Source organism: Zingiber officinale, chromosome 1A (assembly GCF_018446385.1).
Source record: "Zingiber officinale cultivar Zhangliang chromosome 1A, Zo_v1.1, whole genome shotgun sequence".
Taxonomy (NCBI): Eukaryota; Viridiplantae; Streptophyta; class Magnoliopsida; order Zingiberales; family Zingiberaceae; genus Zingiber; species Zingiber officinale.
Window position 1 is genome coordinate 999,011 of NC_055987.1, and position 60,948 is coordinate 1,059,958.

At 37.0% G+C, this 60,948-nt stretch overlaps 6 protein-coding genes across 6 annotated transcripts; 1 reads left to right on the forward strand and 5 right to left on the reverse strand.

The window, feature by feature from the left end:
* Nucleotides 1-2,489: 2,489 nt before the first annotated feature.
* LOC122014865 (FCS-Like Zinc finger 8-like) lies at nucleotides 2,490-3,714 on the reverse strand. Its single transcript, XM_042571356.1, has 2 exons — nucleotides 3,305-3,714; nucleotides 2,490-3,227 (listed from the first exon to the last, which is right to left on the reverse strand). Exon 2 carries the CDS (start codon nucleotides 3,210-3,212, stop codon nucleotides 2,562-2,564), a length of 651 nt encoding a protein of 216 aa, XP_042427290.1. The 5' UTR covers nucleotides 3,213-3,227; nucleotides 3,305-3,714; the 3' UTR covers nucleotides 2,490-2,561.
* Nucleotides 3,715-5,140: 1,426 nt separating this feature from the next.
* LOC122014874 (single-stranded DNA-binding protein, mitochondrial-like) lies at nucleotides 5,141-9,578 on the reverse strand. The gene is made up of 7 exons (XM_042571368.1): nucleotides 9,431-9,578; nucleotides 8,700-8,793; nucleotides 8,311-8,456; nucleotides 7,998-8,206; nucleotides 7,747-7,847; nucleotides 6,070-6,129; nucleotides 5,141-5,297 (listed from the first exon to the last, which is right to left on the reverse strand). The coding sequence occupies exons 2-7, from the start codon at nucleotides 8,773-8,775 to the stop codon at nucleotides 5,281-5,283; spliced, it is 609 nt and encodes a 202-aa protein (XP_042427302.1). The 5' UTR covers nucleotides 8,776-8,793; nucleotides 9,431-9,578; the 3' UTR covers nucleotides 5,141-5,280.
* A 2,169-nt stretch (nucleotides 9,579-11,747) lies between these two features.
* LOC122014882 (cation/calcium exchanger 1-like) lies at nucleotides 11,748-14,045 on the reverse strand. Its single transcript, XM_042571379.1, has one exon. The coding sequence runs from the start codon at nucleotides 13,901-13,903 to the stop codon at nucleotides 12,293-12,295; it is 1,611 nt and encodes a 536-aa protein (XP_042427313.1). The 5' UTR covers nucleotides 13,904-14,045; the 3' UTR covers nucleotides 11,748-12,292.
* A 7,772-nt stretch (nucleotides 14,046-21,817) lies between these two features.
* LOC122014889 (single-stranded DNA-binding protein, mitochondrial-like) lies at nucleotides 21,818-26,112 on the reverse strand. The gene is made up of 7 exons (XM_042571391.1): nucleotides 25,965-26,112; nucleotides 25,230-25,322; nucleotides 24,841-24,986; nucleotides 24,532-24,740; nucleotides 24,280-24,380; nucleotides 22,792-22,851; nucleotides 21,818-22,020 (listed from the first exon to the last, which is right to left on the reverse strand). Exons 2-7 carry the CDS (start codon nucleotides 25,303-25,305, stop codon nucleotides 22,004-22,006), a joined length of 609 nt encoding a protein of 202 aa, XP_042427325.1. The 5' UTR covers nucleotides 25,306-25,322; nucleotides 25,965-26,112; the 3' UTR covers nucleotides 21,818-22,003.
* Nucleotides 26,113-28,053: 1,941 nt separating this feature from the next.
* On the reverse strand, nucleotides 28,054-30,652 carry LOC122014896 (cation/calcium exchanger 1-like). The gene is made up of 2 exons (XM_042571403.1): nucleotides 28,687-30,652; nucleotides 28,054-28,586 (listed from the first exon to the last, which is right to left on the reverse strand). Exon 1 carries the CDS (start codon nucleotides 30,497-30,499, stop codon nucleotides 28,889-28,891), a length of 1,611 nt encoding a protein of 536 aa, XP_042427337.1. The 5' UTR covers nucleotides 30,500-30,652; the 3' UTR covers nucleotides 28,054-28,586; nucleotides 28,687-28,888.
* A 16,826-nt stretch (nucleotides 30,653-47,478) lies between these two features.
* Nucleotides 47,479-58,586, forward strand: LOC122014905 (indole-3-acetaldehyde oxidase-like). Its single transcript, XM_042571416.1, has 10 exons — nucleotides 47,479-47,847; nucleotides 50,289-52,058; nucleotides 53,228-53,487; nucleotides 53,645-53,854; nucleotides 54,759-54,977; nucleotides 55,708-56,673; nucleotides 57,367-57,459; nucleotides 57,590-57,688; nucleotides 57,894-58,083; nucleotides 58,188-58,586. Exons 1-10 carry the CDS (start codon nucleotides 47,715-47,717, stop codon nucleotides 58,415-58,417), a joined length of 4,170 nt encoding a protein of 1,389 aa, XP_042427350.1. The 5' UTR covers nucleotides 47,479-47,714; the 3' UTR covers nucleotides 58,418-58,586.
* The last annotated feature ends 2,362 nt before the right edge of the window (nucleotides 58,587-60,948 follow it).

The following is a 60,948-nucleotide window of genomic DNA, read 5'->3' on the forward strand; positions in this document are numbered from 1 at the left end:
TGCAGGGGGGGCCACGCGAGATATGCACGTGGCATGCTACTATTGGCTCTCTTACTGTATGAGCACGTATCGTCGTCCACCGGGTTGATAACTACCCAGCCGTCCATCTTACTCTGTTTCAGTGGGGAGGGCCCCACTTCAGACACCTGCTTGCTTTTAATAGACAGTGGGGTGGGAAAATGGGTGTGGTAACCTCTGGCTCGATTTAGCTCCGCTCACATGTTTGCATTTTGTCTCACTCACCTGCATATTCTGTTCTTCCTCTGTAAAATCTTCACAAGAATTCATATTTATCTGTTTATTAATATTAATTATTTGCAGTTCTTGGGATGTCTTCTTGGTCAAACATGTAGATTACAGTTGTTCTTTTGACCATACTTGCTCTTGCTTTAGCTTCCTCAGTGACACAAGATCCTCATGACAGTAATAACTTCTCCATCTCTTCAGCATGAAGAACAATAACTTCTTATTTCTTCATTTACTTCAGTTAAAAATAAGCACAGAAACCAGCAATGTCTGCTAAAGCAGGAACCTGCTCACATCCAAAGGCTGAAACAGCTACTCTCCCACTTTACCATTTCCACACCCACCAACAACTCCACCATGACTGCCAGAGAACCTGCTAATTTCTGACAGCAGAGGTAAGTGGTCTTGCTTTAAGGCCAGTAACTTCTCTACTCTTTTACTTTTCTTGTTTACCCCTGGGAAAGCTATGGATGGATGGATGGATGGAACAACCTCATAGATAGGGGCGTTGATCTCTTGACCTGATGGAGAGACGGATGTGCAGTGTTTCTTCCATGGCCACAGTGAATCTGCCTCATCTAGTTCCCCACTTGTTGCAGAGCAAGGGCTGAGGAGGGAATCTGGGGCAGGTCCAGTGCCCTCCCTTGTCATCCTGATTAGTCCTCATCTTGTATTGCATCTCCAGCTTTTCAACCACAACTACAGAACAATGAATACCTTTAATAAGAATATGAAGTTGCCACCGTCATTAATTGCATTTTTTTTTTTGTCCATTTCTGATCAACCATGCATCACCATATGGTGTAAGCTAAAAGATGGAACTTAAGTTGTTAGATTTTGACAGTAATAAATCAATATTTGTTATGGCTTTCTGTGCATGAGACAGCACTAAGCATGTGTTGTAATCAGTATTAATTTCTTAGCTGCATCAGAGTTTCAATCCAAATCATGTCCTTAATTGCCCCAACATTTGAACCCCAAACCATTACAAGCAACTCTTGTAATCCATGTTTGCATCCTTAGATACAAACAAGGAACACATGGTTTGCAGTTTCCTAAGCCTGGGTAGTTCCATTCATACATGTGGTATGTCTGCCTTGAATCTTCTCAAACTGATCCTCCCAGGGCAAGTATCTTATTCTCGACTTGAGAGATCGATTAAAATTAGGGATGCAAACGAATCGAACCAAGTCGAACAGTATTAGGCTCGAGCTCGGCTAGTTTAAATTATATTTGGGCTCGAGCTTGAATCCAATTTTTATCACAAGACTCGAGCTCAGCTTGTTTTAGAATTATCAAGCTCGCGAACAGTTCGAACTCGGCTCATTATTAGCTCGATTATCAAAGTTAACGAGCCTAACTCGTTAAGTGAGCTCAGGCTCATTTTCGGACTCGTTTAGAGCTCGTTTGTGGCTCGTTTTAGAGCTCGTTTTTTTTATTCATTTTAAAGTTCATTTTAAAACTCGTTTTAGAACTCATTTTTTGATTCGATTTAAGACTCATTTTAAGGGCATCTCCAATAGTTAGAGTTCTACGAAAACTTTTTTTATGATTTCAATATATCACATCATGCCACATCAACATTCTAAAACCTATTGAAACAACTCCAATAATTAAAGCTCTAAAGAGTTCTAAATAACTTTTAAGTAGTCTAATTAATAACATGTAATTGTATGACTACATGCATATTATATCAATTTCAGAGAAAAAAAACAGCTTTGAAATTTATTACATCAATTTCAAAGAAAAAAACAGTTTTGAAATTACACTACTGCTCTTAAAATACAAAGGTCAAACCTTGCATCCACAATAGTTAAAAAAAAATTCAGATTTTTTATTTTTCAAACCTCTTTAAAAACCTTACATTGGAGCTACCCTAAGACTTGTTTTTTTGGCTCGCGAATCTATAAACAAACATGTTCGTGAGATCACGAACTGAATATCCTTAAGCTCGAGCTAGACTCGATAACACTGTCGAACTCGAAATCGAGCTCGAACTCGTCTCGATAAGATAAACGAACGAACTCAAACGAATTTTTTACCAAATCAAATTCCGAATAACTCGCGAATCGTTTAATTCATCTATCTCCCTAATTAAAATGGAGACCTTTCACTTGTTCTTATGCGTTTTTTTTAATATCATGAAAGTTTTTGATACTTTGATAGAGTTGATTTCTGCAATCTAGAAACTATGTTGGAGTCAAAAGAAATCATGAGATCACTCGATAGGGGTATTTTAATAATTGGACACAAAAATAATTATCACGCGTTCATTTTTATTTCTAAATCAAAATTTTAAAAACCTTATCCCTGTTCTACGCACTCTGCGTTCCCATTCCCGCACCACTAGTCTTCTTCCTCACCGCAGTAAATTCATCGACACCGAAGCTCTCCAGAACGCAGTCGTCGAAGATGTGAGTGGTCTTCGGGTTCGGCCCGCGCGAGATGATGCAGGTGTAGTCCTCCGACTTCTCCAATTCCGCCACCGACACGCTCCCGGCGGCGAACGCCGGCGGCGAAAAGGGTGCGCCAGGGGAGACCAACGCCAACAGTGAGTCCTTGTTCTTGACGCCGAACTCAATGGGCGAGCTTGGCGAATCCATGGATGGAATTTTAGTTTTCAACTGCGACCCGAACAGGATCATGCTCCTGCTCCCCTTGGCTGCGTCTTCAATGAGAGCGTCCACAATGCCGAGGCCAATTGGCTTCGACCGCAATTCCAAAGGAGGCTTCGCGGGCTGCTGCTGCTGCTGCTTGGAAAAAGACAAGTGTTTTGGTTCGGGAATGGAGTTAGGGTTCATGGCGACCACCTCGTGGTCTGAGAAGCCCTTGGAGGAGAAGCTCCTGAAGAGGCGTCGATTGGGGGAGAGGGACAGAGGTGAAGGGGGCTTCTTGCTCTTGGAACCCCCATGGCTGGAGGAAGGCGAGGGCTTGCCCGCAACTGGTATGGATCTCTTCCTCAGCATCGTCTCTTCTACTTCCTGAAACTCAATAGCAACCAAGTAAGCACGCAGGAAACAGAAACTGGAATGGTTCTTCCAGAATCGATGAGCAAAACCTCCTTTGATCTCTTTCTTGCTTCTGTGCCGGATCACCAAAACAAACTGTACTCGAACATCTCCATGAAATTGGAGAAAGTAAAGAACCCTAAAACTTAAAAATCCGATCTTGATGACGGTAAATTAGCAAAGATAGCTCCTTTCCGAGCGTGATTGATGCTTCAAAGAAGGGATTTGGGACCTGCTAATTCCCGGGGGAGGAACAAATCCAGCAAAAGCTTGATTTAAAGAGAAGAGGAGGCGTCGGAATTGCATTACCGATTCCACTAAAACTGCAACATCTGGCGAATAATTTCCTTCATTTTTTACTCTCATCTTATCTCTTCTGATGGGGACTGCTATCGAATGTAACAATTACTATTTTTTTTTTTTGTTTCTATTTTTTCATGATAATTTCTGTGAAACAGAGGGCGCAACGAATCTATGGTCCAGTACATAAATTATTCAATTGTGTCATTTTAAAAAAAAATGCTCCTAATATTTATTATTTTTGTTTACTATCTAAATTATTTATTTATTAATAATAAAACATTTTGACACGACATAAAATGCTTTACAAGTATCTTAATATTAATTTATGAAAGATAATAAATGCTGATTGTGTTTTGAAAACCATCCTATTTATTTAGACATCTGTGAACGACTATTTAAATGGTGAGTGAATTAAACAATTGGAGAGATTATGAAAACACGAGACGTGGCGTAAGAAATGTTCATATGATTTTGTTCGATTCCAATATCTTTTAAAATATTTCTAGACTTCTACATCGCATTTGGTATGTGATGGAGTTTGTCGATTGATTCAAGAGACTAAGAAGTCACATTGAATATATGAGTAAAGTCGGTCGATTTAATTTTTTTATTAAAAAATAAAATTCCAATATTTCTAGAGCCATCTTAAAATTTAGTAAATATTTTTCTTATACACCCTCACACGTGTCTATACACTAGTGTATGAACTTCTTCCAACATGTTAAAGTCCTAATAATAATAATAATAACCACAAATAAACAAAACTCTACGATGAAATGGACTCATTACACATTTGGTTGAAAAATAAATTATTCCGTGTTGAAATTTAATTAGAAATTATTTTTCATCGTTCAACTTTATTTTCAATTTGGTGGATAAGATGAAATTGACTGCCATATCTTTGCATAATTATTATGTTTGTGAGGCCATAATAGCTAAGACACGTACTTCAAGATATGAGTGCATAATTTCTTCAGGCCAAAGTGAACAAAAACAATACACATGCTAAAATACTTAGAGATAGAGCATAAATATTACATCCTGTCCCATCCTGCCCCTTCAAAATTTATAAAAAGAATAAACTTTTTCAGAGAATTGAATAACCTAATAATCCAAACGAAATAAGAAATAACTAAAAAGATAGCTAGAGAATAATAGTTTCACAAAATTAATTTTCAAACTCTGTTTTATAAAACTCATATGAAGTCAGATAACTATTCCAACAAACCATATTTACCATTACTACTCGATCACACGCCTTGCTTACATGTTAATAACAGTCAGCAATTGGCTCAGTGATGAGAGCTTGAGGGAGTTTTGTTTATTTTGCTGCCACTTGTTCCTTATGTTTTCAACTAGTGCTGGAAGACAAGTTTTGACAGCAACCTCGTGGAATATACTTTTCGTGTGCGCATATATATTTAGCAGTAACGTAATTGAAGAAAAATATAAACGAAAATTACTAGGTGACATGCTAATGCAGAACATTGGCATGGTAGGAATCGGGCAAAAAATTGTGCGAGAATGGAGAGAGGTGAGGGGATCATCTTCTTCCTTTAACATGCCTACATGAATCAAGCTTATTCAACCAAAAGTGGTTTCCAGAAAATATTTCCAACAGCAATCATACAGATCACACAAGATTTATAAGCTGAATCTATTGAGTCCACACTTCAATCGACAGAGATAAGTTTCAAATCATGAAATTAAAGGACCAGGATATTCAAAACAATCCATCCCCTGCAACCAAAGATGAAGTTTTTATCACTTACTAATAACAAGCTGCGGCAGGAAACATCTAATCTTAGACAAATTACAAGTTTTTAACAGTTTTTTTGTGTGTGATGAGTTTATGAAGGATTCAGAATATGAAATTTTTTATTAAAGGATAGACTATACAATGTCAGTTATATCAGCAATGGGTGCAAGTAACTAGAGGGCAAGAAGTGGACGTTTACTTTTGAAAGTTCAAAGTAATCAGCTTAGGCTGGCAATTTGTGTCTTCTCATGCTAATCGTGTTGTATTAACATACAACTAATTCTATACTTTTTAAAACTGACTTTATGAGTTCTCATTAAAACTCTCTAAAGAATAAAGTAACATGACAAAAAGTTACTAACTTTTTAAATTTTAATTTAATCTGTAAAGTGGTAAATTAGTGTTGCTCATTTACATATTAAAGTTGTACAGCATCACTTTCAGGTTTCGTCACCGTTAATCATGTTTCTGATGGAGTCCAGTCGTATTGTGTCAATTGGTCAACCCTACAAGGTGGAGATAAACCAATGCCTAATAATTCTCTCATATTTCACCATCTAGTCTATACCTCCTTCCTACCTAATACCAATGGTAGGTCCGAGTTAAAGAGAATTCTGTAAAAAGATTGGGATTGTTAGATGTGACACCCTAATTTGGTCAAAGACAAAAATTGTGGACCAATAGAGATTTAGGCTTAAACGTTTAGGGTCAAAAGTAATTTTGCAAATAGAGTCAAAGCAGAGATTAACGTACTCAATCCTTCCAAAGATATACTAGCAGTAGCATCACCAGACTTGATCAAGCGAATTTTTCCTACAGACATCACAAACGTGTATCAGCACATTGGATAGTGAAAAAGAAGTTAATAATAAAGATATGTAAATGCTTAATGATTAGTAATAGCTTCAAAAAGAGCTGATGATGAGAGAATATCAATACAGCATCTAGAAGAGTTGAAACACATAATTTGTTTATTTGTTTATGTAAACATAGTTTTAATGCCATTTTATCTCAAAAAAATAACAGAACACCTGCATCTAGTCCAATCCTTAATTGTTTCAAAACGCTCAACAGAAGAATATACAATATACAAGTAATTAGCCCTAAAATCTTACTGATTTTTTAAGTTCTCAAAGTGGTTTGAAAACTGAACCGCATGAACTGGTTCAAACAGATAAACCGCAAACTGGAAGCCAATGTAGTCCAGTTGGTTCAGTAGAGGAACTCTAGTTATACTGGATTTTTGACCTGTTCAACCAAAAAATATGGGACCCAGGCAGCAATTCGACCCCCCAAGGTCCTCTTAAGTGTTCAAAAATACAAAAAAGAAAACATCTATTGACAAAATTCTAGGAATGCACTGACACAATTTATTCTAATCTTAAATCTTCAAATAGAAGCATTCTAGAGTTTTGGTCTGAAGTACACCAATCCACACTCGTGACAGGAAAATAGAATAGGGCTTGTTAACACATAGTGCCTCTACATTAAGCAGCATGGTGAAAAACGCATCTGCTCCTATCAATTTGAAGAATCACACTACACGCAAATACCCAGGTGAATAAATGATTTGGAATGTATTAGTAGTCATATACTTACAATGTACTACTCAAGCATAAAATTGCTAAGTGAAACCTTATGTTAACTCAATACAAAACATTGTGATAACAGCATTGACTGCAGGCGGGATCCTCTGGTCCGCAATTTGCGGATCAGAAGATGATCCACTACTTATGATTGGTAAATTATGATGGACCCCATCTATTTAACTAATAGGGTCCATTGAAATGGATCAATCCATAAAGTGGACCATCCTCTGGTCCGCAAAATTGCGGACCAGAGGATCCGTGCTCCATTGACTGCACCCTGTGCCTCATTATTACATGGATAATGTCACATAAGTGAAAGATAACTACAACTCCTAGGAAACGACCTTCCACAAAATAAACACAGCTTAATCATGAACATTTTTATTGCACACTTTGCATGGAGCAAAAATGATGTTGTGATCCTAACATCATTAACTCCTTATTTTATTTGCATATCAACAAGATTTCCCTAAGGATCCTTCATATTTAATTTTTGTTAGCGTTGAATGTAACTATATGAAATAATAGTACATTGTCAGATGTCGGATTTCTGATAAGTTGCCTGAATTGCAGTTGGAGCAATTTGTAAATTCATAAGTGATGAAATCCTTGTTAGCGAAAGTGACTGACACTGCCTACAAGATAATATGTAATTCGGTGAACATCAATTTATGTTCTTGGTAAACTTTAACATTTTATCCAATGCTCTAATGCACAGAAAACCTAAAGTCTATTCTATATCAGCACAAACAATTGTTCAACCAAAGCAAAGCAAAATAAACTAAAGCACTTTTGCTATATGCAAACAAATTGAGTCAAATAGATTAGCATGACCACATACCATCATGACGCACACAGATCTCTGGTACATTTTTCACCTGGCCAGTGATACCGTCATTGTATACTCTAGTTTCAATGTCTCCCTCGATGAAGACAGAAGAACTGAAATGAGGCACCAAAGCATAGCAGCCCCACAAGAAGGATAATTGTTAACATAATAATATCCATTGTGGTGCAAAAAAACCAATGGTACTAGACTCAAGAAACTGCAACGAGAAAATTTATTGTGAAAGAAGGCAAGGGATGAAATACTTCTTTAATAATTTTTGAACAGAAAAAGCCCCAAGTTGCTCATTGTGAACAGCAATCCGATGCCACTGAGCTGGTTTTGGCAAATGCTCATTTCCACTGAGCCTTTGGTCATACATACCACCTGTTCCAACAGTAAATATGGTCACTGTCCTCCCGTTTCTTAATATCTTCTGTAAAGGAGCCTGACCAACTTTGCCACAAAGAATTGCCTAAATGAAAGACACATCAACGTGAATTTTCAAAAAAAAAAAATAATAATGACAAATTGCATGCACCTGTGATAGAAATGGAGAAATATCCAAAGTGACTCTACCTTATGCACTCCTCTAAAGTTCCAGCCCTTATTGGGGTCTACACTTTGTGGTTCCAAATCTTTCTTCTCTTCGACAAAATCATCCTCAATTTTGTTATTCTCTTCGTCATCATTGAAAGATATAGTTGAGAAACATGTTCGTCGGCCTTGATATAGAAATACAAACATGAAAGATTTATAGTAAGATAAAGAAAAGACAAATCTGCTACTTCAACTCAGAATATGAAAGCAAGAATAATTGTCATAGGTTCTTTTCAAGGCACCATAATCATCACCCCCAACTAAAATAATAATTTACCAGTTGTGGAAAACAGAAACAGAACAACTAACATCAGAATTTGTTGACCATATAAAAGCCATAGCAGGAATCTTCTGACAGAGAATCTTACATAGGGGAAACCTCGACTGTGAAAAATTTCCCTTCAAATGCTCCAGAACTCCCAACCTCAAAAATCTCAGCTTCATAATTGAGCTCCAGAGCAACTACAGAGATGGTAAACAAAATGATCAATATTCAAAGGCATGCATGCAAGATCCATCTCAGCAATTTCAACATGCATAGATTTGTCACTCCAGCTAGTAAACAATAGTTAGAAATATAAAAAATAAACCTAATAGATATACTAATAAGCACAAGTATTAATATTACAGAATTCAAGGCATATGAAGATGGCTTACAATTGAGCCTCTGCCAATGTGAGACGTGAGCACACATATGCAATCCATATCAAAAGAATAAGGATGAATTTAAGAAAGTAATATTATTATGTGAACAAAATACACAAGTTTGCTTCAAGTACGTTATATTTCCAAATTATCAACGTATTCACATGGTTAGCAGAAATCTAGGGGAAAAAAATATTTTTCCACCAATTTAAATATCATTATTAAAGATCATGAAGATAGAAATTTAAGGAACAGAAGCTGACTATTACGCACCACTTCACGGAAACAATTAAATCCTAAAAAAAACATAGCATAATATATGTCATCACTCGTGGCAGAATACAGAATCACCGTCATGGAATTTCATTGGAACTCTACTAGCATGCGGCATGCACGCTGCTTCATCATTTTGACCGAAAGGAAGGAATAAGCAGAGTGGTCGAGAGGGACATACCCAGCGCTGGGAGTCGCTAAGGAGGATGAGGATGACCGCTGGTTCACTGCGTCGCGGCGGCGGGAGAAGGCGAGAAGCGTGAGGGAGATCGGTAGTGTTTTAGGGTTTATGATACCCATTTTGAACGTCGGAGGCAGCTCACTTGAGCATTTGCAATTTGATTCAAATATTATACGCAATATAAAATACCTGCTATTTTCTTCGTCTTTAATTTATTTTGGGTATTTTCCAAGATAAAAGTTAATTTCAGGACCAAATTGCAAGAGAGGGTCATGTAAGAGGTGTTACTTTCAGGTTACGAGTCCATGAGTCCAATTTGAGGCTCTTCGTTCAAATCAGAAGTCCAATTTGAGAGGTTACTTTCTAGGTTACGAGTCTTATGACATGTAAATTAAATCAATCCTACTCTCTTTTTAAAATTCTAAATTAGGTTTCTTTTCTTTGTTTAACTTTACAAGTAAACATAGAGTCTAATTGTCAGATTTGTGGTGAAGTGAGCTGGTTCCTTATCAAATCTCACACCCTGCCAAATTTCAATATCTAATCCAAATTGAACTCCCCTAAAAGGGTCCAACAGAAATGAAATCACAAATGCTTGTGTTTAACTCTTCATTCTCAATGTGCATGCCACATAATGAAGTGAAGTAGACACAACACAATGTCATCTTCCTAAAGACATCAAGAAGAGCTCCTTCCTTCCACGCGACTCAAAGTCTAAGTGCCTACCACTCTGTCAAGGCAATCCACAACCTCGAAACCAAGCTTGTTCTGTGGTGCATATATTCATCTCTTGACAGTTAGATTCAGTTTGTCACTGAATGGGCAGGGCACAACTAGCGCACATAAATTTTACTAGTCAAAGAAGACTAGGAAATCCACATAATTTGTTTTCATAGTCAAAGAAGAACAATGGATATTGATGTGGCAAGGACTTACACGTGTCCTGTGAGGTCAAGAATCATACTGAGTTGCTAGTCAAATCAAGATAAGTCAAATGTAACGCAAAGGAAATCAAACTCGATCTAGAAGGGACTTGGGTCTAGTCCAACTTACTCAATACACTTATTCTAAAGAGTTGAGTTTGTCCGGGAATAAGTCATCTCCAACTCGACATCAGATGTTGACCTAGTCTACGACTTGACCAAGGCGGCTCCCTCATATTCTGGCATTCTATCTCGGTCTCAAATCCTGACATCATGTCTCGGCCTCAGATCTCAGCATCGTGTCTTAGCCTCAAATCCCGACATCAAGTCTCGACATCATGTCTCAGTCTCAGATCTCGGCCTTAAATCCCGGCATCATGTCTCGACCTTAGATCCCGACATCATGTCTCAGCCTCAAATTTTGATATTCTGTCTTGATCTTAGATCTCGACATCATGTCTAACCCTCATACCTTAGCATCACGTCTCAGCCTTAAACCTCAGAATCAGGTCTCGGCCTCAGATCTCGACATCGTGTCTTGGCCTTAGATTCGACATCCTGTCTCGGTTTCAGTTGTCAACTTTATCTATTCTCAAGATCACTCCACATTGATGTCATTTGCTTGTATGTCCTAAGATCAAATTCATACTAACCCCTTATTAATGAGATCAATTTTCCTAGAAAACATAGACAATGACTATGAATATTTCAGAACACGTGGCATGAGATAAATAGAGAGGTGCTTAAGAGATTGTCAACTTTAGTCTCCTAGATACTCTCATTCAAACATGTGGTATTTAACAAATAGAGAGACAACTAAAAACTATCGGATCTAATCCCTCATCGGTGATCCCTCATCAGCACTGACGTGAAAATATTCTTCTAATGATTATATAAACTCTAATGAAGGTAAGTGCAGGGAGCGCCGTTTTTTTAACTATGACAGGATCCCCTTTGGTATCATCTGTCATTCTTCTTCTTCCTCCCGCTGCTCTAATTTCATACCTCAAATAAATTTGCCCCCACGGGCTGGATGAGCTGGTTAGGTGCCTGCAGTTTGCCAATGAAGTCGTGGGGTCAAAGGTCACCAGTTGCATTTGGGGATAAAACCCTGGTCTGCTGTGCCAAAAATTCCTTCGACCCCCAGTCACTTATCCTGCCCAGTATTAATCGTGATTTACTCTCTTTGAAATTTTATGGGGCCAGGACCAGAGGATCGCTAGAGTGACGGTTTTACCTTTTGCTAATATCTCAAATAAATTTTAACTTAAGCGTTGAAGTGGCATTTCCGGATATCTCTGTTAAGTTGTATTTCAGAACAGTCTTACCACTTCATCGACAACCTTCGAGGAGCTAACAAGTTAGGCCGTTTGTTGATTAGTAACCATCCACGATATTTATCGAACATATATTAATTTTGAATCCGTACATTTCCAAACTGCGATATAAAATTCAAGAAAGAGAAATATGTAGGAGAATCATGCATGGAGCCAGATGGCTGATAAGGATGCTTAGAAGGAGATGTGCATGCCCACTGCCCAGAACTGCCTCCACCAGACTGATAGAAGCTTAGGTATGACCTCTCCGCCATTATTGATTCACCTTAGCTGTCTGCTTCTCAACAATGATTACTCATTTCTGTGCATTCAAATCATGAACAATAAGTTTGTTCTGACGTGCGTTAGCAGTTTTAAGAAAACCTCAAATTTACAAATGTTTCAAAAGTGAAGTGCCCTAACTTGGGAATCAAAGCCCATCCCAAAGCATCAGGACCATCACCCTACAAAACATGGAGAAACAAAACAATCATTCAATATCTTATCCTTTGTCTTCATTGCTCGAGGGACATCAGTGAAAAACGATCTCGCCACATTCTGGAACTGAAAAAAAATCTTAAGTTCCAGCAACATCCACTGCGAAATCTACTACAGAACTTGTCTCAGAGAATTCCAATCTTCACCAGCTCAAGGCTCTCGAGGAGCCTCAAGCAGAGAAATGCGAAGTAGATGACCAGCAGTCCAATCCCCAGCACTCTATCTGGCTTCATCCCTCTCCTTGGGAGAACGATGAGAGCCCAGAGCAAGCCGCCAATCAGGAACCCCAATGTCTCAAAAATGGTGGCGTCCCTGGGCACCACAAATGGAGCAGGGTGAGAAGCCGCAGAAGCCAGCACAAGAGACAGACCCAGCCCCATAAGTGTGTTAAAGATTGGCCCTGCGTAGCACCCGGAGATGGCAACCTGAACTCCATCACCTCCTCCATGGATTGACATGGCAACATTGGCAATGAGGTCCCCTAATGAGTTGCCCCAAGCCAAGACAGTGAAGGCCAGAACCGTGGGAGTGATGTGAGCTATCTCACCGATGGAGACAAGTAAGGAAACAAGTTCCCCTGCTATAATGTAAGACCATATCACACTCATCATGAACCCACCTGCAAGCCAAGGGAACAAACAGGTTTTTGGAGGGGCCGAACGCTCAGTGGTGGCCATGGCAATGCATCCAAGAAGAAAGCCGATCAAGCTTCCGATGAGGTAGAGTGTTAACTTCTCTGCTGTGCTTACTTCCCCTGTTTCGGCGAGCCAAAGGGTTACCAGGAACAGAGGTGACAAACTCACGGAAGCGACGGTGAATGGCTTGGACCATCTCTCTTCACTCACGTCTGGGATTGTTAGTCTTCTTGACAAGTAGAGCGGCATCTTTAGAATCCAGATGAACCTGCTAAAGTAGAATGAAACTTGAGAATTTGAGTTCGTCTTCAATCGATGAGGTTCTTCGGAAAGTAGTTTGGCCTCTGGGTCTTCTTCTGCGGATGAGCCATGGAGAATTGGGATCAACAGATCGGTGTCTCTGTTTTTGTGGTGGTGCATGATCCATACGAGGACGACGTACGCAATGTAGAGGGAGAAGAAGGCGAAGGAGCCCCAAACGCCGATGCTCCCGATGACCAATACGAGGAACAGAGCGGTGAGGACGAGGAGAAAGAAGCAGAGGTCGCGGAGGAAGCTGGCGCGGTCGATGGCGGCGGCGCCGCCGGGGATTAGGAGGGCGATGACAGCGACGACGACGGAGGAGACGAAGAAGGCGCCGCCGAGGATGCTGCTGAGGCCGACGTCGGCGACGCCGGAGGAGGCGGAGAAGGAGGCGAGGCTGGAGAAGACGTCGGGAGCGCCGTTACCGAGGGAGAGAAGCGTGACCCCGGCGATGGTCGGCGGGAGGCGGAGTGCGGCGGAGAGGCCCTCGAGGGAGGAGCAGAAGTAGACGGAGGCGGTGTCGCCGAGGAGGTAGAAGAGCAGGAGGAGACAGAGAGCGAGGAGGGCGTGGCCGAGGAAGGGGCGGCCGCCGCAGGCGCAGTAGAAGAGCTGGAGGTAGTCGATCAAGCCTTGAGGGGCGCAGGCGGAGGTGTGAGCTCTGAGATAAGCGCAAATGGCTGCGTGGTCGTCGAGCTCGCGCAGGCCATGGCAGTCCTCCTCTTCCGCCGCTGCTACTGCCGCACTAAGAAACAGGGGAAGGAGGAGGAAGAAGGAAACTCTGACGAGGAGAGAAGCCATGGCGAATTCGAAGTGGGAGTCATGAACTCAAATCTGAGAATTCATACACGGAGATGAAATCGGAGCTTTTGGAAGAGAAGGCGAAGATGAAGAAGAGAAGGCTTCGACGAATTTCCATGGTGTCGATTTCATGCAACTCGTAATATATCAAACGAAACAATAACAAAAACAAAAACAAAACACGCAAAGGCAAACGCGGTTAAGCATCGATTTTGATAATTAATTAATCCTTTTTTTCTTCATATTTTTTTTAAAAAATTTTATTCTGTGCAGACTGCAGATCAGTATCATCAAATAACTCAAAAATAATGTAGCAAAATTAATTTTATGAATAATAAGCGTGCGGAGGTGAAGGGAAGCATATTGTGTATTATTTTATTTTATAATTATCGTGAGGTGGCGCCTTCTGGGCTAAGCAAACAGTGTGGAAATGAGCAAACGGCGTTGACCTGACGGTTGACCATTGACCGTTGATGTGAGTTTGGATATGTGCCTAAAGCTAAATCAAGAAAGAAAGAACTGCGAGATTCCATCCGACCGACAAGAATAGATGTAGATATGAAATTAGAAAGAAAGGAAAGGAAAGTTCGTCGAGTAATTTGTCATGTAAATTATTGAAATTAATGCCAGATATGAATCTTTGATACGGACAACAGGTCGAGTGGGATTATGTATGAATTATCATAAATTAATTTTTAGATAAATGAAAAGTAATAATCTTTAAGACTTTGAATTATGAGGTTATTCGTTTGTGAGATTTCTAAATAAGTTAATTAAGTACTTGTAAGTATTAAATCTCTTCGGATTAATAGAGAGGGCGAATAAATTAAAATAAGATTGGCGATTTTGAGAAGAAATTGTGAAATAGATTAATTTGATTTAATTTAAAAAATTAACAGAAAGAGGATAGAAATTAGATTGTCTACCGATATGGTTTTCCTTGTGAGAATAATTTAATTCGCTCAAAGTAAACTATTTGGTAGGATGATTTCAGTCACTAAAAGAATTATCCAATAAATAAAAGAAATAGGATAAAAAAATTCTAATTTTTCCCTTTTAAGACAAAAATATAATGAATTTGGAGTAGTAGTAATGCCAATGAGATAGGTTAACTAACTAAAATAATCTATTTAAAAATAATGATAATAATAAATAAATATATTAAAAGCTTAGACTGATTCAGAAATTTGGAAGATTAAGTAATTATAATATTGGGCCAATATATATGTAAAACTATTAATAAATTAATATACTTTCCTAACATCTTAATTATTAAATGGAAATTATAACAATATCTTTTAAATTCAATTATCTCCTTAAAAGCAAATTAACATTGATTTGGAGCATATATGCTTATTCTCATTTCACTTTTTAATATATATGAAATTTGTAATTGTTGAAAATGATAGAAAAATAAAAATATATTATATTTTTAAATTTATAACATCAAGTCTGGCTTTGTCAATTGCTTGTTACAGTGGCAACTCTACGTGTTCAAGAACAATCTAAAAAGTTGGAATAAATTGCCGACAATTTGGTCGAAAAACTATGTGAACAAAAATATATAATATTCATGAAAGAAAATTTAATTCACATCTAACTATATATGAATAGAGTAAACGCCAAGAAAGTTAAATAACTATTAAATGATTAAGTGATTGGTTCACGAACGTTTTGCCTAACACTCCACCCAAAAGTTTTGTATGGCTGAACACACCTTCTAACACTAATTTAATAAATATAATAAATGAATAATTTAACACTATTAGAAACTGATTGTGTCCGAAAGTTAAGAATAGGATTAATTAGGAATGTAATTCTGTAGTTGACTAGGTCTATACTTCATATTACTTATAATATAAGGAGTGTTAGTGTTGGATTAGAAAAAGGATCTCCGATGTTGATCCTCTTACGTTCAAGTCAGTATTTGGTTTAGGAGAGGAGAATAGTAACAACGAGGAGTAGTAGATGTTGGTCCGATTAGACCGGCTGAAAAGGGTTGAGTTGCCTGAAATACTAAAATAAACCTTTCTCATCTTTCAATTCAGATTAGCAAAGTAATTAAAAAACAAAAATAACAACTTAAATAAAATCAGTAAAAGGCCAAGAATTACTTGGTTACAACCTAAATGGTTGTTAATCCAAGATAGTAGAAAGATCACTAAGACTCTTTTTCACTGAAGGCAGAGAAACCTTTTACACACAATGAAAACTCAAAAAAGACTAGGAAAGTGAATACACAAGTTGTTACTTCTTTCCTAGGTACAGGGGTCTTTTTATAGCTTCTGAAAAATCTTATCCGCAGGTTGAAGGCGGCTTCCATAGGGCTGGAAGGCACCTCCAGTGAAGCGCTCATGGATAAAACTTTATCCAAGACCAACGACTCATTTCAGCCTGGTCGAAGGCGGCTTCCATAACCTTGGAAGGCGCCTTCGCACTGTTCATCGAAGGCACCTTCCACAGAAGGCACCTTCAACAGTCTTTGAAGGTGCCTCCAGCAGCACTTGCAGCTCCATTTCACTCCTTTGCTGTTGCGATCTCCTGGGTGATTTTGGCCACCAGAATAGGGCTCACCCGAACCCAATTTTCGACCTTTTCCTCGAGCAAGCTTCCGCTCCGGCTTTTCATCCCTCGAATGTCATGCACGTTCTTCTAGTCCATCGATGTACTCTTCCGCAGCATCTCGTCCCTTAGACGTGCCAAGCCCGTCAACTCTCTCTCATGTCATCCTTCTCGCTAGTCGCGTCTTCTGCTCGACTTCCTATGCTCCTAAACTCCTGCACACTTAGACACAGGGATCAGAACATAATAGGACATAACCTAACTTGGTTGATCATACCAAAAATAACCTTGGGGTTCCAACAATCTTCCCTTTTTTGATATGAACAACTCAAGTTAAGTTAGGGTAAACTAACCATCAAGTAGAGATAATAAAATTGTAATACCAAGTAAAGATAATAAAATAGTAAATATGCAATAAAGTGTAAAAAGATTTTTAACTTTAAATTGAACTACTACCTCCCCTAGACTTAACATTCTCTTCTCCGACTTTGATCACAAAAAAAAAATGGAGAAAAAATCTATGGGTAAAGAAAAAAAAATTAAGAAAAACTTAATTTCTAAGTAACTTTTAAGTAAAAAGAAATTTCTAAGTAGAATTTGCAAGTCAAGAAGTGAAAATATTAAACCATTGACAACTATTGAAAGTATTAATTTAATTAACTATTTCATATTTATCAATTTGTTAATTAAATATTTAATTTAGTAATTGTCTTCTAAGCTGTGGCGAGACACTAGGCCTTCTATGTTATTAGATCATCAACCACTTCTAAACAAAACCTCTTAAAGAATTCAAATATTTAATTTTCTATCTGAAAGCCCTAAGTTCAATTTTACTTTTAATTTATACAAGTTTTGGAACCCAATATAGGTTCATTCCTACGAGATTAATCAAGAATTTTAGGAGTACGTAACTTTTGGGTATTTTTCTGATTTGACCCCAGTGAAATCTAAGGTACAATCTTAGTCTTTTAAAATTTTGAGTTCGAATAGTTGAACATCTATGATTTTTCAAGTTTTCAACTTGTGTCCTCAATTTATCATTTTCAATTTTTAATTTTTTAAAATATTCTAACAGATAAGATTTGGCTAAAATTATTTTTAATTCTTTATTTTCTTTTTCAAGTTTGCAACAATCTTTAGTTCATAATTTCATAAATTTAAACAACTCGTCAGGTGGGAGAGATCGTACCTGACTTACCTTGTCGATCTCGTCATCTGTAGCTCCCCCTGAACTGCGGCTTTCTTTTGATGTAGCTCTCCCTTCATTGATGCTCTCGATGCTCATTTTGGACGAGCTTTCTTCGTATTCGTCTTCTTGATGACTTGCCATCAACGCAAGTCCGGGAAATGCTTCGACCTCCGATTCGGAAGATATTTAGTCCCAAATCGCTTTAAGGGTCTTGTGTTTGTTCATTTGGACGGGCTTCTTGTCTTTGCTTTTGTCCTTTTCTTCAAATTAGGACAGTTGTCTTTTACATGCCCTTTTTCATTGTAGTGGTAGCATCTGATTGTCTTTTTCTTTCTACCCTGCAAATGGTTAGATTTTCTAGTTTTAAATAATTTCTTAAACTGTTTTACCATCATTACCGTTTCGTTGTCGTCGAGAGAGGATTCTGAATCTTATTTGTTCATCTTTACCTTAAGGAAAATGTTGTGCTTCGACTTCTTCTTCAAATATGTACATCTCGTTTCATGGATTTCAAATGTTGAAAATAACTCTTCTAAAGTGACAGACTCTAGATCTTTAGAGATATAATAAGCATCTACTAATAATATACTCATTCTTTATTTCTAAGGAATGCGTTAAGTGCGTACCTTAGCAAATCTTGGTTGCTTACCTTTTCTCCAAAATTAGAAAGTCCGGTGACGAGCTCCTTAATATGCAAGTGAAGGCGTGCAACGGTTTCGTCTTTTTCTAATCGAAGGTTGGTGATTTGGTTGCGAAGTAGGTCCTGTCTCTCAAGTTTCGCCTCCGAGGTTCCTTCGTGTAATTTCAGGAATTTTTCCAAAGCTCCTTGGCAGACTCATAAGCACCGATCCGTTTGACTTCTTGTAACGGTAGAACGCTTAGCAGATGAAACTCTGCTTTGCCATTTGCCACGAACTCAACTTGTTCCTTCTTCATCCATTAATACTTTTCCTTGCCCTCAGGTGCCACAAAACCAAATTTTATTATTAAAATAATTCAAAGTCACTTTTAAAGAATACCTCCATTTTCTTTTTCCAGCTCACGAATTCCCCCTCAAATTTTGGTGGGTAGATGCTTGGTCCGGCCATCTCATTTGCTTTGTTCGGCGGTTAGTCCTCCTGAAGTTGTTAGGCTCTGATACCACTTGTTGCTTTGATTAGGCCGGCTGGAGAGGGTTGAGTTGCCTGAAGCACTAAAATAAACCTTTCTCGTATTACAACTGAGATTAGCAAAACAATTAAAAAATTAGAAATAACAACTTAAATAAAATCAGTAAAAGGGCAAGAATTACTTGGTTACAACCTAAATGGTTGTTAATCCAAGACAGTAAAAAGCATACTAAGAATCTTCTTCACTGAAGGCGGAGAAACCTTTTACACATAATGAAAACTCAGAAAATACTAGGAAAGTGAATACACAAGTTGTTATTTCTTTCCTAGGTCGAGGGGTCTTTTTATAGCCTCTGAAAAATCTTATCCGCGGGCTGAAGACACCTTCCATAGGACCGGAAAGTGCCTTCTATAGGACTGGAAGGCGCCTCCAGCGAGGCGCTCGTGGATAAAACTTTATCCACGGCTAACGGCTCATTTCAGCCTGGTCGAAGGTGCCTCCATAGTCTTGGAAGGCGTCTTCGCATTGTTCATCGAAGGCACCTTCCAACCATGGAAGGCGCGGAGGCGCCTTCAACAACCTTTGAAGGCGCCTCCAGCAACACTTGCAGCTCTAATTCGCTCATTAGCTGTTGCGATCTCCTCGGTGATTTCGCCCACCAGAATATGACTCACCTGAACCCAATTTTCGACCTTCTCCTCGAGCAAGCTTCCGCTTCGACTTTTCATTCCTCGAATATCGTGCACATTCTTCTTGTCCACTGGTGTACTCTTCCGTAGTATCTCGTCCCTTAGACGCGCCGAGCTCGTCAACTCTCTCCCATGTCATCATTCTCGCTAGTCGGGTCTTCCGCTCGACTTCTTGTGCTCCTATGCTCCTGCACACTTAGACACAGGGATCAGAATATAACAGGACCTAACCTAACTTGGTTGATCACACCAAGAACAACCTTGGGGTCCCAACAGTAGAACCGTCAATTTAGGTTGGGCCCGTCGAGTTGGCCCACCCCGCCAAACAATTTAAGTGAGTTGGATTGGAATTTTATCAACCCAAGCCCGCCGCGGGCCAACCCGCCTAGGCCCACGATGGGTCAACCTGCAATGGCTTGGGTTGACATGTAGGTTGAGAAACACATATAAGCTAAGTTTTTTGTTATAATTTTGAAATAAAAATAGTACTTTTCATCCCACATAAGTACTCGTTTGTGTTCATTTATATTTAAAATACATGATTATGGATAAATCTAGTTAATGAAATCTTTCTGAAGTAAAACGTTGAAGATAAGAAACATTTTTTTAATTTTTTTAAAAAAATTTGATGGGCCCGCGGGTTGGCCCGCCAAACCCACAACCCGCCTTGGATTGGGTTGGGTTAGAAATTTCTCATCCCACCAAGTTGATGGGTCGGCCCGCCCCGCCCCGTTAATTGGTTAGCCTGCCACGAATTGGCCCGCCCCGCCACGAGTTGGTCCGTTTGACAGCTCTGAGTAGTAGCAGAGAGTGTGTAGAATAATTGAGCATCGCTTACCTCCATCACTGTAGCGTATGTGCACACATCCGAAAGCATATGCACGCTTTTCAAAACTTTGTAAAAAAAGACAAGTCAAAAAATATCTTTGACACCTTTTCGTAAGCAAACACGTAAATTTTTGTGATGCGATAGGTGAGAAGCTTTTAAAGTACGATTTGTCCGCTAGACATTCTCTGTTGTCGGTGATACAAACTTTCAAAAGAATACGATAAGACATGCATGTGGATCCCACTATAGGCCGATCAGACGTCACTCGACCGATAAGACATTCATGTGGGTCCTGCTATAAGCCGATCGGGGCGTCGCTCGATCGGGATATCACCAACTCGACCGTATGAATGGAGTTACCAACCTGTCCTTCACTCAGTTTTACTGTTGTCGGAGAGACGCAATGTGTCCAATCGGACCTAAGGTCCGATCAACAAGGGTGGTGAGTCGGGTAACTTAGCATTTAGCTCTTGTCCTCAGTTGCAAATTGCGGAGGACGACCGTTCGGACAATCTGTTCAATTTTTCACGTTTGATTGACTCTAGAGGCTCGCTCGGCCAACCTTGCCTAATTCTCAGTTTGCGGTCTCATAGTTCACCTGACCCTGTGATTTTGACCGTTTAACTTTGACCTTCACATCAGTCAGTCTTCATTATTTTAACCAACTTTTGAGAGGTCATCTTTATCATCACCGTATCCAAAACAAAACAAAACAATGCAGTTAATACAACAGTGAGTCCTAATAATAATAATAATACTAACCACAAATAAACAAAACTCTACGATGAAATGGACTCATTACACATTTGGTTGAAAAATAAATTATTCCGTGTTGAAATTTAATTAGAAATTATTTTTCATCGTTCAACTTTATTTTCAATTTGGTGGATAAGATGAAATTGACTGCCATATCTTTGCATAATTATTATGTTTGTGAGGCCATAATAGCTAAGACACGTACTTCAAGATATGAGCTGAACGAAAACAATACACATGCTAAAATACTTAGAGATAGAGCATAAATATTACATCCTGTCCCATCCTGCCCCTTCAAAGTTTATAAAAAGAATAAACTTTTTTCAGAGATTTGAATAACCTAATAATAAATACTTCCAAACGAAATAAGAAATAACTAAAAAGATAGCTAGAGAATAATAGTTTCACAAAATTAATTTTCAAACTCTGTTTTATAAAACTCATGTGAAGTCAAATAACTATTCCAACAAACCATATTTACCATTACTACTCTATCAGACGCCTTGCTTACATGTTAATAACAGTCAGCAATTGGCTCAGTGATGAGAGCTTGAGGGAGTTATATTTATTTTGCTGCCACTTGTTGCTTATGTTTTCAACTAGTGCTGAAAGACAAGTTTTGACAGCAACCTCGTGGAATATACTTTTCGTGTGCGCATATATATTTAGCAGTAACGTAATTGAAGAAAAATATAAACGAAAATTACTAGGTGACATGCTAATGCAGAACATTAACATGGTAGGAATCTGGCAAAAAATTGTGCGAAACTGGAGAGAGGTGAGGGGATTATCTTCTTCCTTTAACATGCCTACATGAATCAAGCTTATTCAACCAAAAGTGGTTTCCAGAAAATATTTCCAACAGCAATCATACAGATCGCACAAGATTTATAAGCTGAATCTATTGAGTCCACACTTCAATCGACAGATAAGTTTCAAATCATGAAATTAAAGGGCCAGGATATTCAAAACAATCCATCCCCTGCAACCAAAGATGAAGTTTTTATCATTTACTAATGACAAGCTGCTGCAGGAAACATCTAATCTTAGACAAATTACAAGTTTTTAACGGTTTTTTTGTGTGTGATGAGTTTATGAAGGATTCAGAATATGAAATTTTTTATTTAAGGATAGACTATACAATGTCAGTTATATCAGCAATGGGTGCAAGTAACTAGAGGGCAAGAAGTGGACATTTACTTTTGGAAGTTCGAAGTAATCAGCTTAGGCTGGCAATTTGTGTCTTCTCATGCTAATCGTGTTGTATTAACATAAAACTAATTCTATACTTTTTAAAACTGACTTTATGAGTTCTCATTAAAACTCTCTAAAGAATAAAGTAACATGACAAAAAGTTACTAACTTTTTAAATTTTAATTTAATCTGTAAAGTGGTAAATTAGTGTTGCTCATTTACATATTAAAGTTGTACAGCATCACTTTCAGGTTTCGTCACCGTTAATCATGTTTCTGATGGAGTCCAGTCGTATTGTGTCAATTGGTCAACCCTACAAGGTGGAGAAAAACCAATGCCTAATAATTCTCTCATATTTCACCATCTAGTCTATACCTCCTTCCTACCTAATACCAATGGTAGGTCCGAGTTAAAGAGAATTCTGTAAAAAGATTGGGATTGTTAGATGTGACACCCTAATTTGGTGAAATACAAAAATTGTGGACCAATAGAGATTTAGGCTTAAACATTTAGGGTCAAAAGTAATTTGCAAATAGAGTCAAAGCAGAGATTAACGTACTCAATCCTTCCAAAGATATACTAGCAGTAGCATCACCAGACTTGATCAAGCGAATTTTTCCTACAAACATCACAAACGTGTATCAGCACATTGGATAGTGAAAAAGAAGTCAATAATAAAGATATGTAAATGCTTAATGATTAGTAATAGCTTCAAAAAGAGTTGATGATGAGAGAATATCAAAACAGCATCTAGAAGAGTTGAAACACATAATTTGTTTATTTGTTTATGTAAACATAGTTTTAATGCCATTTTATCTCAAAAAAATAACATAACACCTGCATCTAGTCCAATCCTTAATTGTTTCAAAATGCTCAACAGAAGAATATACAATATACAAGTAATTAACCCTAAAATCTTACTGACTTTTTAAGTTCTCAAAGTGGTTTGAAAACTGAACCACATGAACTGGTTCAAACAGATAAACCGCAAACTGGAAGCCAATGTAGTCCAGTTGGTTCAGTAGAGGAACTCTAGTTATACTGGATTTTTAACCTGTTCAACAAGAAAATATGGGACCCAGGCAGCAATTCGACCCCCCAAGGTCCTCTGAGTGTTCAAAAATACAAAAAAGAAAACATCAATTGACAAAATTCTAGGAATGCACGGACACAATTTATTCTAATCTTAAATCTTCAAATAGAAGCATTCTAGAGTTTTGGTCTGAAGTACGCCAATCCACACTGGTGACAGGAAAATAGAATAGGGCTTGTTAACGCATAGTGCCTCTGCATTAAGCAGCATGGTGAAAAACGCATCTGCTCCTGTCAATTTGAAGAATCACACTACATGCAAACACCCAGGTGAATAAATGATTTCGAATGTATTAGTAGTCATATCCTTACAATGTACTACTCAAGCATAAAATTGCTAAGTGAAACCTTATGTTAACTCAATACAAAACATTGTGATAACAGCATTGACTGCACCCTGTGCCTCATTATTACATGGATAATGTCACATAAGTGAAAGATAACTACAACTCCTAGGAATCGACCTTCCACAAAATAAACACAGCTTAATCTTGAACATTTTTATTGCACACTTTGCATGGAGCAAAAATGATGTTGTGATCCTAACATCATTAACTCCTTATTTTATTTGCACATCAACAAGATTTCCCCAAGGATCCTTCATATTTAATTTTTGTTAGCGTTGGATGTAACTATACAAAATAATAGTACATTGTCAGATGTCGGATTTCTGATAAGTTGCCTGAATTGCAGTTGGAGCAATTTGTAAATTCATAAGTGATGAAATCCTTGTTAGCCAAAGTGACTGACACTGCCCACAAGATAATATGTAATTCGGTGAACATTAATTTATGTTCTTGGTGAACTTTAACATTTTATCCAATGCTCTAATGCACAGAAAACCTAAAGTCTAATCAATATCAGCGCAAACAATTGTTCAACCAAAGCAAAGCAACTAAAGCACTTTTGCTATATGCAAACAAATTGAGTCATATAGATTAGCATGGCCACATACCATCATGACGCACACAGATCTCTGGTACATTTTTCACCTGGCCAGTGATACCGTCATTGTATACTCTAGTTTCAATGTCTCCCTCGATGAAGACAGAAGAACTGAAATGAGGCACCAAAGCATAGCAGCCCCACAAGAAGGATAATTGTTAGCATAATAATATCCACTGTGGTGAAAAAAAAACCAAAGGCACTATACTCAAGAAACTGCAACGAGAAAATTTATTGTGAAAGAAGGCAAGGGATGAAATACTTCTTTATTAATTTTTGAACAGAAAAAGCCCCAAGTTGCTCATTGTGAACAGCAATCCGATGCCACTGAGCTGGTTTTGGCAAATGCTCATTTCCACTGATCCTTTGGTCATACATACCGCCTGTTCCAACAGTAAATATGGTCACTGTCCTCCCATTTCTTAATATCTTCTGTAAAGGAGCCTGACCAACTTTGCCACAAAGAATTGCCTAAATGAAAGACACATCAGCGTGGATTTCCAAAAAAAATAGTAATAACAAATTGCATGCACCTGTGATAGAAATGGAGAAATATCCAAAGTGACTCTACCTTATGCACTCCTCTAAAGTTCCAGCCCTTATTGGGGTCTACACTTTGTGGTTCCAAATCTTTCTTCTCTTCAGCAAAATCATCCTCGATTTTGTTAGTCTCTTCACCATCATTGAAAGATATAGTTGAGAAACATGTTCGTCGACCTTGATATAGAAATACAAACATGAAAGATTTATAGTAAGATAAAGAAAAGACAAATCTGCTACTTCAGCTCAGAATATGAAAGCAAGAATAATTGTCATAGGTTCTTTTCAAGGCACCATAATCATCACCCCCAACTAAAATAATAATTTACCAGTTGGGGAAAACAGAAACAGAACAACTAACATCAGAATTTGTTGACCATATAAAAGCCATAGCAGGAATCTTCTGACAGAGGATCTTACATAGGGGAAACCTCGGCTGTGAAAAATTTCCCTTCAAATGCTCCAGAACTCCCAACCTCAAAAATCTCAGCTTCATAATTGAGCTCAGGGCAACTACAGAGATGGTAAACAAAATGATCAATATTCAAAGGCATGCATGCAAGATCCATCTCAGCAATTTCAACATGCATAGATTTGTCACTCTAGCTAGTAAACAATAGTTAGAAATATAAAAAAGAAACCTAATAGATATACTAATAAGCACAAGTATTAATATTACAGAATTCAAGGCATATGAAGATGGCTTACAATTGAGCCTCTGCCAATGTGATACGTGAGCACACATATGCAATCCATATCAAAAGAATAAAGATGAATTTAAGAAAGTAATATTATTATGTGAACAAAATACACAAGTTTGCTTCAAGTACGTTATATTTCCAAATTATCAACGTATTCACATGGTTAGCAGAAATCTAGGGGGAAAAAAATATTTTTTTCACCAATTTAAATATCATTACTAAAGATCATGAAGATAGAAATTTAAGTAACAGAAGCTGACTATTACGCACCACTTCACAGAAACATTTAAATCCAAAAAAAAAAAACATAGCATAATATATGTCATCACTCATGGAAGAATACAGAATCACCGTCATGGAATTTCATTGGAACTCTACAAGCATGCGGCATGCACGCTGCTTCATCATTTTGACCGAAAGGAAGGAACAAGCAGAGTGGTCGAGAGGGGCATACCCAGCGCTAGGAGTCGCTAAGGAGGATGAGGATGAACGCTGGTTCACTGCGTCGCGGCGGCGGGAGAAGCCGAGAAGCGTGAGAGAGCTCGGTAGTGTTTTAGGGTTTATGATACACATTTTGAACGTCGGAGGCAGCTCACTTGAGCATTTGCAATTTGATTCGAATATTATACGCAATATAAAATACCTCCTATTTTCTTCGTCTTTAATTTATTTGGGTATTTTCCAAGATAAAAGTTAATTTCAGGACCAAATTGCAAGAGAGGGCCATGTAAGAGAGGTAACTTTCTAGGTTACGACTTGCGAGTCCATAAGTCCAATTAGAGGCTCTTCGTTCAAATCAGAAGTCCAATTTGAGAGGTAACTTTCTAGGTTACGAGTCTTATGACATGTAAATTAAATCAATCCTACTCTCTTTTTAAAATTCTAAATTAGGTTTCTTTTCTTTGTTTAACTTTACAAGTAAAAGATAGAGTCTAATTATCATATTTGTGGTGAAGTGAGCTGGTTCCTTATCAAATCTCACACCCTGCCAAATTTCAATATCTAATCCAAATTGAACTCCCATAAAAGGGTCCAACAGAAATGAAATCACGAATGCTTGTGTTGAACTCTTCATTCTCAATGTGCATGCCAATTGCCAAATAATGAAGTGAAGTAGACACAACACGATGTCATTTTCCTAAAGACATTCAAGAAGAGTTCCTTCCATACGACTCAAAGATGTCTACCACTCTGTTAAAGCAATCCACACAAACTCGAAACCAAGCTTGTTCTAAGGTGCATATGTTCATCTCTTGATAGTAACATCCAGTTTGTCACTGAATGGGCAGGGCACGACTAGTGAACATAAATTTCCCTGTTTTGTTCATAGCCAAAGAAGAACCATGGATATTGATGTGGCAGGGACCTACACGTGTCCCGTCTTGTTAAGAGTTGTGCTCAATTATTAGTCAAAGTTAAGATAGTTCAAACGTAATGCAAAGGAAATCAGACTCGACGTAGAAGGGACTTGTGTCTAATCCAACTTGCTCGATATACTCATCCAAGGAGTTGAGTTTGCCCAGGGAACAAGTCATCTCCAACTCGACATCAGATGTCGGCCTGGTCTACGACTCGGCCAAGACATCTACCTCCGATTTCGACATTCTATCTCGGTTTCATATCTCAATATCATGTCTCAGCCTCAAATTCTAACATCAGGTCTCAACCTAAAATCTCGGCATTATATCTCGGTCTCAGACCTCAATATTAGGTCTCTGTCTCAAATCTCGACATCATGTCTCGACCTAAGATCCTGACATTCTATCTCGGCCTCAAATCCAATTATCCTGTCTCGGCCTCAGATCCCAGTATCAGGTCTCGACTTAAATCTCGACATCATATCTTGGCCTCAAATCCCAATATCTTATCTCGGTCTCGGTCTCAATCTCAACCTTAGATTTTGACAACTTGTCGCGGACTCAGATCCCAATATCATGCCTCGACCTTAGTTGTTAGTATCAAGTCTCGGCCTCAAACCTCATAATTAAGTCTCGATCTCAAAATCTAACATCATGTCTCGACCTTAAATTCGACATCCTGTCTCGACTTTTGTTGTCAACTTTATCTATTCTCAAGATCACTCCACGCGGATGTCATTTCCTCATCCGTCGTAGGGGCATCTCTAATTGTTAGAACTCTAAATAAATTTTTTTTCAAGATCTCAATATACCACATCAACAATATGAAAGCTCATTAAAATATTTTCATTGGTTAAAGCTCTAAATGAGCTTTTTTTATTATCCATGTCATAGCACGAGTTACATGACTTCATGTATATTACATCAAATTTAACACAAAAAAATATGTTTGTATTTTCACTACTGCTCTTAAATTGTAAATCTCAAACCTTACCTCTATAATGATTCAAAAAAATTTATTCAACTTTTTTAATTTTAGAAAGATCTCATAAATCTTGCAGTGAAGATGCCCTAAGATCCCAATTCATACTATCCTCTCACTAATGAGATTGATTTTCCCTATAAAACACAGACAATGATAACAAATATTCTAAAACACGGCATGAGATGAATAAAAAGACGCTTAAAAGGTTGCCAGATTTGGTCTCATAAACCCTCTCCTTTAAACACGTGGTACTTAGCATATAGAGAGGCAGCGGACAACTGTCAGATCTGATCCCCTTATCGGCGCCGACGTGGCGGCAATATAAACTCTAGTGAAGGTAATGCAAGGAACGCCTCTTTTTTTACTTTGAAAGTCACCCTTTACAGTGTCATCTACCATTCTTCTGCTTCCTACTGCTCTAATTTCATACCTCAAATAAATTTTAACTTAAGCATCGCAGTGGCCTGTCGAAATCTCTTGTTGTCAATTTAACCATACATTGAGTTGAATCCATACATTTCCAAATTGCGAGATACAATTCAAGAAAGAGAAATATGTAGGAGAATCATGCATATGATAAGGATGCTAAGAAGGAGATTGAATGCATGATACTCAGATGTGCATGCCCACTGCCCAGAACTGCCTCCACCAGACGGATAGAAGCTTAGGTATGACCTCTCCGCCATGATTGATTCACCTTAGCTGTCTGCTTCTCAACAATGATTACTCCTTACTGTGCATTGAAATCATGAACAATAAATTTTTTCTGACGTGCGTTAGCAGTATAAGAAAACTTCAAATTTACAAAGGTTTCAAAAGTGAAGTGCCCTAACTTGGGAATCAAAGCCCATCCCAAAGCATCAGGACCATCATCACCCTACAAAACATGGAGAAACAAAACAATCATTCAATATCTTGTCCTTTGTCTTCATTGCTCGAGGGACATCAGTGAAAAACGATCTCGCCACATTCTGGAACTGAAAAAAATCTTAAGTTCCAGCAACATCCACTGCAAAATCTACTACAGAACTTGTTTCAGAGAATTCCAATCTTCACCAGCTCAAGGCTCTCGAGGAGCCTCAAGCAGAGAAATGCGAAGTAGATGACCAGCAGTCCAATCCCCAGCACCCTATCTGGCTTCATCCCTCTCCTTGGGAGAACGATGAGAGCCCAGAGCAAGCCGCCAATCAGGAACCCCAATGTCTCAAAAATGGTGGCGTCCCTAGGCACCACAAATGGAGCAGGGTGAGAAGCCGCAGAAGCCAGCACAAGAGACAGACCCAGTCCCATAAGTGTGTTAAAGATTGGCCCTGCGTAGCACCCGGAGATGGCAACCTGAACTCCATCGCCTCCTCCATGGATTGACATAGCAACATTGGCAATGAGGTCCCCTAATGAGTTGCCCCAAGCCAAGACAGTGAAGGCCAGAACCGTGGGAGTGATGTGAGCTATCTCACCGATGGAGACAAGTAAGGAAACAAGTTCCCCTGCTATAATGTAAGACCATATCACACTCATCAGGAACCCACCTGCAAGCCAAGGGAACAAGCAGGTTTTTGGAGGGGCCGAACGCTCAGTGGTGGCCATGGCAATGGATCCAAGAATAAAACCGATCAAGCTTCCGATGAGGTAGAGTGTTAACTTCTCTGCTGTGCTTACTTCCTCTGTTTCGGCGAGCCAAAGGGTTACCAAGAACAGAGGTGACAAACTCACGGAAGCGACGGTGAATGGCTTGGACCATCTCTCTTCGCTCACGTCTGGGATTGTCAGTCTTCTCGGCAAGTAGAGCGGCATCTTTAGAATGCAGATGAACCGGCTAAAGTAGAATGAAACCGGAGAATTTGAGTTCGTCTTCAATCGATGAGGTTCTTCGGAAACTAGTTTGGCCTCTGGGTCTTCTTCTTCGGATGAGCCATGGAGAATTGGGATCAACAGATCGGTGTCTCTGTTTGTGTGGTGGTGCATGATCCATACGAGGACGACGTACGCAATGTAGAGGGAGAAGAAGGCGAAGGAGCCCCAAACGCCGATGCTCCCGATGACCAATACGAGGAACAGAGCGGCGAGGACGAGGAGAAAGAAGCAGAGGTCGCGGAGGAAGCTCGCGCGGTCGATGGCTGCGGCGCCGCCGGGGATTAGGAGGGCGATGACAGCGACGACGACGGAGGAGACGAAGAAGGCGCCGCCGAGGATACTGCTGAGGCCGACGTCGGCGACGCCGGAGGAGGCGGAGAAGGAGGCGAGGCTGGAGAAGACGTCGGGAGCGCCGTTACCGAGGGAGAGAAGCGTGACCCCGGCGATGGTCGGCGGGAGGCGGAGTGCGGCGGAGAGGCCCTCGAGGGAGGAGCAGAAGTAGACGGAGGCGGTGTCGCCGAGGAGGTAGAATAGCAGGAGGAGACAGAGAGCGAGGAGGGCGTGGCCGAGGAAGGGGCGGCCGCCGCAGGCGCAGTAGAAGAGCTGGAGGTAGTCGATCAAGCCTTGAGGGGCGCAGGCGGAGGTGTGAGCTCTGAGATAAGCGCAAATGGCTGCGTGGTCGTCGAGCTCGCGCAGGCCATGACAGTCCTCCTCTTCTGCCGCTGCTACTGCCGCACTAAGAAACAGGGGAAGGAGGAGGAAGAAGGAAGCTCTGACGAGTAGAGAAGCCATCGCGAATTCGAAGTGGGAGTCATGAACTCAAATCTGAGAATTCATACACGGAGTTGAAATCGGAGCTTTTGGAAGAGAAGGCGAAGATGAAGAAGAGAAGGCTTCGACGAATTTCCATGGCGTCGATTTCATGCAACTCGTAATATATCAAACGAAACAATAACAAAAACAAAAACATAACACGCAAAGGGAAACGCGGTTAAGCATCAATTTTGATAATTAATTAATCATTTTTTCTTCATATTTTTTTTTAAATTTTATTCTGTGCAGACTGCAGATCAGTATCATCAAATAACTCAAAAATTAATGTAGCAAAATTAATTTTATGAATAATAAGCGTGGGGAGGTGAAGGGAAGCATATTGTGCATTATTCTATTTTATAATTATCGTGAGGTGGCGCCTTCTGGGCTAAGCAAACAGTGTGGAAATGAGCAAAACGGCGTTGACTTGACGATTGACCGTTGACCGTTGATGTGAATTTGGATATGTGCCGAAAGCTAAATCCGCATTGAAAAAAAAACAGTAATTAAATAAATAGAAGGAAATAAAAGGAGGGAAAGTGATTTTCAACAAGAAAGAAAGAAAGAAAGAACTGGGAGATTCCATCCGACCGACAAAAATAGATATAGATATGAAATTAGAAAGAAAGGAAAGGAAAGTTCGTCGAGTAATTTGTCATGTAAATTATTGAAATTAATGCCAGATACGAATCTTTGATACGGACAACAGGTCGAGTGGGATTATGTATAAATTATCATAAATTAATTTTTAGATAAATGAAAAATAATAATCTTTAAGACTTTGAATTATGAGGCTATTCATTTGTGAGATTTCTAAATAAGTTAATTCAGTACTGGTAAGTATTAAATCTCTTCGGATTAATAGAGAGGGACAAATAAATTAAAATAAGATTGGCGATTTTGAGAAGAAATTGTGAAATAGATTAATCTGATTTAATTTAAAAAATTAACAGAAAGAGGATAGAAATTGAGATTGTCTACCGATATGGTTTTCCTTGCGAGAATAATTTATTTCGCTAAAAGTAAACTATTTGGTAGGATGATTTCAGTTACTAAAAGAATTATCCAATAAATAAAAGAAATAGGATAAAAAAATTCTAATTTTTTCTTTTAAGACAAAAATATAATGCATTTGGAGTAGTAGTAGTGCCAATGAGATAGGTTAACTAACTAAAATAATCTATTTAAAAAATATATAAATATATTAAAAGCTTAGACTGATTCAGAAATTTTGAAGATTAAGTAATTATAATATTGGATCAATATATATGTAAAATTATTAATAAATTAATATACTTTCCTAACATCTTAATTATTAAATGGAAATTATAACAATATCTTTTAAATTCAATTATCTCCTTAAAAGCAAACTAACATTGATTTGGAGCATATATTCTTATTCTCATTTCACATTTTAATATATATGAAATTTGTAATTGTTGAAAATGATAGAAAAATAAAAATATGTTATATTTTTAAATTTATAACATCAAGTCTGGCTTTGTCAATTGCTTGTTACAGTGGGCAACTCTACGTGTTCAAGAACAATCTAAAAAGTTGGAATAAATTGCCGACAATTTGGTCGAAAAACTATGTGAACAAAAATATATAATATTCATGAAAGAAAATTTAATTCACATCTAATGAATAGAGTGAATGCCAAGAAAGTTAAATAACTATTCAATGATTAAGTGATTGGTTCACGAACGTTTGCCTAACACTCCACCCAAAAGTTTTGTATGGCTGAACACACCTTCTAACACTAATTTAATATATATAATAAATGAATAATTTAACACTATTAGAAAACTGATAGTATCCGAAAGTTAAAAATAAGATTACTTAGGAATCATATTATCTTATAATATAAGAAGTGTTAGTGTTGGATTAGGGAAAGGGTTTTCGGTGTTTATTCTCTGACATTCAAGTCAGTACTCGATTTAGGAGAGGAGAATAGTAACAACGAGTAGTAGTAGATGTTGGTCCGATTAAGCCGGCTGAGGAGGGTTGAGTTGCCTGAAATACTAAAATAAACATTTATCATCTTTCAATTCAGATTAACAAAGCAATTAAAAAATAGAAATAACAACTTAAATAAAATCAGTAAAAGGCCAAGAATTACTTGGTTACAACCTAAATGGTTGTTAATCCAAGATAGTAGAAGGATCACTAAGACTCTTTTTCACTGAAAGCAGAGAAATCTTTTACACACAATGAAAACTCAGAAAAGACTAGGAAAGTGAATACACAAGTTGTTATTTCTTTCCTAGGTCTAGGGGTCTTTTTATAGCTTCTCAAAAATCTTATCCGCAGACTGAAGGCGGCTTCCATAGGGCTGGAAGGCGCCTCCAGCAAAGCGCTCGTGGATAAAACTTTATCCACGGCCAACAACTCATTTCAGCCTAGTCGAAGGTGACTTCCATAGCCTTGGAAGGCGCATTCGCACTGTTCATCGAAGGCGCCTTCCACAGAAGGCACCTTCAACAGTCTTTGAAGGTGCCTCTAGCAGCACTTGCAGTTCCATTTTGCTCCTTTGCTGTTGCGATCTCCTAGGTGATTTTGGCCACCGAAATAGGGCTGAACCGAACCCAATTTTCGGCCTTCTCCTCGAGCAAGCTTCCGTTCCGACTTTTCATCCCTCGAATGTCATGCACGTTCTTCTGGTCCACCGGTGTACTATTCCGCAACATCTCGTCCCTAACCCTCTGTTTGGATGAAGTGAGGGAAGGTTCATTAACGGAAGGGGAAGTGAGGGGAAGTAAAGTATTTAACTTCTCCTTGTTTGGGAGGGATGGAAGGTTCATTAACGTAACATGTGCTACTTTGTTTAGGAGGAAATGAAAGGGAATGAAGGTTAAATAGATAAAGTTACAAAAATACCCTTATTTTTTAAATTAGAAAATTTTCATAATATTAATATTTATTTTATAAATATAAATTAGATATTTTTAATAATAAAATTAATTTTTTAGATTATCATTTAAATTAACTATTTTTTAATAAAAAATAATTTTTTTATATTATCATTTAAATTAACTATTTTTTTAATAAAAAAATAATTTTTTTAATAAAAATTAATTTTTTTATACTATTCAAAATAAAACAATGAATTACCGATAATCAAGTAATTAAATGAGAAATAATAAAAATAATAATTTTATAAATCTTAAATAAAAAAACTTGACAGATAACGCTGATAACGAGAATTCCTATTCTTTAAAAACTTATTAAATTTTGATGAAAAAATTAAAAAATAGTAGATATCATTTTAAATTTTGACGACAAAAATAATTTTTCCCTTCAATTTAATTAGAAGACGTGTCGGATCTCCTCCTCTAATAATCTGGTAGAAGCGAGCTATGAAGAAGACGAGGAAATTGAACTTCGGCGACATAGTAAAATTAGAAATTGAAATATTTCTTAAACTATTAAGAACAAGGATAGAATTGGAATAAAAAATATTTTGTTTTCCCTTCCCCTTCCTTACACCCCAATTCGGGGTGTAAGAAAATCTCTCTTTCCATGGGTAATGAAGGTTAAAGCTTACCCTTCCTTACCTTTCCTTCCCTTTCCTCACTTCTTCCCAAACGAGGTTCAAAGTTTCCCTTTTCCTTATTTCCCCTTCCTTCCCCTTCCCTCACCTCCTCCCAAACAGACCATTAGACGTGCCAAGCCCGTCAACTCTCTCTCTCATGTCATCCTTCTCGCTAGCCGCGTCTTCTGCTCGACTTCCTGTGCTCCGATCCTAAGCTCCTGCACACTTAGACACATGGATCAGAACATAATAGGACCTAACCTAACTTGGTTGATCATACCAAAAATAACCTTGGGGTTCCAACAATCTCTCCTTTTTTGATATGAGCAACCCAAGTTAAGTTAAGGTAAACCAACCATCAAGTAGAGATAATAAAATTATAATACCAAGTAAAGATAATAAAATAATAAATATGCAATAAAGTGTAAAAAGATTTTTAACTTTAAATTGAACTACTACCTCCCACTAGACTTAACATTTTTCCCCCCTTTGATCACATAAAAAAAATGGGGAAAAAATCTATGGGTAAAGAAAAAAATTTAAGAAAAACTTAATTTCTAAGTAACTTGTAAGTAAAAAGAAATTTCTAAGTAGAATTTGCAAGTCAAGAAGTGAAAATATTAAACCATTAACAACTATTGAAAGAATTAATTTAATTAACTATTTCATATTTATCAATTTGTTAATTAAATATTTAATTTAATAATTAGCTTATAAGCTGTGGCGAGGCACTAGGCCTTATATGTTATTGGATCATCAACCACTTCTAAACAAAACCTCTTAAAGAATTCAAATATTTAATTTTCTATCTAAAAGCCCTAAGTTCAATTTTACTTTTAATTTATACAAGTTTTTGGAACCCATTATAGGTTCCTTCCTACGAGATTAATCAAGAATTTTAGGGGTACGTAACTTTTGGGTATTTTTCTGATTCGACCCCAGTGAAATCTAAGGTACCATCTTAATCTTTAAAATTTTGAGTTTGAATAGTTGAACATCTATGATTTTTCAAGTTTTCAACTTGCGTCCTCAATTTATCATTTTCAATTTTTAATTTTTAAAAATATTCTAACAGATAAGATTTGGCTAAAATTATTTTTAATTCTTTATTTTCTTTTTTAAGTTTACAACAATTTTTAGTTCATAATTTCATAAATTTAAACAACTTGTCAGGTGGGAGAGATCGTACCTGACTTGCCTTGTCGATCTCGCCATCTGTAGCTCCCCCTAAACTGCTGCTTTCTTTTGATCTAGCTCTCCCTTCATCGATGCTCTTGATGCTCATTTCGGACGAGCTTTCTTCGTGTTCGTCTTCTTGATGACTTGCCATCAACTCAAGTCTGGAAAATGCTTCGACCTCCGATTCGGACGATATTTCGTCCCAAGTCACTTTAAGGGTCTTGTGTTTGTTCATTTGGACAGGCTTCTTGTCTTTGATTTTGTCCTTTTTCTTCAAATTAGGGTAGTTATCTTTTACATGTCTTTTTTCATTGTAGTCGTAGCATCTGATTGTCCTTTTCTTTCTACCCTGCAAATGGTTAGATTTTCTAGTTTTAAATAATTTCTTAAACTGTTTTACCATCATTACTATTTCGTTGTCGTCAAGAGAGGATTCTGAATCTTATTCGTTCATTTTTGCCTTAAGGAAAATGTTGTGCTTCGACTTCTTCTTCGAATATGCACATCTCGTTTCATGGATTTCAAATGTTGAAAATAACTCTTCTAAAGTGACAGACTCTAGATCTTTAGAGATATAACAAGCATTTACTAATGATACTCATTCTTTATTTCTAGGGAATGCGTTAAGTGCGTACCTTAGCGAATTTCGGTTGCTTACCCTTTTTCCAAAATTAGAAAGTCCGGTGATGAGCTCCTTAATATGCAAGTGAAGGCGTGCAACGGTTTCGTCTTTTTCTAATCGAATGTTGGTGATTTGGTTGCGAAGTAGGTCCCATCTAGCAAGTTTCGCCTCCGAGGGTCCTTCGTGTAGTTCCAGGAATTTTTCCTAGAGCTCCTTGGGAGACTCGTAAGCACCGATCCGTTTGACTTCTTGTAACGGTAGAACGCTTAGCAGATGAAACTATGCTTTGCCATTTGCCACGAACTCGACTTGTTCCTTCTTCATCCATTAATACTTTTCCTTGCCCTCAGGTGCTACAAAACCAAATTTCATTATTAAAAAAAATTCAAAGTCACTTTTAAAAAATACCTCCATTTTCTTTTTCCAGCTCACGAATTCTCCCTCAAATTTTGGTGGGTAGATGCTTGGTCCGGTCATCTCATTTACTTTGTTCGGCGATTAGTCCTCCTGAAGCTGTTAGACTCTGATACCACTTGTTGCTCTGATTAGGCCGGCTGGAGAGAGTTGAGTTGCCTGAAACACTAAAACAAACCTTTCTCGTATTTCAACTTAGATTAGCAAAAAAATTAAAAAAATAGAAATAACAACTTAAATAAAATCAGTAAAAGGGCAAGAATTACTTGGTTACAACCTACATGGTTGTTAATCCAAGGCAGTAGAAAACTTATTAAGAATCTTCTTCACTGAAGGCGGAGAAGTCTTTTACACATAATGAAAACTCAGAAAATTAAATACTAGGAAAGTGAATACACAAGTTGTTACTTCTTTCCTAGATCCAGGGGTCTTTTTATAGCCCCTGAAAAATCTTATCCGCAGGCTGAAGGCGCCTTCCATAGGACTGGAAGGCGCCTCCAGCGAGGCGCTCGTGGATAAAACTTTATTCACGGCTAACGGCTCATTTCAGCCTGGTCAAAGGCGCCTCCATAGTCTTGGAAGGCGTCTTCGCACTGTTCATCGAAGGCACCTTCCAGCCATGGAAGGCGCCTTCCACAGAAGGCGTGGAGGCGCCTTCAACAACCTTTGAAGGTGGCTCCAGCAGCACTTGCAGCTCTAATTCGCTCATTAGCTGTTGTGATCTCCTCGGTGATTTCGGCCACCGGAATAGGACTCACTCGAACCCAAATTTCGGCCTTCTCTTCGAGCAAGCTTCCGCTCCGGCTTTTCATCCCTCGAATATCGTGCATGTTTTTCTCATCCACTGGTGTACTCTTCCGCAGCATCTGGTCTCTTAGACGCGCCAAGCCCGTCAACTCTCTCCCATGTCATCCTTTTCGCTAGCCGCGTTTTCCGCTCGACTTCCTGTGCTCCTATGCTCCTGCACACTTAGACACAGGGATCAGAATATAACAGAACCTAACCTAACTTGGTTGATCACACCAAGAACAACCTTGGGGTTCCAACAGTAGAACCGTCAATTTAGGTTGGACCCGTCGAGTTGGCCCACCCCGCCAAACAATTTAAGTGGGTTGGATTAGAATGTTATCAACCCAAACCCGCCGCGGGCCAACCCGCCTAGGCCCGCGACCGTGACGGGTCGACCTGCGATGGCTTGGGTTGACCTGCAGGTTGAGAAACACATATAAGCTAAGTTTTTTGTCAATTTATTATCTTTTTTTGTTATAATTTTGAAATAAAAATAGTACTTTTCATCCCACATAAGTACTCGTTTGTATTCATAATTTATATTTAAAATACATGTTTATAGATATATCTGGTTGATGAAATCTTTCTGAAGTAAAAAGTTGAAGATAAGAAACATTTTTTTAATTTTTATAAAAAAAATTGATGGGCCCACGGGTTGGCCCGCCAAACCCGCAACCCGCCTTGGATTGGGTTGGGTTGAAAATTTCCCATCCCACCAAGTTGATGGGTCGGCCCGCCCCGCCCCGTTAATTGGTTAGTCCACCACGAACTGACCCGCCCCGCCACGAGTTGGTCCGTTTGACAGCTCTGAGTAGTAGCAGAGAGTGTGTAGAATAATTGAGCATCGCTTACCTCCATCACTGTAGCGTCTGTGCACACATCCGAAAATATATGCACGTTTTCCAAAACTTTGTAAGAAAAGACAAGTCAAAAAATATCTTTGACACCTTTTCTTAAGCAAACACGTAAATTTTGTGATGCGATAGGTGAGGAGCTTTTAAAGTACGATTTGTCCGCTAGACATTCTCAGTTGTCGGTGATACAAACTTTCAAAAGAATACAATAAGACATGCATGTGGATCCCGCTATAGGCCGATCGGACGTCACTCGACCGATAAGACATTCATGTGGGTCCTGCTATAAGCCGATCAGGCGTCGCTCGGCCGGGATATCACCAACTCGACCGTATGAATGGAGTTACCGACCTGTCCTTCACTCAGTTTTACTATTGTCGGAGAGACGCATTGTGTCCAATTGGACCTAAGGTCTGATCAACAAGAGTGGTGAGTCGGGTAACTTAGCATTTAGCTCTTGCCCTCAGCTGCAAATTGCGGAGGACGGCTGTTCGAACGGTCTGCTAAATTTTTCACGTTCGATCGACTCTAGAGGCTCGCTCGGCCAACCTTGCCTAATTCTCAGTTTGCGGTCTCATAGTTCACCTGACCCTGTGATTTTGACCATTTAAAAAAGGTAGATCCGCTACCTTAGCGGCCCCCCTAGTGTCGGCCCCACGGATATGGAGGGAGGTTCATGCAGGTACACAGGTCATAGGCGCATGGCGGGGTAAACCCCAGGTCGTCAGTTCCTGAGAATCAACCCCTGACCATTATGCCAGAGATACCATGCGCCCACCATCTGTGCTACGCCCTGGAGGCGTGATTTTGACCATTTAACTTTGACCTCCACATCGATCAGTCTTCATTATTTTAACCAACTTTTGAGAGGTCATCTTTATCATCACCGTATCCAAAACAAAACAATGCAGTTAATACAGCGGCGAGCAACTAAAGAACAACGAGTACGACCAAATAAATAAATTAAGGGCATCTCCAATGGTTAGAACTCTAAATGCGTTTTTTTCAAGATCCCAATATACCACATCAATAAGATGAAAGCTCATTGAAATATCTTCAATGGTTAAAGCTCTAAATGAGCTTTCTTATGATCCATGTCATAGCATGAGTTGCATGGCTTCATGCATATTGCATCAAATTTAACACAAAAGAGCAGGTTTGTGTTTTCACTACTGCTCTTAGGGCATTTCCAATAGTTAGAACTCTAAATGAGTTTTTTTTCAAGATTCCAATATGCCACATCGATAATATGAAAGCTCATTGAAATATGAGCAATTGTTAAAGCTCTAAATGAGCTTTCTTATGATCCATGTCATAGCATGAGTTGCATGATTTAATGCATATTGCATCAAATTTAGCACAAAAGAGTAAGTTTGTGTTTTCACTTCTGCTCTTAAATTACAAACCTCAAGCCTCACTTCTATAATGGTTCAAGACTTTTTATTCAGCTTTTTTGATTTTACAAAGCTCTCATAAACCTTGCATTGGAGATGCCCTTAAACTACAAACCTCAAACCTCACCTCTATAATGGTTCAACGCTTTTTATTCAACTTTTTTGATTTTACAAACCTCTCATAAACCTTGCATTGGAAATGCCCTAACCTGCCGCAGAAGTTCCAATACCTGTGTCATGATTTAGCACCCGATGATGAATTCATTGCACACGATGATGAATTCATCACTGCTGTGGCAGCAATTGAATTCTGGAACTTGAACAGCAAATTGCTAGTTGCACAGCACATCCTCGACCCAAGGCCTTTGAGTTGCCTTCTTTGAGAGGCATCCAGAGCAAATCCCCATTACAGTTAATTAGTCATAGATTCATCGTTGGACAAGCTGCTGACTGCACGATCCACAAAGCTCCTCCTTGCCATTTCTGGTGTCACACTTTTTTCTAGCTGCAAACATAAAGAGTCAAGATGATATTTCTGCTAACCTAACTTGCTGACTAGCTAGTTTTGGCACACAAATAATTTCAGGTTCAATAATTACGTCCGATGAGAGTCAGTACGAAAACATGACAACTACTAGTAGGATAGAGCTCGAAAACATGATAACTACTAGTAGGATTGACCACGTAAAAGTAAAGATAAAATAATATAATCAAAGAATTACCTGATTCTCCATTTTGCTTGCAAGCCTCCGATGCATTTAATTTAATTGGTTTTCCAGTTATAATCTCAAGTAAGATACACCAAGATCGTAGATGTTCAACCTTACCAGGTCAATATTTTATTGGTTTTACCAGTGAATTCTGTAAATCAGAATGTTTCATGTCCAGCATAGCTAGCTTAAGATTTTTCAGTGAATATATACACTGAAAAAATATATTGGTTCAAAGAATTTCAATAAAACTGATGTAGCTTTGCTTAATAGGTCGATTATGTGAAATTATATTAGCTGATCTCATAACATCATAAGCAGTTAAAATACTTCATAAAATTATTCAAAACATAAGAAGAAACTGAGGTAGACTATATGTGATATAGTTAAAAATGCTTGAATTGAATGCTAATTAAGAAAATACACGCCTGACCATAAGAACTTCTCAAAACTATTTGTAGCATCTTCAAGCTCCTCAAACGAAAAAGATCTATAAGTTGGAATATCAAGTGTTTGCAACATATAACCTATCAGACCAAGAGAAAAACGGAGTCATTAGTTATACAAAATATGATGAGAAACGAGGCCCATGAAAATATAAATGCATGCAATTAAGCATTTTGGTCTGCAAGGACCAATTAATTGACTCATTAATTGCCAATTGTTATCTTCTGAATCATAATATATGGAAAGGAAGGAAAGCAGTGAGAGGCACAGTGGTTACATTTATGAGCTTCAATTTGACATTTAACTAATATATGTTGGAGATTGAGAAAAAGTTATTACTTGCATCAGGGAATACCCCACTGAAGATGAATTCCTTGGGCTTTTATTGGCTGATTGTTTGATCTTAGCTCTTCGAATTACAAAGAAAAAAGCATCATCACAAGACAAATGCTTGCAACAATGCTTCCAATGACCACAACAAGAAAAGGTATTCATTCTCTTGCGAGGCATTATTGACACAGTCAAAGCCTTGGTTTGGCAGAACAAGAAAGGATGCTGGTCATGGTCCTTGGTCCCAAGACAATTAATTTGCCTCGTACCAAGCCATATTCTTAGAGTTAATTTGAATTGGGTAATGTTAAATGGTCAAGCTAGAATTTATGCATGCATACATGTACAAGGACATTTTAGTAATATCATATGTATATATTAATTACATGTATATACATGCATGCATTGTGATTGGAAGGTAGATAATTTTAGTTGATCAGATTCTGGCCAACAAGATTTAGCAGGTTCCCAGGAAAAAGATTTGACGACAAATCCATAAATTCAAGCTCATCAGTACATGACGTACTTGGCAGAAGCATTCCAGTAAACATGTTCCTGGCAATAATGAGACGGTGAATTGACGGCAGAGACAACAATGACAACGTGAAAACCCAGTAAATTTACTGAAAGATATGTTCAATTTTTCAAGAAAATTGCAAATATTTACTTCGTCGGGCAAGCCAACAGAAAATTTGTGCTTTTTCAGTTGTAAATCGTGGTGCAAAGTAGTTATTCTCCAGATCAAGAACTCGAAGGTATGCCTAATTGCTGAAATCTAGCAACCTTCCAGACAAGCTATTAGAGGACAAATCAAGCGCCTTGAATGGCTTTAGTCCCACGTTAAGAATTTCAAAATATATTAACTAATTTATTTTGATTCACATGCATATATATAATGTGAATAAATGCACGAGGAAAGATTTTTATCTTACAAAAGATTTTATATAAGCTTGAGTTTTTAGTGGAGCTTGAGATGATGCCGAGTCATGAACACTAGCCTTCTTGATGTCGAATGACTTGTAGAACTTAGATTTTCCATCAATTGATGTTGTATTGGTGCCCTTAATCTCCGTTATTACAATCACATTGGTAAAGATGTGAGCAAGATTAAATCCAAATAATTAAACAACTATAATTTAGAGTTATATCTATCCCATTGGTATAGATGTGTGCAACTTAAAATGGGAAAAATACCTCGTCCATGATATTCTTAATTTTGCTCTCAACAAAAATGATTGATAATAACACCATCATTGCCTATGTTCAATGAAATCAATAGATCTTGCCGTACGTAATTAGTGAGCTTGCCTACAATATAGAGCTTGTTTTTGGCACACAAAGTTCATAATAAAGAAAGATCAAGAAGTTGAAACTCAGCTTACTTTAGTAATCTTTATTTATTTATTTATTTATTTTCCTTTCTTCCTTTTTAAGGAATCAACCAACACTAAGGACTTTCATCCTTTCCTTTAATTCTCTCTTATCTTCTCATCTCGTCTCGCCTCGTCTCTTTCATTTTTTGTCCTCTACGGAAATACAATTTAAAGAATCCCAATTATATAAAAGCTAAGTGATGATCAATACAAATGAATTCCTTATATGCTTGGTAGAGAATCAAAATCTGTCTCCGTCAAATGATTATGTATTTCACAAACTATGTATAGCCAAGCATGGATGCATATGTCTAAGAGTAAAAAAAAAATGAATAATTTTATTTCACATAAGATATCTAGCAATTTGCACCTAGGACATGATAAAAACAAGATACCATATAGAGTTATTTTTTTGTACTGTTTATTTTTCTTAGGTGAGATAAAGTATAAGATACCATAGATTATTGTATCCACTTGAGTCCTTGTGTTATAAAAATTTCTCTATATCTTGAGATCTCTATCTTGTGAAATTGTATGTCAATTGGAAATCCTATTAATATGAGTTGAGATCTTAACTCAGATTTATCACGTGTCTCTTTAAATTTCATTTAAACTGTATTTATGGCCTATAGTTCTTATTATACTTGAATTTCATTTATGATACAATTCTTTATTTATGAGTGTTAAATTTAGTGTACATGTATTTTAAAATTTAACAATATATCACAATATATTTACGAGTGTTAAATTTCATTTTTGTACAGCTAGTGAAAATGAACATAATACTAAAAGAAAAAAAGAGGTCCTACATTTATCATAGAAATTTGGGGCCGACCTAGTACAAGTACTAGTTGTCCTAGAATCCGAAGAAAATTTAATTAGACTTAATTATCTTTTACAAAGGTTTGAGGATACACTTGGAGAAATGATAGCTTGGCCTTGTCATCTGGTATGATTTAAACCTTTTAGTGAAATATTATTAATTTTTATATTTATCATATTGTTAAAATTTTAAGTAAATATGAAATGTATTTGCAGTTGACAGTAAGCGAATATTTCTATTAGTGTATTTAGAATGATACAATATCTGTTTCTCATTTGGTATGATTTTCAATCTTTTAAATTATGTTTATTAGATTTATATTTTTATTGTTTAATTTACTTATACAAATTTATGGATTATATTTGTAGGTGATAGGTACTTGGATTTTGCATATGATGGTTGATGAAGATGGTTGATAGTAAATTAGTTGAGTTTTTATTTTATAACACTTTGTTAGTTTTAAAACTCAATGATTTGTTAGTATTTAGTTAGCATTAGATTCAATACTTTTACATTTGTATTGCATTTGTACTTTTGTGATGATGGAATGAATTGTGATGATATGATGAATGAATTAAATATTTTGGATGTAAAACGTTTCTATTCTTATTATGGTGAATTCTGATGATGTGTAATTTTTTCTATTATAGGATGAATGCTTTGTATTATGAATAAATATCAGTAATAATATTTAATGTCTTTATAAAATATTATAATTGACATTTAATAATGTCATTATAGATTATATAAGATGATAGATTAAAATATCCTTATAAATTATCATTACTAATATATTTTATTGTCCTTATATATAAATTTAAAATATTTATAATTGTCAATATAAATTAGTTTAGGTGACATTTATATTTGTCCTTATTTAGATAATAATAAGATGTGCATAAATGTCTATGAAATATTTTTTTGTGACATTTTTATTGTCGGTATATTCGACACTTTTGAAGTTAGCATAAATATTTTATAATGACATTATAAAAATGTCAGGAATACTAGAGGGTCTATGCTAATACTGCATTCCAATATATTTTTTAGTGATGTCACTATAACTTTAGTGTCACTAAAAATATATTATAAGAGTATTTATGTGTATCCTTAAAGACTTTATTTCTAGTAGTGAAGAGTCTGAATTGTACTGAATTAAATTGACTCGTATCTCTTGTGCTCTTATATAAAAAGAGATCATAGTCTCCCACTATTCATTTTCGCTCAATGATTTATTTGTGATAGCAATATAGTACTTTCAGAAATTTATTTCAAGCAAATAACTTGAAAGCATACCTTGACATCTTCTTATTTGTACTCGGAAATCTCCAGTCAAGATTCATCGAGTCAGTATTTGGAACTCTTCCAGTAAAGTCTACATTCGATATATATGTCTGATTTAATTTGTAATTTTAATTCGGACCACTCCCATTATCTTCGACAAAATTGCCTACAGGAAGGTCTCTCAGCAAATATGAAATACATCCGCTAAACACGTGTAGGAATTTGATCCATTCGCCAAGATCCAGTACCAAAGTTTGGAGATTTATCAATCTTAAAACTTGTGTAGGTATTTGATCCATTCAAATAATTTGTGGTCTCGTTGAGAAATTCAAGAGACTTGCGTACGACAAGTCGCCGTTAATTATATATAAATTAATAAGTAAGTTTTATTTATAAATTATTTATAACTTTATTCATATCAATGAACTAAATTTATTTACTTTATATATATATTTACTATTGAATAAATATAAATAAACTTTATTGATTTAATCAGGATTGCAACTGCAATTTTTATGATGTAACTTTTGTTTTGTTAAATATATTAATTGTAAGATCCATATGAGAGTTGAACTCTAATATTATCACAGCCATGTGCTCACAAGTTAACAACAACTGGCATTCAATCTTCTCTTGGCTCTTGTTTACTCGGAAGTCGGAAGGATGAATTGAGCAAGAAAAAGAATTCCAAGTAGTAACAAAAATTCTCGGTAAAGATAAGGAAAAGAAAATAAATCTAAGTATTTGAATTAGTTTTAATATGATCAACTAAGTTAAGATAGATCATGTATATTTGAACCTTATGTCTAAATATATAGGAGTTTAGGAATACAAGAAGTTGAGCAAAAGATATAATATACGAACCGACATACTCAGTACATCCGAGCGACGAGGAACTACGGAAGAGTACATCGATGTATAATAGAAGAGCGTACATGATTTTCGAATGACGAAAAGCTGAGGAGGAAATCTACTCAAGGAAAAGGTCGAAGTTGAGTTCGAGTGAACTCAACTCCGGATAACCGGAGTATCATCCACGTGAAGAAAACTTGTTGGAGGTTAATTTGCCTTGTGAAAGACGTCTTCCATAACCTATGGAGGCACGTTCAATGTTTCAAGTAAGACGCCTTCAAGTTTATGGAAGACGTCTTCAATAACTATTAGCCGAATAATACCTATCCTATTAAAGACGTCCTCGAAGGCGTCTTCAAATCACGAATAATATTTTCAAGAGTTATAAAAAGAACTCTGGACCTAAAAATTAAAAAACAACTTTATATTTATTTCTTAATATCTTTATGAGTTATCACATAGTATGAGAGACTTTTTCATCTTGAACGAAGGAACTAAATTTTATAATTAAGTAAAATACTGAAATTTTCTTTTATGTTATTTTTTAATGTTTAATTACTTAACTAATATTACATGCTGCTCTATTCAAATAACAAAAGTTTTTTTTTTTTTAAAAACTCTAATTTCAAATAATTGATCTCCTCTTATCAGCCCCATGAACCAACAAGAAAAACACAAAAGTAAAAAAAAAAAAAAAAAAAAGAAGTACAACCGGCGACCGCACAAGTTGACCACATCAGGGGTCACCTCCTGCGGGCGCATGAGGCGAGCTAAGATATATAGTCTCATGTTGTCTCTCACAATCGCGAGCATCTTTGGGGGAAATGCGCTGCTTATAAGCACGAGTACCTTTTGGCGTCGAGCCCTCCTAGGGCTGTGTTCGATCATTAAAATATGAAATATTATGATATAAATATTTTGATCATATATATTAATGATTAATAGTTATTTGTAATTTATTTTTTTTCATATTGATCTAGGATGGATAGGAATACTAAGACGAATGAATTATCTGTTTTTATCACATTAATATCTTTGAGATAAATTAGGAGGGAGGAAAGAATTTTTTTTTCCAATTTGAATTGACTGAACAAATAATAATAAAATAATTTTTTAATTCTGTTAAGTTAAAATCTTCTATCTCAAAAATAATGTGTGTTCCCTCATCGATCGATCGGACGGAATAGATCATATCTCAAAAATATAATATACATCATGAAAGTATTATAATCATCAGATCAATAAAAAAAATATAAAAATATATTATTTTTAGGACTAGGAATCTCAACTGCTAACCATTGAATGTGGCTATGTTTTTTTTTTCCATATTTTTTTATTTCCGTGCTTTCAAATAAATATGATTTGAATGTCCTAGAATTCTTAAGGCTAAGGTGGTGACATTAATGATGCCGGCCTTATTAATATAACAAATTAGGTGTTATGATGGTGGGCCATATTGGAATGGGTCATATTATGTATAACTAACATAAATATAAATAAATAAATAATACTATTTTATGATTTAAAAAAAAATGATTAAAGCGGTATATATATAGATGCCAATCGTTGAATGATCTCTAGAAAGCTAGGAATAAGTTCAAGAGGCTGAGGTTATGAGATCGACGTGTAACCAATTGGAGTCCAAAGTTTCTTCCACAAGCAACGTAGATACAAATGGAAAAATCTATTATAATTAAATTAAGTTTATTAAATATGAGAAAATTCATGTTGCACGGGGCGTGCCTACGTGGGCAGAGGCCCCTCACTCGCGCAGGCGTGCGCGCTCAAAATTTTAAGTGACGTTAGGTGTTTTTTTTAAAAAAAAGTCGTTCTCTTTTGAAAATTCAAAAGTAATATTCCCAAATATATTTTTTCTTGTCTTTTGAATAAAAAAGTATTTCTATTATATATTATATTAAGTGAGAGATTTTTTTTAATCCGGAATTAAAGTGATAGTATTAAGCTTATTTTAATAATATTATTATACAAAGTTAAACTCTTAATTCTGTAAAAAAAACTTAAAAAATCAAATTTAATATGATTTCAAAGAATTTTGCTCAAACGTTTATCACTTTTCCTCCTTACTCGTATGTGACTAGACGCCTTAATTGCTATTGCTATGTAATTTGAGCTTTTGAATAGTCAATAATCTACATTAATTTATGCCGAAAGGGATCTAGCTTTATTGAAAAGGATTTCACTTTGAAAAAAGAATGACAATTTTGAAGATATGAGGGGCATTTTAATAAAAGAAGCAGAGGGGTATAGTTGGAATTTTGATGATTCTAGGTACGTTTAGGCAGTATTAGCTTGGAAAATAAAGCGAGGCAAACCGTTGACCAAATCGACGAAGGAGCGAACACACGAAGCCCTCGCGTTCGACGGGGAGCCATAGAGACGTCATCCCGAGTGCTACTGCCTGCCATGCAATTTGACATTTTGATCTGATTGTCCCCTTTGGTCTTTGCCTTTGGTCGAGATGGCGACGGCGGCAGAGCCGAGTCCTCCTGCTCCATGTTGCGCGACGATAAAAGGCGGCGGAGACGTAGGGTTCCCGTGCCGTGGCAGAGGAGGCGGTTGCGCGAAGGATGGCTGGGAGGTTGGTGTTCGCTGTGAACAGAGAGAGGTTCGAGTTAGCCAAGGTCGATCCTTCCACCACCTTGCTCGAGTTCTTGAGAACCCGCACTCGATTCACTGGATCCAAGCTCGGTTGCGGCGAGGGTAAGCGACTATACTCTCTCTCTCTCTCTCTCAGATTTTGTTGATTTCGATTTGGAAATAGTCACTTGATTCGTAAAGGTTTTCCTTTCGGTCGGCTTGGTTGTTTCCTTGTCGAAGATGAGCGTTTTCTTGCTGCCGAAGATGTGTGTATTACTTGTTCACGTAATTTTAAGGCTCTTCTTTCTTGGAGAAAAGATGCAATTTTTTCTCTGAATTGGAAGTTTCGTTAGTTTTAGAAGATGAAAGGCGTTTCTTGGTTCTTCATTACTTTTGTCATCTGAAACTTCGATGTTTCATTTTTTTTTTGTTTGGTTGATGGCGAATTTGAACGGGGAATTAAATGTTTTGCGTTTTTTTTTAAATAATAAAAGTGTTGACTTTCAACTGCTAGAAGAAGATTGAATCTTCCTGTTTTTACTCTGGGCTGTTTCATTTTTTGAATCTACCTGTTATTCGATCGAGCTGTTTCAGTTTTTTGGATATCAGTAGTCTTGATATTTCCATCTTGGGTTACATTATTTTTACAATTTGTTTCATTGATCGATTTAGATGAGAGAACTCAACCCATCAACTTGTGTGACTTTATCATTGGTAGTAGTAGTTCACTCATCTAAGGCTATAAGGCTTCTTTATTAGTCAACAACTCACCATGTGTGACTAAATTTAAGTGTCCTTTACTTATGGCTTGTCATTCTATCAATACCTAGATTCAATTTTATACTTTAAAATAATCCCTAATTAATGCATGGTAGGTCACGTACACCTTTTCAGTGCCGCATCACACATAGGATTAGGTCCGCTATGATAAGAACCGACCTATCAATTTGTGAGGCCCACCACTGATTTAAAATGCTAAAACCAAGTTTATAGTAGTTGCAAAGTTTATAAAGCTTCTTTATTACTCCATAATATGTACCTTTTAATCGTTTTAGATACATAAAAGTAGTGCAATTAAAATAATATATCATTCATAAGCAATTAAATATTTGTCTTAATTGAAAATAATCAATATATTTCATGGTTGAAAATAATTAAATTAAGTTATTCAGTTTAAAATTATAAGAAAAGAAAGAAAAATTCATTTAATTTAAATATTTTAGTAATTTTGTATAGGGTTGGTGGCAAGAGTACATAAATATTATATAATCAAATCTCAAACGATTGCAATTTGTTTTTGCTTTTATAGTTTTATTATTGAGGTGGTTTATAACAGTAACAGGGATGTATCTAATAAACTGGACAGTCAGTAAACAATCATCTCAATGAAGGTTAAGCAAATGGATTGGTTGATGCAGTGTTTTGTTGATTAGGCTTATGTATGGTTATCAGGTGAGCTTTTAGGAGACTTAACTATAATATTATGGCTGTGATGTGAACTATATAAAATCAGAAATATGGAGTGAGAAAACATCATAATAGGAGTAAGTCTAATCACGTTAACAGATATATTAATTTGATCGAAATGATAATAGGATACGAGATAATACGACATATGATGTTAATTTGTTTGAAATGATGATTGGTCATCAAAGGTGGGGGTTTAGTGGTTCAATGATTGATGAGATTTTATAATACTAGAATGGATTTTTTGTCATTGCAGTTCCAAGATTGATGCAGCATGATTTAAAACTTTTGAAAACACTCATTATATTTGGAAAGAGTTTGAAAAGTTATAGCATTTTATTTTATTTTTTTTGACAAGACCAGAGGCTTCACAAGTTGTTAATCTATTTGGCTGAATGAAAACATTAACTAATGTTTATAAAAAATTCCTACATCGGAATTTGATTTTTTTTTAATTGTCCAGTTAGTTTAACTGCTTCATTTTCTGTTGTCTTTTCTAATTGCTGTATGTTTTTCAAATGTTCAATTAAATGGTTTAATTGAATACTAATAATCCAAAATAATAGGATTAAATTGAATCTAGTCAGTGTTTCTGAGATTTTAGACCGAAATTTCATTTTGACAATCCATAAACACATATTTCTGTAGGTTTAGTTGCTGATTTTCAGATTATGGTCAATTTATCTATAAATTTTCTAAATTAGTGGCTTCACATGGCCTCATATGGCACTTTGAGGATATATATTACTTATTTAATTTTCATTATAATGCGTTAACATTATTCTGGTCATTATATTTTACTTAATTAGTAATAAATGTAGCTTGGACTTTAAGATTCAGTAATTAACTTAAAATTACTAAATCAAGACATGACACAACATGGTATCTGGTTTTCTTCATGTGTAATCACTAAACAACTCTTGAAGCATTCTTCCAGATGGCATGCAAGTGGTGACACTACATTTTGTTCCACAAATATAATCTATGTTGATAAATGGATTAATTTTTTCAGTTATTGGTTGCCTAGTCGTTCGCACAATAAACTCAGGCATGACATTTCTTTTGTTTTAATGGAATCGGGTAACTTAATTGTGCAGGTGGATGCGGGGCTTGTGTTGTTCTTCTTTCTAAATACGATCCAGTTAGTGATCAAGTGAAAGAATTCAGTGTTAGTTCTTGTCTTACACTACTTTGCAGTATAAATTTTTGCTCTGTTACCACTACTGAAGGACTTGGAAATATCAAAGATGGCTACCATTCAATTCATCAGAGGTTCTCAGGGTTTCATGCAACTCAGTGTGGCTTCTGCACTCCTGGTATGTGTATGTCACTCTTCTCTGCCCTTACAAATGCAGATAAGACTGATGGGCCTGAACCTCCCATTGGATTCTCTAAGATTACCAAATTTGAAGCTCAAAAGGCTATTTCTGGCAACCTTTGTCGATGCACTGGTTATAGACCCATTGCAGATGTCTGCAAGAGCTTTGCATCTGATGTTGATTTGGAAGATTTGGGTCTGAATACATTTTGGAAGAAGCCAGAGGATGCAAATGTTGATAAACTACCTCCTCACGACCAAGGCAAAATTTGCACTTTTCCTGAATTCCTGAAATCTGAGATCAATTCCTCTATGGGTGCCTTAGAGAGTTCCCAAGATAGTGGCTTGCCAGAGTGTCAGTGGTATCGGCCTTCTAGCCTTGAACAAGTCTATAAACATTTGAATTCCAATGAATTTAATGAAAGTCATGTTAAATTGGTTATGGGTAACACAGGATCTGGCATTTACAAGGACAATGACCTGTATGAAAAGTACATTGATCTCACAGGTATACCAGAACTCTCAGTTGTCAAAAGGGATAGCAAAGGAATTACCTTTGGAGCTGCTGTGACAATTTCCAGGGCTATTGAAGCACTGAAAGAAAAGGATAATACTGTGCTCCATTCGGGTGGAGAATTAATCTTTTGTAAAATTGCTGATCATATGGATAAGGTTGCTTCTCCCTTCATCAGAAATATGGCTAGCTTGGGCGGAAATCTGATTATGGCACAAAGAAATCAGTTTGCCTCAGATATTGCTACAATACTTCTTGCTGTTGGATCAATTGTTTGTTTTCAGACCACTTCGGGGAGGTTAATTATTTCACTTGAAGAATTTCTTAAATTGCCTCCATGTGATGACAGAACCATACTCATAAGCATACATATTCCTTATTGGAGTTCGGCAATAGATTCATCCTCTGCAACTAGCAAGGTCATGGTTTCTGTTCCTGAAAGTGATTCCAGTATTCTGTTTGAAACATACCGAGCAGCTCCACGCCCACTTGGGAATGCTGTTTCTTATCTGAATTCTGCTTTCTTGGTTCATGTTATTTCTGATAAGATCTCTGGGAATCTTATTTTACAAAATATACACTTGGCTTTTGGGGCTTATGGTAGTGAACATGCCATCAGAGCAAGAAAAGTTGAGGAGTTCTTGACAGGCAAAATTCTCACAGCCTCAATTTTACTTGGAGCCATTCATTTACTGAAAGAGGCCATAATACCAAAAGTAGGCACTCGTCATTCAAGCTACAGAGCAAGTTTGGCCATTACTTTTCTGTTCAATTTTTTTCAACCACTTGCCAAAGAATTGGTTGTGGCTGAGAAGATTAACCATGTGGATATATCTAGTGTTGCTACAATTACTGATTATCCAAATGGTAAAACTAATGGGTTTGAGGACATAATGCAACCAAGGACACCAAAATTTGAACAACTCAGCAATCCTAACGTCATCTTATCTTCAAAGCAGTCAGTTGAGTTTAGCACAGATTATCATCCTGTTGGCATGCCTATCAAGAAAGTTGGAGCTGAAATTCAAGCCTCTGGTATATGTTCTGGAGTTAGCTCTTTTTTTATACAGAGTTTTTTTGTTGTCTTTTGGGTGCGTACTGCAGTTTTTTTATACAGAGTTTTTATTTTCAATATATAGTAACGTCTTTTCCAAATCTAATGTAATTCTTAGATATGATACAAATCTGCAAGTGTTGCAGAAGATATGATTATGCATCTGTTCATTCTCTCTTAGATTTCACCTTTACATCAACTCATGATATTTAAAACTATAATATTTTCAGTTTTATTGTGTGCTTGGACTACTGAACCACAGAGGCCTCATAATAATATGACAAAAATGGTTATGCTTAAGTTACCAGCTCATATAGTTCTTCAATTGAATCACACCTGTAATGAATATTGGAAAAAATGTGAGCTCAACTTTACTGTAATTTGATCTCCATCCAGGGGAATTATTATGATAGTTTTGGTATCTAGACAATTTTTATCTACAGGCATTTTTTTTTTGTACTTGATCCCACTTAATACCTAGTTGTCCACTATGATAATCTTTGAAAGGATATCTACAATGATAGTTTAAGAATATTAAACACTAGACTACTTAGTAACCTAACACAAGCATTCTTATTGATCTAGAATTGAACTGAATATTACTTCACAAAACAGGATAACTGAATGTTTCTTTTGCAAAAAATATAGTTAGAAACACAGAGAAATGCTTTTGTTCTTATCTTTAGTTTCTAAATAAAGAAATTCTCGCAGCAAGTAACTTTAATTCTATTTTTATATGATTTATTACATAAAGGAGTATTTTTATGAGTTATTCTCCAAATATGGATACATTTTCCAACTCTAATTATATTATATTTAGAAATTAAGATGCTTCTTTTCATATGGTTTTTTGTGTTATTGATTTTCTACCTGTAGCACGATGTGACTGTTCTTTCAATCGCTGTCTTCTTTCTTGGGGGGATTTTTGATTACTAAAGCTTCAGATTTTGATTTGATGGAAATGAGAAATATTATACTTTCTTTCTGAATTTGTGGGCTTGGAAGAACTTTTAACTCTTTCTTGTGTGGTTAATAATGGTTTGCTAAATTACACATCATTATCATTTTACAAATGTTACATTTGTTTGGCAAGGTTATAGTTTATGTAGTTATCACTATTTGGTTTTACTAAATCTTATTACCAAACCAGGTGAAGCAATATATGTTGATGATATTCCTTCTCCTAAAGATTGCCTTTATGGAGCATTTGTGTACAGCACACGTCCTTTGGCTCACATAGAGGGCATTACGTTCAAATCTACACAGGCATCACAGAAAATCGTTGCTTATATTGGTGCTGGTGACATCCCAAAACGAGGGGAAAACATTGGATGTAGTTTTGTTTTTGGAGATGAACCACTATTTGCTGATTCTTTGACTGAATATGCTGGTCAATGTCTTGGTGTTGTGGTATACCCATTCTCCTCTGACTAGTTTATCGCTATCTGTTTTTTGTGGAGTATTTCACAATTTAGTAGAGTTAATTGTCGTCAAATAAAAATATACATTCTAAAAAGCAGTACAAAGAATGCCACCTGAGCTACATCTATTTATTTGATTGCTTTAGGTAGCAGAAACACAGAGATACGCCAACATGGCTGCTAAACAAGCAAACGTCCAGTATTCCAATGAGGACTTGGAACCTCCAATCCTATCCATCGAAGATGCTATCGCAAGGTCAAGTTTCTTTGATCTGCCTCCCGCAATCTATCCTAAGCAGATCGGTGATCTGACCAAAGGAATGGATGAAGCTGATCATAAGATTCTCTCAGCCGAGGTAATTTGATGTACTTTTTCTCACAGTTTGACCAAGATAAATGGTAGTAACTTCCTCATCTTCAGCTTGGCTAGTGTTTTCACTGGCTATTTTATATTCTTGGCATTTCTAGCTATGTGTTTGCTATTGGATTCTTTTACATTCTTTTTTGTATTTCCTTAATATCTCCGATGTTGTTTGTGAATCCACCATTCTTCATGCCCTAGTGACAGAGTACATGACTATTTGATGTCTGTTGCATATGCCTCCAGAGGGGTTTGCTTGCCACGTTCATAATAAAGTAATAGAATAAAATGCACATGAAAAATTTATATCCGCATGCTTATCTCCTTAGTTCCTGGCCAATATTATTTAAAGACAAACCATCTACCATAGTAAATGACAAAAAAAAAAGACCAACCATAATTTCTAAAGGTAGTCTCTGCCAGATAATTTATTCTTTAGAAATTCCAATTTTGCGGTAATGAACTTGAACAAGAAAATTTTCATCTTGTAGTTAATCAATAATTGGTACATCAATGAACAGAAGAGCATAAATATTTAGTGAAAATGACATTTGGTAGTGGTGCCACAATTACATTTCTGTAAATTTCTGACATTAGCTGTATTTGCTTGTAATCAAAGATGCTTCTAAGATGATGGCCACCTAGAAATAAAGTGACAATTCTGAAGTTAAATGATTGAAATAGTTATATAGGTGCCACCTGGCATTTTGGAATACTAGTGTCTAGTACGACCTATCTTGCTCACATGGCGGCACACTGATCTTTCTAGACTCTGCACTAGAAGTAGCATTCTGCTTCTTTTAGTATGATTTTGATTTAGTTATCCCAAGAAACAGCATGAGTAATTTTCCTGTGTTCTGTTACGTTTCTAATTAACTGTTTGTGATGGGTATCTACAGGTTAAACTTGGTTCCCAACATTATTTTTACATGGAAACACAAACAGCTCTTGCCATTCCAGATGAAGATAACTGCATTGTGGTTTACTGTTCAACTCAATTGCCCGAGCAAACCCAGGGTGTGATTGCAAAATGCCTTGGAGTACCGGAGCATAATGTTCGTGTAATTACAAGAAGAGTCGGAGGAGGTTTTGGCGGGAAAGCACTACGAGCCGTGCCGGTGAGCATCAAAATTTACAAAAAAAAAAAAAAACTATTTGAAGTATTTCATATGGATATGACCCAATATTAGAGCTATTTTGTTTTCATTTTTTACTGGAGAAATGATAATGATCATATAATACAGAGCAAAGAAGTCTTTGGATAACATATATGCTAGCATTACCCTAGGTGAAGCATGATCTTATTTTCGCCTCTTTGTATCTATTTGTTTTAGCTACCATGTATTGTCAGAACAACATGTCTTGCCACTATCACTCACATGACATGACATTTAGATTACTCGTGTTTGAATTTTATTAGACATTTCTGATTTCCCTATTCAAGATTGTATATTTTTCATCCAAGAAGACCAATGCAATTCTTTTTGTGATAATGCAATATACAGAAAGTTAAAATAGTAAGGCCAAATCCTTAATGTTATATGAGACACCATATGCATTTACTATTATATGAGATTGTCCTAGAAATGGTTTATAATGATCTGCTATGTTAAACTGAAATGTGTTTAATCTTCTTTCATATAATTGTAACTTCTGGTATTTGGTGAACTTTACTTCCCACATATTGGTGTTTAGGAAACTACAAAAAGATTATATCTCTTAGCTAATGTTTTATTGAGAACTCAATTAAGATAATATCCTAATATGCAAGGTAGTTCAATTATTTTATTTTTGGCAGCAGTTTATTTAATGCTGTGTTAAAACTCTAAAATATGTTGTGATATATAGATAGCAGCCGCATGTGCTCTTGCAGCATTTACATTGCATCGTCCAGTTAGGATGTACCTTGATCGCAAAACAGATATGATAATGATAGGAGGACGACACCCAATGAAAATAAACTATTCTGTGGGTTTCAAGTCTGATGGGAAGATTACAGCCTTGCACATTGATTTATTTATAAATGCAGGCATGACAATCGATCTTAGTCCACTTATTCCATCTGCTGTTATAACAGCTTTGGAAAAGTACAATTGGGGTGCTCTCTCTTTCAATATCAAGTTATGCAAAACGAATCTTACAAGTAAATCAGCCATGCGAGCTCCAGGAGATGTACAGGGATCTTATATTGCTGAAGCTATTATTGAACATGTAGCAGCTTTCCTATCCATGAATACTGATTCTGTAAGAAAGAAAAATCTGCACACCTACGAAAGCCTTAGGTCATTTTATGGACCCAGCAGTGGTGATGCTTCAGAATATACTCTACCTGGTATAGTCGATGAATTGGCTTCAACAGCCAGCTATCTGCAACGCCTTGGAATGGTCCAATATTTCAATAATTGCAATAAGTGGAAAAAACGAGGAATATCCTGGGTACCTATTATATACCGTGTTACACCAAGGCCGACGCCAGGGAAAGTATCTATTCTAAATGACGGCTCAGTAGTTGTTGAAGTTGGAGGTGTTGAAATAGGCCAGGGGCTGTGGACAAAGGTAAAGCAAATGGTAGCATTTGTTCTTGGACAGCTTTGGGATGACGCAAGTTTAAATCTTTTGGATAAGTTGAGGATCATCCAAGTAGATAGTTTGAGTTTGATTCAGGCAGGTTTTACTGGTGGAAGCACCACATCTGAATCAAACTGTGAAGCAGCTCGTCTTGCTAGTAGTATTCTAGTCAGCAGATTGAAGCCACTCAAGCAAAGTTTAGAAGAACAAATGGGTTCAATCTCATGGGAGACCCTAATTTCCCAGGTGTGCATTTACATCTCGAAGTAGATTGACTATTATTTAGTCATTGTTGTAGCTCATTTCTGTAATTCATCTCTGGCACTCTTATGTACTGCACGGGGAGCAAGTGTTCATTTCCATATCACTTATAATACATTTAGTAGTTAATTGCATACTAGAATTAAATAATAGAAAATTACAACACCACCTCTTCTATTTAGGGGAAATGCTTTCATATCTGCCAGACAAAAAAACAAGTTTAAAATTTTTAAATTGTCATATATCTTTATCTTTACTCTAAGGCCAGTAAGGTCAGTCAGTCATTGTCATGTAGATAAAATAAAAATAAATTATATGGTAAGTTTTTGGATGCCTTAATGCCCTTTTGGTGAAAGATAAGTTGTTCTTAAAGCATTGGCAAGAATATTACTGCCAATTGAAAATTTTCGCTTACAATCAACAAGCAAACACTAACTGCCATATATATTTATCTTTCATATATTCTACTTAAGAGTATCGTCTGTCTAAACCCACTTTCAAATGTTATTGGTCATGAAAATGATGAAACAATTTGGAAACCTACAATGCATTTGTTTTTCATGAAGTAGTAGTCAGTCTCACATAATACATTTTTTTCCTCTTTTGCTACTTTGATGGTATGCGCCTACTTTGGAGTTCATCTCTAATTATTTACATTCCATTATGAATTATGCACAGGCAACTATGCAAGCAGTGAACTTGTCAGCAAGTGCTTATTGGGTCCCTGAGAATAAATTAGACTATCTGAACTATGGAGCTGCTATAAGTGAGGTAGCTTCATATAATCATTGGTGTTTTCACCTTTAATTCCATTGCTCATAACATTATGGTGTTGCAATAGCCCGCTTTATTCAAGTTTAATTTGCATTCTTCGTAACTTGTGATTTGGTGCACAATGTAGGTGGAGGTTGATATTCTTACAGGAGCTACTACCATCTTAAGGACAGATCTTACTTATGACTGTGGGCAGAGCTTGAATCCTGCTGTGGATCTAGGACAGGTCTGGTGGATGTTTCCATTGAATCTCTTCTTTCATCTGCCTTTTTTGTCTATTTTTTTTTATTTTTATCGTGATAACAGCAAAATGTCTCTCTAGATAAGGGGCCATTTGGATCTCAGTGTGCAAATTTTATGACTGCAATATGCCATTGGGAACCCATAGTTCTTTTACTACAAATTAATCTTGCTATCTCTTTTTTCTGCAGATTGAAGGTGCCTTTGTTCAAGGAATTGGGTTCTTTTTGTACGAGGAACATGTGGAAAACTCAGATGGCTTGGTAGTTTCAGACGGTACTTGGACATATAAGATCCCTACCATCGACACCATCCCGAAGCAATTCAACGTTAAACTAATGAAAAGTGGGCATCACGAGAAGCGTCTACTTTCCTCAAAGGGTATGAACACGAATTTTGTTCACAGTTATTTCTCTACTATGACAACTAACTCTACTTTGAAACCTGAATCTGTAAAGTAGCTGATAAGCTTCTTGCATGTGCAGCTTCCGGAGAACCACCACTGCTTCTGGCTTCTTCAGTTCACTGTGCGGTTCGAGAAGCGATAAGAGCTGCTCGGGCCGAGTTCTCATCCAACGACGATAAACATTCCACATCAACATTCCAACTCGACGTTCCAGCAACCATGCCAGTAGTGAAAGAGTTGTGTGGCCTCAACACGGTGGAGAAGTACTTGGAGACTTTGGCGTCTTCTCAAGGGAAAGTGGAAGCCTAACAAGCTTGACTTGGTATATACAGAAGCAAGATCAGATACAATATAGTGATTTCCAGGCATCCTTTATTCACTCGAACAAATAGTTATATATCTAGTGAGTGATTCCTAATCTAGTTATATATTTGCTTTGTCGTCTGATGTTGATCAATAAGAAGTTAGTGCCATGCAACTGCCTCTGTTCTCTTCTGAAAACTATCGACATAGAAGACTTCCCTATTGAAAGGTCACCCACAAAATTACAATTCCAAAACCACAAAATAAAATCATTCAATTTAAACATTTAATTACATGCAAAACAAACCTCCCAATTGCTCCAGCCGCCGGTCCAAAGCGTCGAGGTAAGCCAAACCACTCCCGAACCCCGTTCGACCTTATTAATATTAACAAACCAGAGGTTATACATCTTTGGAACACATTTACTTTAATTTTAGTAACAACTTTAGTTTAGTAATTAATTTTTATAAAGTAATTAGTTATTTTGAAATAAATTTTTTCTAAATCAATCCACCCAAATCCAACTTTGATGGTGTTATTTTCATATAAAGTTAGATTATGCTCATTTTTGAACGAGTCGTATTAAATATAACTAACATAACTACAAATAAATAAAGAATACTATTTTATAATAAAGAATTTTTAAAAGAAAAATGTTTAAAACAGTACAGATGTACAAATCGTTGAATGATCTATGAATAAGTTCAAGAGGGCTGAAAATTTTTGATGTTCAAACTTAGGCGGTTATAGATTCAATGTCACTTTTAGTAAAAATTTATAATACATATATAGAGTGTACTCAATGTGTACGAGTTTGTCCTACGGATGTGTTGGAAATGATACCGTGGGATGGATGTGAAGCTAAGCAAATTGCTTCCGCACCAAGAATCGAGGATTGTGTAGATTGTAAGAGATGTTAATTTACTTATCCAATGGATATTTTGAGTGCACGTGTCTTGCGATCAAAGATGTAACCAATAACCAATTAAACTTTGACTTAATTTCATATTGGTGTTGTTGGACATAATTTATTAGTAAATAGTTTTGTTTCTCAATCTAAGACTTTGATCTTGTGAAAAATAATAAATGATAATAAATTTTTTAAATAAATTATTCATAAATTTGTATTTTTCATCCCCATTTTTTCTCAATTATAATGGTTGGTAATGTTGGGACCTTGACGTCCGCTAGAGGGGGGGTGAATAGCGTCTCACCCAAAACTTTACTTCCTATAATGTTAGTGCTTGCACAGCGGAATACAAAAACAAACTAACAAATATGAAAGTTAACCTAAAACAAGAAGGAAGAAGACAACAAACCAAACACAAACTCTAACACAAGGCGTTTACGTGGTTCGGAGATAACTTGCTCCTACTCCACGGCGTGTCCGTAAGGTGGACGATCCCTCAATCCGTCGGTGGATTAGTCCCCGGCAAACTCCGGCTAGCTCAACCTCCTTGTGGGTGGAGAAACCTCACTACAACTCCAACCAAGACCTCTTGGCACACAAAGATCTCTTGAGCACTTTGGTGACTACTAATTAGGCTTTAACCAAGTCTAATTTCGTCACCTTGGCCGGCCATCCCAAGCTCCTTCTTATAGAGCTTGGAGCAAATCAGAAAGCTGATTTGCCCGTTACCAGTCGACTGGTCATTGCACCAGTCGACTGGTGCCAACGGCTATCTCAACGGCTCTCTGCTACAGTGCATCAGTCGACTGCTACAATCATCAGTCGACTGCTACAGTACTGCTACAGTAAACCCTAATTTTAGGATTTTTCCTCGAGTACATTCACTCAGCACTCGTTCTCTCCCGACCAACCTAGACCTAGCCTTCTAGCCTCCTCCATCAGCCTCGCGTCCCTCGGATGTCTCCCCATCCTTCACGTCTTGCCTTCTGGAGCTTCCTTCGGCCTTGTCCATATTGTCGGGTCTTCCTTTGCCAAGAGGCTCCTCACCTCCGGGGCTTCATCTATTGCCAAGTCACACTTGGACTTACGTTGCCAAGACTACATGCTTGGACTTACACCGCCAAGACTCATTCTTGGACTTTCCTCCTTTGCCAAGATCACACTTGGACTTTTCTTGTTGTACTTGTATCCTGCACACTCACAATGCATATCAAATACAACAATAAACCTAACTTAAACCTTTGCCCAAACATCAAAACCTAGGGCACCTAGATTGCTCCAACAATCTCCCCCTTTTTGATGTTTGGCAACCTGTTTAAGTTAGGGAAACATAAATGCAATACATATGCAAATAAATATGCAAATCAACTCATGCATAAATAATGGAACCTAAATCCCTAGGCTCCCCCTTCACCTAAGCTCCCCCTTGAGCTAGGATTTCTCGCAAAGGTAAACTTCTCCCCCTTTGCCTAAACAATCGCTCCCCCTTCACCTAAGCTCTCCCTCGAGTTAGGATTTCTTGCAAAGGTGTATAGGTTTCCCACTTAAACCTAGACTTCTCCCCCTTTGCCATACATCAAAAAGAGCTCCAACAATATCCCAATTGTTGAAAACATGTCATCCAAAT

Coding starts and splice junctions, on each gene's coding strand:
- LOC122014865 (XM_042571356.1), bottom strand. CDS start 3,212: ATGCTGAGGAAGAGATCCATACCAGTTGCGGGCAAGCCCTCGCCTTCC.
- LOC122014874 (XM_042571368.1), bottom strand. CDS start 8,775: ATGAAGCTGAGATTTTTGAGGTTGGGAGTTCTGGAGCATTTGAAGGGA. Junction 8,207..8,310: donor ACTTTAGAGGAGTGCATAAG/GTAGAGTCACTT, acceptor TCTTTCATTTAG/GCAATTCTTTGTGGCAAAGT. Junction 6,130..7,746: donor GATCTGTGTGCGTCATGATG/GTATGTGGTCAT, acceptor TGATGTCTGTAG/GAAAAATTCGCTTGATCAAG.
- LOC122014882 (XM_042571379.1), bottom strand. CDS start 13,903: ATGGCTTCTCTCCTCGTCAGAGTTTCCTTCTTCCTCCTCCTTCCCCTG.
- LOC122014889 (XM_042571391.1), bottom strand. CDS start 25,305: ATGAAGCTGAGATTTTTGAGGTTGGGAGTTCTGGAGCATTTGAAGGGA. Junction 24,987..25,229: donor ACAGCCGAGGTTTCCCCTAT/GTAAGATCCTCT, acceptor TTCTATATCAAG/GTCGACGAACATGTTTCTCA. Junction 24,381..24,531: donor GTTCAAAAATTAATAAAGAA/GTATTTCATCCC, acceptor GCCTCATTTCAG/TTCTTCTGTCTTCATCGAGG.
- LOC122014896 (XM_042571403.1), bottom strand. CDS start 30,499: ATGGCTTCTCTACTCGTCAGAGCTTCCTTCTTCCTCCTCCTTCCCCTG.
- LOC122014905 (XM_042571416.1), top strand. CDS start 47,715: ATGGCTGGGAGGTTGGTGTTCGCTGTGAACAGAGAGAGGTTCGAGTTA. Junction 53,855..54,758: donor ATAAGATTCTCTCAGCCGAG/GTAATTTGATGT, acceptor GGGTATCTACAG/GTTAAACTTGGTTCCCAACA. Junction 58,084..58,187: donor GCGTCTACTTTCCTCAAAGG/GTATGAACACGA, acceptor TTGCATGTGCAG/CTTCCGGAGAACCACCACTG.